The sequence below is a fragment of the Choloepus didactylus genome, chromosome 6 (genome assembly GCF_015220235.1).
Source record: "Choloepus didactylus isolate mChoDid1 chromosome 6, mChoDid1.pri, whole genome shotgun sequence".
Classification (NCBI taxonomy): Eukaryota; Metazoa; Chordata; class Mammalia; order Pilosa; family Megalonychidae; genus Choloepus; species Choloepus didactylus.
This window is the reverse complement of record NC_051312.1, coordinates 29,325,555-29,397,643: the sequence shown is the minus strand read 5'-3', so window position 1 is coordinate 29,397,643 and position 72,089 is coordinate 29,325,555. Positions and strand designations below refer to the sequence as shown.

Here is a 72,089-nt window from a genome sequence, read left to right as displayed (position 1 = left end):
GTATAACTTGAAGAGGAAAATATAGCTTCTGGTATGGAGTCAATCCATAACTCAATTTTTTTCCTATTTCTGGATCTATATAATCAATCTACTAAACATAACTCAATTTTTGATGAAGAAAAAAACTGTTTATAAATCAATTTTGTTTTATTTAAACTAAATAAGAAATCATTTTTAAATTGTATGCATATAATGAAAAATAATATAATAAACCTATTTTAATGCATCTCATAAATAAGCACTCTGTAGTGACAATATGTTCATGAAGTTGAACATGATGTTCCTGATAATTTTGTTCAATCTTACTGTTTGGTTTGGAAGGATGAAGTTACTTTTTGAAGTTCAACTGAAATTTGGGGAAAAACTGCAGTTTAATACATGGATTTAGAAGCTCGTAATCATCAAAAATTGTTGGCACAGACACACTAGTGAAGTATTGAATTGGAATGTTATTGAAATTTCTGTGGTGTATGTTAATCAAGATGTATTATGAAGTGGTTTCCTTTACTAAACTCCTTATTGATAATGTTTTCATCATTTGCCTGCATATTTTTATTTCCTTTCACTGGTCCTCATTTCATCTTCCTAATTCCTGTTTTGCCCCTGATGCTCTCAAGTAAATATTTTTAAATGTTTTCCATGGACTTTTGTAAAAGAGGCAAGGGTATAGTTCCGAAAGAGGGAGAATGGGAGAGAGAAAAGGTGGGGTAAATAGAAAGAGAATGAGGAAATTTTTGTAACAGATATCTATTTTTGTTCTCACCAAAATACATTAACACATACTTGAATTATTAATTAATATCTTTATAGCTATTCAAAGAAATTAGAAATTATTTTTGAAATTGTGTGTGTGTGTGTAAGAAATGGTAAATTGTCTGAACTTACCTTTCTGTGTTTTGGTACACTGAATATCAGTTAAATCCTGCATGTATATTTTATTCAGTCTGAGAAAGAAACATCAGCAGGCATACCCTCATTAGCTTTGACTAAGCAATAATATCTCTGTAAATATGAGTTTACTTTTCTGGTTATAATTTTATCACATAATTGAAGACAAATGAAAATTATTAAAATGTATTTCTTAATGTACCATTAAAATTTATTTAATAAGCCACCACAAATATACTCATCCAACAAAGTGAAACAAACATCTAAAGCAGGGGGTCTATTTCAGATACCTGAAGAGCTAGCACACAGTATCATGGTGTAAGTTAAAGAAAGTAAGATGTAAAATAGTGAGGTGGCTATTGCATACCTCTAGTTCTAAAATACAAAATTTAGTTTTAAAATTAACATGGACAAGATAAATATTCTGCCCAGATAAAGCCTACTAGATGTGACCTTGTAAAGACTAGAATATTTTTGCTACCTTTCAATTTTGAATGCTAGTCTTATATATTTATTCATCTTCTATCAAATATATAATAAATATTTTAAATTAACAAATTATAATTTGAGGTTTTCTATGTCTCTACCTTTACTTCCCAGCACTTCCCCTTCTGTTTGACTCAAAGGCATGTGCTTCCTTGTGATTGGTTTGAGGTAGTCTGGGACCTCAAGGGTAGATGAGTAATAAAATAAAGGCAGGCATTAAAAAATAATAATAAATAATAGATTGGGAATATGGGGAAAATACCCCTATGTAAACTATGGATAATAATTAATAGTACTACTTTAAAATCTTTCATCAATTATAACAAATGTAACCACTATTAAAAAATAGTAGAATTACAGAAAAGTACTATCATCAATTGTAACAAATTTTCCATACCAATTCCAGTAATGGTGGGGTGGGTTTATGGGAATCTTATATTTTATGCATAATTTTTCTGCAAACTCACAACTTCTTTAATAAAAATATAAAAAGGCAAGCACTTTCAAACTTTTGAGGAAGATATCACCCATAATTTGTACAAACTCTTCCAGATTGTACAAAATGAGGGCTAATCTGCAACTCATCCTAGGAGGTCAGAACAACCCTGTAATTTTTAAGATATAAAAAATATTTATGGTGCACCAAGTCATATATATAGATGCAAAAATCCTGGACAATATTAATATAGCATTACATCAACTTTGAAAGGTAACCTGTAATTGAACTTCTGTCTCTATTAGTTTGCCTATTCTAGATATTTCATATTTCAAATAGACTTAACTGAGATTAATAGGTTGGTCAGATTATGATCATCCTGTTCCCATCGAAGAAGAGAAGAAACAAGTGAGACAGAAATGTAGAAAGGAAGGAGGAATCTTGCATGACTCTAAAAATACATCAGAAGTGGGATTCTTTTGGTAATTTTGCATCAGCTGATATATGCATACATATTAATCTAAAACTAAGAAAATAAAAAGGGCATTCAACACAGCTAATGAATCCATGATCCTTTATACACATTTCACTCCTCATTGGCCAAATACAGTGCATAATGTCAGTAATTAAATTCACAATGCAGGAACATCTCTGAATGTTATACTATCTGGGGGATGAAAATCAAATCACTATTATGCGGCTTGTGATGATCTGTGAAGATTTTTTTAGCTGTGCTTCTTTGATATAATTATATCCCATTATGCCAGATTCTAATATACATGGACAAAGTCCTATTGACTAAGATACACAGTTTGCATTGCAACTTTGCCTAAAACAGGGGCTGTGGAGAGTTATGGGAAGGTTTTACCCTTTCCCATCCCCAAACAGTTTTCCTTCTTTGCTTGTAACATGTAGAATTTGTAACATGGATTACATACCAGGATGAATCCTTTTTTAATGCATTTGGATAATTTTGAGAAGAAAAAGGGAATACCCAAGCTTAGAACTATGGAATCTTTAAGGTGAGTCAGAATATACATATTGAAACCAGAATATACATACTTGGCATAATTCATCTAAGGATTGACCCTTCCTGAACACTTATTTGCATGGATTTTAAACTAAGTTTGACCCTCATTAGAAATATATACATAGATACTTCCAAGTCTTGAACTTTACTATCTGTATGGAAACACCTGCAAATTTAATATAAAAATAGTAGGGTTCAAGACATTTTATTATTGTGCTCTGATGACTATATTAGCCTAAGCCAAAATGTTTAACATTTTGACTTTGCTATCAATTTACTATTGCAAATATCACTGTGAAGAAACATCTATCTCCCCACTCCCTATCACATTGGACCACCTCTAATCTCGTCTACAGCTGTAGCCAAGTTGCAGCTTTTCAGACCTTCCAAGAAGATTTCTGCAGGGCACCTTAAAGCATTTCAAGTGATCAAGCCTTATTTATTTGTAACAGTAACTTGCTCTTTATTACACAAAGAGCAAGTTGCTTTGCTCCCTTCCTTCTATCAAATTCCTCATTCCCTTATTTATCATTCCTGGAAACACCTACCAATTAAACATCATAATCCTTTTCAAAGGAACTGCTCAAGGAGAATTTAAATTCTGACAATTCTTGTCTCTTAGATGGATTGGTAAAATGAGAGCACAGATATCCATGTCACAAATGAATGTGTGAAGATGCAATTAATAGGAGAAAATTATAATGCTAATATCAAATTACTAAAAACTGGAAGCTCTCATTGGAAACTATTAATATTTGTGACATAAACAACTATTCAACATCAATAACCCTGACCTGACCATCACCATCTTTGCTAAAACCACATTCTATATGAAGATTTCAAACAGTGCTTACTCTTTTTTCCTTCTGAATTTCACTTTTTAGAAGTCCTTTGTCAATTGAAAAATCATAAAAATTAGAAAAATTCCACAATTCTCCAGGAAACATAGTTATAAAATGAAAATATTTATATGTATGGCATGCTGTGCTGATTCTGGTCTTGGTACTATTGTCATTTCCATAATTTAAATTGAAACCATGAGTCAAGAATTGTCAATGGAGCTAATCTGATAATCATGATTAGAATCCTCTACTCACCTTAAATGACAAATGTGTTATTGCTCCATGTGGTTGCTAACTTCACTGGAATAAAAGGTATTTATGAATGTCACCTCTCTTTAAGACAGAAACCTGGGAGCTTGAATGCAATTTCTTATGATTTCCAAAGCATCTGAGACCAGGATATGATGCCACCAGGACTTTGTCAATTATCAAGGGTAACTTTGAGTTCCCTACTGAGAAACATTATTTTATACACAATTTCCCTTCTTTATTGAGTTATTTAGTACTTCTCCCTCTCAAACACCTTGAATAAAGTACACAATTTGTTGGATACACATTTTATCTCCCAAAATTATTTCAATATTCAGCATTTTCCACATTGGCTTCCTCCAATTGCTATGCCTAAGGATAAAAGTAGATCTCTTTAACATGCTCTATACTCCTTCTAGAAGATTCAGAAATAATCAAAATTCTGAATATGTGTGTTAATCTTATTTTATTTCTTTCCTTTAAACTCACTGCCAAATTGAGTTCATTCTTACTTAATTCCTTATCCTGTAATCATCATCAGTCTTCTTTCCCAATTACACTTTGATTCTTCTTACACAGGCACCTCTTTTAAGGAGGTTGATATATGTCCTTAAAAAGTCATACATTTCTTAAATTTAATGTAATGTAGGATTTCATGAACATGCATATGCTGTTACATATGTTATTTTGATGTCTAACATTCTCATCCAACTTCTTTTTTGATGGCCAGAAAGTAGTCTATTGTTGACCACAAATTAGGTGAGGGCAGTGGCCACTTCTAGTCTATCCTGTGCATCCAATGAAACTAGACATGTCTTCTGTGACATCCCTCCTCTCCTCATTGTTTTTCATTCTCACACATCAATCAGCTTCTACTCTTCTACTTGTGGGCTTTATTGAGATAACCCTTATCCTAATTGTCATGATTTCCTGTGGTTTCATTCTGTTGGCCATTCTGAAGATGCTGAAGGGAGGCAGAAAGTTTTTCCACATGTGGCTTTCTCCTAATTTGTCAGTTTATCATAGGACAATCCTCTTCATTTATGGTGAGTCCAAGTTCCAGCTACATTTTGGACAATGATATGATAGTGTCTATATTTTGCACCATTGTGATTCCCATGCTGAATCCCATCCTCTACATTTTAAAGAATAATGATATTAAAGAGGTGATGAAAAATGAGAGACATTGCTTTATAAATAAAGTACAATTATACTATTAAATAAAACTTGAAAGAATGTTATGTATCAGTCTATGAATCTGTGTTTAGAAACTAGGGAAGAACTTGTCTTGATTTTAGTTAGCAGTGTTTACATATCCTAGACTATTTCCAAAGAAAGCATTAATCTGTCCACCAAGACATTATTTTACATAAATAAATATATATATATTTATATATATATAAATTCTGTCTCATATATGCCTGTAACTACGTTCAAACTGATACATATAAAATATTAATTGAAGAACTTACTTTGATGCTAGTGCTTGTATAATTTGATTTTCCCTTAATAAAATTACAGGTGATGTCCCCAGGAGTTGACAGCTTGATATAAACTCACATTGTTTAAGCAAATCCTCAGCACTCATTATGAAGTCAATTCTCATTCTGGAATCCGTGTGAAGGAACTTACTAATGTTTCCTCACATGCTCCATGTTCCCTTACACTCTCAGCTCTGTCCAGGCCTCTGGACAACTCTTTTGTGCTCTTTGTCTAAATACAATAAATATTCATCCCATTATCTCCTTCCCACTATCCAACTACAAAATTTTATTTGATCCACTCTGAATCTTCCAGAAGTATACTTAGATGATATGGTAATATTTATTAAGTGCATAATTAAGGCACAAGGAAAACAAAATATAGTTCAAATAATAACTTACAACTGGCTATGATGTACAGGTGGGCCAAGACCTGAAAAGTGAGCCTAAATTTGGGAGTACCTGTGATGCCAATGTGTTGCTCATTTCCAAATTCTTCCCTTATCCTATGTGTTTAAGAAATGGACATGCATTTGTCATCATTTACAAGCAATGACCAAAGCCCTAAGAAATAATCTCCTGTTACATCAACAAACCCCTCTTCTGCCTAATATATTCAGCTTTGTTTACTTTCTGTTCCTTGATTTGTTTATTTGAAGGGACATTAGGAGTGGAAATCTACTTTTCCTTCAAAAAATTCACTTTTTCTCAACAGGTATGATTGTCCTATGAGTCTACCATAACAATCCCAGGAAAACAAAGTAATCAAAGATTTAATTATTAAGTCTGAATTTGTGATCCAATCCAATAATTTTCAGGACATCAGTTTCTAATCAGTTACACAAAGAGATCTCTATTGGAACAAGCACACGTTTGCAAGCAGAGTGTGGTTTAACTCTATACTCCAAATTCTTCATTAAAAAAACAAATTTTCAGAAGCACCAACACTATACTAACTATAATTTGGATATCATGTTGTCTTATTTTGAAATATTGAGCTATTTGAAACCACAGTAACTTAAAATTTACTTTCCTTGTTATGATCTTTTGGGTACTTTTTCTGTACTATGGAATAAACTGCTAAAAAATTTGATTTTTAATTTTTAATTGCTTTAAAAATAATTGCTTAATTAAAAACTAGGTTGATGGTTGTTGGGTTAAAACCATGTAGAAAAGTAAAATCTGTGGCAAAAGTACTATAAAACTGTACTATTGTACAGTTTTAATATTAAAAGCTATTTGGTATGTTATTTAGGTACACTATGATAAATTAAACATGCATATAATAATCCTTAGGACAATCATAAAAAAGAGAGAAGACAAAAATTCAAATATAAGGGATTAAGTTAAGAATATCGGTACAGTCACCTACAAATATTTAAAGGATAGTAAGAAAATGTTACAAACAACTTTTTTGTTAAATTTCATAATTTATATGACATGTACAATGACTTAAGATGATCACAACAGAAGAAATGGGCAACCTGAATAGTCTTAGGTCTCCTAAAGAAACTGAATTATTCCTTACAAATATTCAAAATGACAGAAATTGGGGAATTTTTTTTTCCAAATGTGAAAGTATCACCTTTTCCTCAGACTGAAATTTGGACAGAATGCTATATGAAACCTCTTCAACCATGAAGAAGAGGAAAATATCTTGGGAGATAGTATTGTAACAAAACATCACTGCCAACAGAAATTAAAAGGACACGTATTCAAAATTATAGACTGTGTATAGATGAAATCAAGGGCAGAATGGTCCATAATATAACACCAGAAAATGCAGAGTGTATAAATAAATGATAAGGCAAAATGCAACAAGGCAGTGCTGAAAGGGAAATTTATAACTCTAAGTAGTTACATTAAAAAAGAAGAAAGTCTTCAAATCAGAGAACTAACATCAAACTGGGAGAACTAGGAAGAGCAAACTAAACAGAGTGAGCAGAAGAAGAAAGTAAGAACAGTTAGAGTGGAGATAAATAAAATAGAAAAAAAGAACAGTAGAGAGAATCAATAAAACCAAAGGTTTGCTCTTTGAAAGATCAATAAAATTGACATAACTTTAGCTAGTGTTCCAGTTTGTATGCTGAGATCTCAATCATTCCACTGAATCCATATTTGTGTATGATGTGTGGACAGTCACAGTTGGCCCCCCGCAGTTATTCCAGATCATTTACTAGTCGTTCCTGGTTGTTTATTAGTTGCCCCATGGGACTAGTTTACTCCCATTCCTCTCTATGCTGCCATCTTCTTTTGTCTGAAGTCTTTCACATAATAAATCTAAGAGGTGGTTATTCTATTGCCGGTTGAGAAAACAGAGGCATATAAACTCTAAGTACTGTGTTCAAGTCCACATGGCTCTTAAGAGTGATACCACAATTGAAATCTAAACTTCCTGGCTATAGAGTCCCTGCTTTAAGGCAAATTAGTACATAAAATGAAATGACAAACTTATCTTTCTACTTTGCTAACTACATTATCAGGTCTCTAAAAAATGTCATATAAAGTAGTAAATGTCTTTATTTTATCAATGGAAGAAATGAGAGAGAAAAAGGAAATTATGTGAGAATTATTAGAAAATTAATATCCACTGTTTTTGACAAATCATTGAATTAGATGATGGATGTAGAGTTTGCCATTTTGAGCCTGTGTTTTCATTATTGAAGACATTAGAAGAAGGATAAACAAGAGGAGGAAAGAGCTGAGGAGGAGGAGAAAGGAAAAAATAGTAAAAGCAAATGCATGAGACCAATATACCTGCAATGATTCAGAGGTTCCATTACATTTTCAAGTTGAAATACTAGAATCCAAGATATATGTATTGTGCTTGCAAGTATGGAATTATCCACAATGGAAGTCTCAGCAGTGAATAAAATTTAAAGCAAATATAGAAGTTCCTCTTCTTCTTATGATGTGAAATCTGCAAAGAACATTTCATCAGTTCTAACAATTTTAGAAAGCCCTTAATCTACAAAATCATAAGTTTTCATGAGCTCACCCAAAGTATGAGGTTGGAAAATCCAAGAAATCAAATAGCAAGGAGAGACAAACCTTTAAAGAGGAGATAGGACAAATGAACTGTTTCACATTTGACAGACAGTAGGAGAGATATGTTGCTACTCTACAAGCAGATAAGAATAATACAGGTAAATTGTACAGAATCAGAAAATCAAGTGTGGGCTAGAGTGGCAATTGGTAAAATCAGCAAGCCATAGATTCAAGGGGTTTCTATTCACTTTGAATATCTTCTCTGCAGGTCTCTACCAAGTGCTCATGAGAAAGACTGAGAGAATGCTGGGACACATTCTGATAAGGTCACTGTAAAACCCATGAAATGCTAAATATCTTGCTCCTCCTTTCATAATTAATGAGAAATTGCTATTATTTTACCAAGTAATAAAATAGGCATCATTTTTGACATGCCCAGCGATAGAATTTCTCCTGCTTTCTGATGTAACTGATTGAATAGCCAACCCCTACATCTTTATATCTTCTCCTTAGTTACCCAAATAGAGCATAGGCTCTTGCTAAACACTCTTACTTATTTTCACATGGCAATGTGTTCTTACGTAATGCAGACACTAATAAAACCACATTGTTCAACCATAAACATAATTGGTGGCCTTTGGCTAAAAGCATTGACAATTACTAAGTTAACAGATCCAGTGGAGAGGATAGAGCATGAATGAATGAGAAATACTATCACAGGATGAAATTTATAATTTAGTGACCAGTGAATTGTCAGAAGTAGAACTTTTACAAAGGACACACACAATATAAGAAACAAAATGTCCATCAACTTGATTATCAGTAGAGTGAATACAGATGAGGAATGAATCAGTGAACTTGATGTTAAGCAAAAGGAATAAAAAAAAAACAGGAAAAAAGCTAATGAAAAATAGTGTGGGAGGATAAAAGATGTGAAAGAACCATGGGAAAATATTAAACAGTATATTATATATACAGTTAGAGTTCTAAAACAAACATATACAGAGAGGGCACGTTTTGGTTTGCTAAAGCTGCCAGAATACAATACACCAGAAATGGCTTCGCTTTTACAATGTTACATTTCTAAGGCTATGAAAATGTCCAAATTAAGGCATCAACAGGATGATACCTGGACTCTGAAGAAAGGCTGCTGGCATCTGGGAGACTTCTGTCACATGGAAAAGCACATGGCTGGCATCTGCTGGTCTTTTACTCCTGGATTTTGTTGCTTTCAGCTCTGGTTCCAGTGGCTTCCTTTCTGTGTCCTCCAGGTCCTCATCTGATAATTTTTTTTTAATTATAATAAAGTAATGGGTTCTCCTTTTTTTTCAATTCTAATAAGAGTAGTATGCTTTCATAGATAAACAGTTGTATCATAAAGTTGTGATGAAGAATGTGAGCTCTAAAGTCAAACTGGTTTCAAATATGAGCTTGTCCTTGAAGCTGTTGACTGACCATGAGCAAATTCTTTGATTAATCTGTGCTCCAGTTTCATTGTCTGTAAAATTCAGCCATTCAAATACATCTACTGAGGCACTCTTCTAGGTTCTGTGGATATAGCATTGAACCAGACTGATGAAAATCTTGTACTCATAGAGCTCTCAAAGTAGAGGAAAACAGAGAGGAATAAAAGACATAAGGGTAATAAATTGAATGTCAGATAGGGATAAATACTATAGAAATCAAATGCAGCATGCATGGTGGATGGGGGCAGGGGTTATTTTAAATAAGGTGGAAAGACATGGTCTTATGAGGAAGAGAGTGGGAAAAGATCCATGCAGTTATCTGGAGAAAGGTAATTTCAGGAAGAAGAGAAAGGAAAAAGTCCAGACATCATCAGGACTAATGTGTTTATGGATGCGAGAGAAGGTCAGTGTGGCTGCTCCAAATTGAGCATGGCAAACACAATGATTGAGGATGAGTCCACAGAAGTAAAGAGAAGTGGTCAATCATTTTGGATCTGCAGGCTCTTTTCAAAGTTTTGATTTTTACTCTGAGTGTGATAGGAAGTCTTATAGGTTTTGTCGAGAAAACCTATTACTTTTTAATAGCACTAATCTGGGCCCTACATTGAGATTAGACTCAAGAGGGATAAGGCAGAAAGCAGGTAGGAAATCTAGAAGAATTCTGTAATAATAAAAAGCCTGAGATAATTATTCTCTTGGTCAGGGAGGCAGCAGAGGAAATGTTCAGAAAGAGTTACACTCCAAATGTATTCTGCACAGAGAAACCATATGATACACAGATGGACAAGATACAAGGTGTGTGACATACAGAAAATGCCAGGATGACTCTTAAGTCTTTGCCTGAACAAGTAGAAGGGTGTCTTTCCACTACTTTAGATTAACTTTCAGATAGTGCAACTACCTACCTGAGAGATATCTCACTTGTGAACATAAACTATGCTAATTATGAATCTAAAGCACTTTGAATATTGTCTGGCATGGAGCAAGGGCTCAGTAAATGTAATCTATTTCATACCATCATTATGTAATAATGATCATTTGCAAACAAAAGCTATTGTTCATAATTTGTTCTGCTCTACTCCAGTCTTATTTCTTTATCATTATTAAAAGGGTTCAACTTTAACAATATATATGCAATACCACTACAAACAGAAATTTTGTCTCAAAATTCCCTCATACCAAATCTTATACAAAATATACATAGAATAGAGGGAGGTGGCACAAGATGGTGGCATACAGAGGTGTGGAATTTATTTAGTCCTCTAGAGCAACTAGTACATAGTCTGGAACAACTGCTGGGGGAAAACTATGACTGTCTAAACATCATACAGCAGCCTGAGTTGGGTGAAATGGCTGAGATCACAGCATAAAAGCTGTAAGTATAAAGTGCAGAACCATGTCGGCAGCTTCCTCCTCACATGGCAGACTGAGCTGCAAAACTTTGCTGTGGGAGAAAGAAGTAATTCCTGCTAGGAGCAGGAAAATATAGCTCAACCTAGCACCAACTGGGGTTTTAATTAACAAATGTGGACTGCTGAATACAAGCTACAAACACAGACAAACCCCTAACAAGCAGCAAAGTACCTTCAGGTTGCTCCCAGTGAAGAGCTACCTGCTCTACAGGAAATACTAAAGGGAGAATTACAGACAGACAAGAAAAGACAGGACTGAGAGGTTTGGATCCCAATTTTGGGTAGTGGTAGCACAATAATGTAAGTACACTGAATAAAGATGACTGTAAGTATGATTGAAAGAGTAAGGTTAGGGGCATGTGGAACACCAGAAGAGAAGAGGGAAAATGAAGACTGGGACTCTAACTTAGTGAAACCTAGATTGTGATAAAATGTACAAATGTGTTTCTACATGAGGGAGAACAAATAAATGTCAACCTTGCAAGGTATTAAAAAGGGGATGGTATTGGGTTAAATAAAATCAATGCAAACTAGAGTTAATAGTTAACAGAAACATTGTAGTATGCTTCCTTTAACGTAACAAAGGCAATATATCAAAGCTAAATGCCTATAAGAGGAAGATGTAAGGGAAGAGTATGGGATTCTTGGCATTGATGATGTTGTCTGACTTTTTTTATTGTACTTTATTTTTAAATTTTATCTGTTTTTTTTTTTTTTTTGCTTTTTAGCTGTCATTTTTTCTTTTTTCTTTTGACTTGCAACCTTTTTTTGACTCTTCCTCTTTCTTTGTGGAAAAAATAGAAATGTCCTTATATAGATTGTGGTGGTGGTGGTGAATGAATAACTATGTGATTATACAGGGAACCATCATTGTTTACTTAGGATGGAATGTATGGTGGGTGAACAAAACTGTCTTTAAAAATGGTGTGATGGATGAACCTTGAGTACATTATGTTGCATGAAATAAGTCAGAGAGAAAAGGAAAAATATTGTATGATCTCACTGTTATGAACTAATTATAATATGTGAACTCATAGATATGAACTTTAGGTTACCAGGATTTAGAATGATGCTAAAGAATATGGAGCAGTTGCTTATTATGAGTAGAATGTTTAACTATGTTGAGCTTACATGTTTGGAAATGGACAGAGGTGACAGTAACACATTATTTTGAGAATAAATCACAGTGCTGAGTGGTGTGTGAATGTGGTAGAAAGGGGAAGTTTAGAGTCCCATATGTCACCAGAAGGAAACTTGGAGGTTAAAACATGCGAATGTATAACACAGTGAATCTTGTGGTGGACAATGTCCATGATTAACTGTACAAATATAAGAAATTTCTTACATGAACTAGAACAAATGTATGACACTATCACCAGAAGTTAATAATAGAGGGGTATGTAAAGGAAAAATGTACCTATTGCAAACTATGTACCACAGTTAGTAATATTTTAATGTTCTTTCATCAGGAGTAACAAATAACCTAGTATTGACTCATACCAATACTATGAGTCAATAATGGGGGGGAGGGTTAGGGCTGTGGGAGGATTTGAGTTTTCTTTTTTCTTTTTATTTCTTTTTTGGAGTAATGAAACTGTTTTAAAACTTAAAAATTATCAATTGTTTTCATGAATGTGCAACTATATAATCATACAGTGAACAACTGATGGTTCCCTTTGGATGATTTTATGGTATGTGAATAATCTCAATAAAATTGAATTATAAACATATATATAATATAAATAAGATGAAAGAGGGACAATGTAAATAGTCTAGAGTTTGCACATATTCCAAAGTCTATAGTACTTTTATTTAATAACATCAAAAGTGCTTTCTAGAATATGAGGATGGGTATTCTGAATTTAATGAAAACATAAGCATTTCCTGAACTTATTACTGTCTAAATAAATAGAGAATCTGTTGATCATTATTGAAAACACAAACCAACAGCTTATATTTATAAATTATAGAGATGCACATAATTGAATTTAAGGACCACCCAGTTTATAAAAAGACCAGAAAATGTAAAGAGACTATAAATATTAAAAAAGACACAATGCATGTATAAGTGACGAATTACTCAAAAAGTATATTTTTAAAAACTAAATGCTTAACAAAAACATCTCTAATTGCAAATAAAAAGAATTATAATAAATGTTGATTTCAAACAATATAGAGCTTAGAACAAAAATAAATCATAATCCAATAATTTATATGGATACCTTACAGAAGTTAAAATTTGCATATAAATTCTGGATTTAGAGAGAAAATGCACATTTTAATTACTTGAATAAATTAATAAACATTGATGAACTGGTGAAAAGTTATTAAAAACTTTACTCCTAAAATCAGAAGTTGAACATTTTTTCTAAACTTTCAAATACCATTTAGGAAAATAGATCAATATAATTCCACAAAGAAAACATTATTACAGATTAAAAGAATGCAATTTACTTGAATGCTAAATTTATCTAATAATGATTGTAAAACTTTAAATAAAGAATAAACAACTGCAAAATGCAGAAAACATACTTTCTTAAATATGCATTTAATAGTGAAAAATAGTAAAACTTCAATTCCAGATTTTGTAGAGGAATTTTTAGGAGAAATTTTGGCAAGCTCCCTCAATAAATGTATGTGATTTCACAAAATTTGGATTCATTTTCAATTCTTAGCTTTCCAAATTTTCCATATTAAAAATTTTAAAACAAATGAGCCAAAAATTTAATTCAAGAATTGTTTTTTCTTTTTAAAGAATATAACAAAATTAGAGAAATCAGGAGAAAGGAAATGATTTATATTTAATCATATAAAAATTAAACAAAGAATTACTATCTTCTAAAGCTTACTGACACATCACAGAATGGTAGGGCTTTGAAATGCTTAGCAGGTAGAGGCAAAAGAGATATTACATTATACATATATTTATCCGGATTAATTGATAAATTTTGGATCTTAAAGCACTGCAAGATGAGATTCTTGATTTTGCTTATATAAAAAGAAAACATTCACTTTTCAAGATTAAATGACTAAGGAATTAAATATTTTAGGGATAAGTGGAAACCAAAAGCTGCAAAATAAAAAGACATAGAAAATGATAAAAATTTTATGTATATATGTAATATAGACATACACATACATAAAATTAGTTTGAAGACTGAAAAATTATCAAAAATGTTTGATATTTCTATTTTCTTTAATATTTAAAAACACTTTCCAAATTTTCTACATTGATCACATATACTTTTTTCAGTGACACACTAAGGGATATACAGCTGAAAAGCAGACAGATCTAGAAACTCAACCTGTACTGTCTATTCCAAAGCAGCACTCTTTCTTATTGTTCTATATTTCTTCTCTACATAATAAAAGGGAATTCTGTAAGTGCTCTCTATAATGAAATTATATGAAGTTGGAGCATGCATGGGGAATTCTATGAAACAGTTTGGAAGAAAAGAACACATTGTTTTTGCTCATTGGTTGCACTAAAAACACATTATAATTAAATGACAATATTGACACGTATTTCATGGCTTCCAGTTACTATATAGATTTCTAAAAACATATTCTTGGAAATGTTCCAGATCATGTAATTTTATGGATGATGGCCCACAGAAATGCAAACTAATTAAAGGATACCCATTATGAAAGAAAGAAAAGATGAAGTTAGAAGTACAGCTTTACTGTCATTCAAATTGCCTGGAGCCTTTTCTCTTTTGCATGATTATGATGAAAGCATTTTTCACTTCTTTGTTCCTAAGACTATAAATGAGTGGGTTCAGCATGGGGATCACCATAGTATAAAACACAGAGGCCACTTGACCCCTTCCCAAAGAGTATGACCTCTGGTTTTAAATAAGTAAAACTCGTGGTGCTGAAAAAGATGGTAACTTCCAGGAAATGGGAGGCACAAGTAGAGAAGGCTTTGTGTTTTCCTGAAGTGGAATTAATTTTCAGGATAGTAGACAAAATGGACCCATAGGACATGGAAATTGTGATAATAGATACCACTGCAGTTATGCAAGACAGAAGGAATATAATGATTACAATATCACTAGTGTCTGTGCAAGACAGGGCTAAAATTGGGGTTAAATCACAGAAAAAATGATGGATTACATTGGAGCTGCAGAAATGCAAACTATTCATGAAAAGAACAATGACCAAGAAATTAGTAAATCCAATCATGCAGGACCCTGTGATGAGGGTGTAGCATAGGCTCCTGGACATAACAATTGGGTAGTGTAGGGGATAACAGACAGCTACATAGCAGTCATAAGCCACTGAAGAGAGAAGGAAAAATTCAGTGACACCCAAAAAGACAAAAAAATACATCTGGGTGAAGCAACCTGTGTATGAAATATACTTGTTGCAAGTTAGTAAGTTCTCTAAGGTTTTAGGTGTGATGGCTGTTGAGTAACAACGGTCAATGAATGACAGTTGACTGAGGAAAAAATACATGGAGGTGTGAAGCTGGAGATCTGAGTGAATTATCAGTATCATCCCTGCATTCCCCAGCAGGGTAATCTGGTAGATCAGGAGAAATAGCATAAAGAGGACCCGCTGGATCTCTTCAGATTCTGTCAATCTCATAAGAATGAAGTCAGTCACATTTGTGTTATTCCTACTTCCCATAGTGTTCAATTTTTGTAAACTGTTGAGAAATCATAGATGATACTTAGAATAATGACTTTAAAACATTTTTTGATTATGCAGATGATCTGGCATTTAAAAAATAATGTAGTATTCTGGAAAGTCATAAGATATGTAGATTGCAAAACATGACTGGAAAAATCTTAGTTTGACTGCTAAATTCATATTACATGTAAATCATCACCTGAATATTACATAATAGAAATATACATATATGCATGTACTGCATCATTATTTTCTTGAAACTTGACATTTTTTAGATGAGAAAAATTAAGTAACTTATCTATAGTCACACTAAAGTGTTTGCCCTTCATTTCTTGAAAGATTTTTGAGTGCAGAGATCAAACTCATAACAAAATATTTATACATATAATTAATTTTCATAATAACAGAAAAATGTTAGATATACAAAAACAATGATAGTGAGTTTTTGCATCACTTACTGTGCTTTTGTTTCCAAAATTACTTCATATAAATGGCATATGAGAAATTAAAACATTAGGAGGAATGTTCAAAGAAATAATGTAAGAAAACATGTCAAATTTAACAAAAGACATGAATTCCACATTCAAGATTCCCAATGAACCCCACATAGGATAAACTTGGAAAGAATCGGGTGCAGAGTCAAGGTAGTGAATCTATGGCATGCTAAGACAAGGAGAGGATTCTGAAAGCTGCAAGAAAGAAGCAACATGTTATGTCAAAGGAATTCCCTAAAATATTAAGTATTGATTTCTCACAGAAACCTAGGAGGTAAGAAGGTAGTGGGATGAAATATTTATGTGCTGAAAGAATAATATTTCAATGGAGAATATTTTATATGTCAAGACAGTCTTAAAAATGAGGGAGAGATAAAAATACTCTTACATAAAAGCTGAGGGAAATCCTCACTACTAGATTTGTCCTACAAGCATGTTAGAGCGAGTTCTTTAGACTGAAAGGAAAGGACACTAAGCAGTGGATCAAAGGGGTACAAAGGAATAAAGATTTCTGGTCAATGTAACTCACATGGGTAATTATAAACAGTGATGTTTTATGGAATTTTTTGTGTATAACTCCTTTTTTATTTGTACAGATTCTAAAAAGGAAATGCTGAAAACATAATGAAAATCTATGGCTTAGAACATATAATGTATAAAGATATCATTTTTAACAGGTACAAAAAAACATGGGGTTTGGAGGGGTATAGGAAAAATATGAGTATGATATTGTTAAAGTTAAGTTGGTATCAAAGAAAAGAAGGTTGTTACAGATTTTTGATGTTGCATTTAACCCTAAGATAACCATATATATATATATATAATACACAGAAAGAGAAATTAGAAGGGAATCAAAATGGTGCATTAGAAAAAAGTCAAATCAATACTTAAATATACATTAATGGAAGAATTGAAGGATGATAATTACAGAGTCCAAATAGAAAAGTGGAAGAAGAAAGTCCTGCATTTGCAGTAGCTTCTTTAAAAATAAATGGACTAAGCTCTCCAGTCAAAAGCATAGATTGGTACAATGGTTGAAAAAACATCTCCCAGTTTTATACTGATTACAATAGACTAACCTTCAATTCAAAGATTTTAAGTGAAAGGATAGAAAGGTTTTTCAGGCACATACTCACCAATGATAACTGGGGTAGCTATACTAACATCAGGAAAAATATACTTCAAGTCCATAACTTGAAAGAGACAAGGACATATACTGTATACTGATGAAGGCAACAATTCAAAAAGAAAATGTAACAATTAAAGATCTATATATATGCACCAAAACAGCAAAGCCCCTCAATAATGAAGTGAATATTGACAATTTTGGATGAAGAAATAGATAATTCTATGTTAATAGTAAGAGACTTGAGTACAGCATATTTAATAATAAATATAACATATAGATAGAGGATTGATAAGGAAATATAAACCTGAATGATTCTATAAAACAACTATAACTAACACATATATGTAGATCATTTCACCCAGAAGAGCAGAGTAAACATTCTTCTCTAGTGTGCATGGGTCATTCTCCAGTATAGACCATATGCTAGGTCACAAAATAAGTCTTAATACATTTAACAAGATTGAATTCATAACATGAATCTTCTTTCACAACATTGAAATGATGCTAGAAATCAGTAACAGTGGGACAATTAAGAAAATTCACTAATACCTGGAAATTAAAATGTACTCAAACAATCACTGGACCAAAGAATAAGTACCAAAGTAAATTAGGAAATATCATTAGGTGAATGAACAAAAAGAAAACACACCAAAATTTATAGGATGCTTCAGAGACACTGTATAGAGGTAATTTTATAGCTTTAAAAACTTACAATAGAAAAGCAGAAAGATCTTTAGTATGAGACCTAAACTCAGAAACTGAGGCACTAGAAATAGAAGAGAAAAATAAACCCAAAAGAGAATTATATTGGAGAGAAATGAAATAGAGATTAAAGGCACAATAGAGAGGATCAATAAAACAAAAATGTTGGTTATTTGAAAAGATTATTAAAATCAGCACCTTTGCTAGAAAGACAAAGAAAAAAGACACAACTAAAATGAGAAATGATATAATGGACACTGTCATCAACCCTACAGAAATAAAATGGTGTATAAGAAGACACATGAACAAATGTAACCCAAAAAATTATGTAATCTTGTTGAAATGGACAAGTTAAGAGAAAACACAAACTATATATACCAACTCAAGAAGTAGGAGATCTCAACAGACTAATAACAGCTAAAGAGATTGAATCAGTAATCAAAAACTTACCAAAAAAGAAAATCATAGGTGTGGACAAATTCACTGGTGAATTTCACCAAATATTCTGAAGTCCTCAACCCTGCTATAATTCCTTCCAATATCTGAATGAGAGGGGAAACTTCCTAATGCATGTATGAAGTGAACATCAGATTAACACCAACCCAGTTAATGATACCACACTAAAATTATGAACCAATATCTCTTACGACTAAAGATAAAAAAAAATTCAAAAAAATACTGGCAAAGAGAATACAATATCACTTTAAAATATTATACATCATGATCAAGTAAGACTTATCCCTGTTATGAAAAGGTGACTTAAGAAAATCAATTAATGTAATACACTACATTACAGAAAAACAAAAAAAAAAAACAAACAAAGAAACCAAAAAACATGAACACACATGTACACACATTCAGGGTCATCTTAATGCAAAAAAGTCATTTGGTAAAATCCAGAACCCCCTCTTGATAAAAACACTCAGAAAATGTGGAATAATATGAAATTAACTCAAAATGACAAAAGGAAGGTGTGAAAATCCCACAGCTAATATCATATTCAATTTTGAATGTCTGAAAACCTACCCCCTAAGATCTGGGACAAAACAAATATGCCTTTTGTCACCAATGTTATTCAACATTGTAATAACATTCTAGCCAGAGTAATTAGGCAAGAAAAAAGAAATAAAAGACATTCAAATAGGGTAGGAATAAGTAAAACCCTCCCAACTTGCAGATGACATGATTGTATATATAGAAATTTTGAAATATCAACAGCAAAACCAAGAAGTAATAACCTAATGCAGCAAAGTGACAGATTTCAATGTCAATGTGAATAATCAGTTATTATTCTATAGACTGGTAAAAACAATATTAAGAGGTAATCAAGAAAACATTTCATTCACAATAGCAACCAAGAAATCAAGTATCTAGGATTAAATTTAGCCAATCAAATATCTAGGATTAAATTTAGCCAAGGGTGTAATGGACTTATACACAGAATACTACAAAACATGCTGACAGTACTTAAAGAAGACCTAAATAAATCGAAGTATATGCCTTGTCTCATGATTCGGAAGAATAGAGTTAATTTGTTAATTCTATCCAAAGCAGTTTACAGGTTCAATGCACATGCAATCAAAATTCCAACAAATTTCTTTTATATGGAAAGATATAAATAGCCAAAATAGCCAAATAGTAAAAATCGTCTTGAAAAACAAGAATGCTGGAGCATTGCCTATTCCCAATTTTAAAACTTATTGCAATTCTACAGTAATAAAACATCAAGATACTTCACAAGGGCAGACATATAGGCCAATGGAGTTGAATTGGGAGTTTGGAAACAGACCTACATGTTGATGGCAAATTAATTTTTTAAATGGGTGCCAAGTCCATTCAATGAGGAAAGAATAGTCTCGTCAACAATTGGTGTTGGGAAAACTGAATAACTCTATGCAAAAGAATTTATGTGAACCCCTACCTGTCACCATATACACTAATTAATTCAAAAAGGACCAAATACCTAAATATAAATCAAAACTCTAAAGTCTGTTGCTAATTGAATTAAAACTAAAACATAATCTTAATCCATTCCATTGGGTGTGAGCCCATTTTAAATAGAATGTTTTGAAGATGTTACTTTTGATTAAAGCGTGGCCAGTTAAGTGAGTTTGAGCTCTGATCTGATTAGTGGAATTCTTTACAAGAATAATGAAATTCAGATAGAGAGAGAATGCCACAAAACAAGCTGAAAGTCAATGGTACCTACAGGATAAAACAGAATATAACATCATATGTATTGATTGCCACATCACAGAGAAGCCAAAGGTGAAGTTTTGCTGGCAGTCAGTCTCAGAACACCACAGTCTTCAGGGAGCAAGAATCACCTTGCTGACAGCTCAGTATAGGATTTCAGCCAGTCTCAAAATCATGAGCCAATAACATCCCATTTTTATACCAACCCATGTAATTGTATTTGTTTAGCAGTCAGTAAACCAAGACAAACTCCAACCAGAAAACTTCAGGATGCTGTGTTAGGTAACAGATCCTTAGCAATTAAACCAAAAGCAGAGCAACACAAGAAAAGAAAAAAAAAAGAGAAATGGGACTTCATCAAAATTAAAAAAAACCTTTGTCCATCAAAGCACTTTATCATGAAAGTAAAAATCAATCTTCAGAATAGGATACAATATTTGGAATTCATACATCACATAAGGGTTTATTATCCAGAATATGAAAAAGAAGTCCTACAACTCAGCAACAACAACAAAAAATACAATTTAAAAATGGGCAAAACTTGAATAGAGTTTCCTCCAAAGAAGATATATAAATGGCCAATAAGCACATGAAAAGATTCACAATCTCAATATCTTTGGAGGAACACAACCAAAAGTGCAATAAGATACTATTTCACACCCACCACACTGCCTCCTATTAAAAACAGGAAATAACAAATGTTGGAGAGGATGTGGAGCAATGGTAGCAATTGTTCTTTGTTGGTGGTAGTGTAAAATGGTGCAACAACTAAGAAGACATTTTGAAGATTCCTCAAAAAGCTATGTATAGAATTAACACATGACCCAGCAATCTGATTTCTATGTTATTTATCCTACAAAACTTAAATCATGGACTCAAACAGATATTTGCATGCCAATATTCATAATAGCACCATTTGCAATTATTAAAGGTGGAATACTATATGTGGTGTATAAATACAATGGAATATTATTCATCAGTAAAAGGGAATGAAGATCTGATACATGATATAGCATGCATAAACATGAAGACATCATGTTGAGTGAAACAAACAAGACCCCAAAAGACAAATGTTGTATGATCTCACTGATTTGACTTAATTAGAATATGGAAATTCATAGAGTCAGAAATTCATAGAGTCAGAAACTAGACTATAGATTACCAGGGGTCAAGTTTGGGGTAGGGAATGGGTTGTTAATGCTTAATTGGTGTAGGTTTTCTGTTAGAGGAGATAGAAAAGTTTTGGTAATATTTTGTGGTGATGGTAGCACAACATTTTTATATTATAACACCAGCAACTATATATTATTGTATATTTGCAAGTTGTGAAACTGGAAAATTTTAGGTTGTATATATGGCCAAAGTTTTAAAATATCTTCTGATTTTAAGATTGATATAGCTTGAACCTATAGGTTTTTTTTTTCTATGTTAGTTCTCTCTTTTTTCCTCGCATGGACTATTCCTGCTTTTCTGGCATTTTAGAGTGGTTCTTTATCATGTTATCCTATTTGAAAATGTTTTTCAATTTTACTTGCTTTTAATTCATTAGTTGTTATTTAAGTTTCACAATTTTATTTCTCCTACTTTTAGAGATTAAATTCTTTGTTTTTTCTATAGCACCTAGAAAAACCAATGATACTATTTACTTTTTGTTACCTGTAGGAGTTTAATATTTCCATTATTCTTTTTGGTGCTACTTTAATTATATACAGTAATATTCATTATTCCTATTGCCACTATTGCCAGTCATGATGTAATAATCTAGAGTTCAATATTTTATTTCCTCTTTGATCTAGAATAAGTTAAGATTGCATTTGTATTTGTATATGTTTTTAATCTTCACATTGGAAGGCATTTCATTTTTTTTGTATTTTGAATACTAACTGTAAATGCACTGCATTTCTCAGATAATGCAGCCCCTTTAAGTTTAACTTTGAAAATTTGTTAAAATTTCTGGATTAATTGCAATCAATTTTTGTAAATGATATAGTTGTTGGTAAAGAACCTTTCAAATGATATCATACAAATTTAAAATTATCACATATTTATTCAAAGTTTATGAATTTGGGGATTTGTTTAACCTGCTACATAAACTATACTAGAGATGTTATGTTCACTGTCACTTCATTTTATTTGCTTATTTAGTAAATAACTTATTGAATATCTACAATGTACTAGGCACTGTCTACACAGTGTAGCAAAAGACGAAAAGATATTTGTCCTTGTGGGCTTTAACACTACCTAGGATATAATAGAGAAATACACAGAGACAAATGTTTTTCCATGTTAGAATGTGAAGAATATTATTAAAAAAAATTAAAATGTTAGACAGGATAGGGCATGAGAGATTTGGGAGCAAGGGCATGAGAAAGCACCTGGAAAAAGTGTGTTCAGGGCAGTATTTTATCAAAGATTTGAAAGGGGAAGAGTTCATCAGACAGGTACATGGGAGGAAAGTGTTATAGACAAGGGGAACACCAGTGCAAAGGCCCTGGGCAGGGGGTGGGCTGTGCAGTTTCAGGAACAGCAGGGAGGCCAATCTAATCACAGTGACATTCTATAGCATGGGGAGAGGAGGAATAAACAAGCTAGCACATGTGTGTCAATGGTGATAAATGTTATAGAGGGAAACTAAGTGGAGGGATTGCATGGAAAGAGTTGGACCTGCAATCTTAAAAAAAGGATTTTCAGGATAGTTTTCAGGGGACAGCTCACATTTCAGCAACTTGAAAGAAGAGAGATAGAAAGAAGAAAGTGAAGCACACACTAGAGGAAGTGTGCTTCAGGTAAATGGAATCTTAAAAATGTTGTTCTATGAAATTATTTATTCTATGTCTTTTTATGTTAATGTTTTGCATCACTTTATTTTATTAAAAATTTTGAATAATGAAGTATGTTGGATTTTTAATTTTAACTCACACTGTTCTTTTTCTTTTTTGAGAAATTTATTCTGCATAATAAATATGAAATAAAAAATTTTCTACCACATGAAATTTTATTATATTATTTTTTTTTAGTTTCCTCTTTGAAATATATCTTTATTTCTTGCGCCCTCCTTATTTGTTGTTTTTAGTTATTTTTAGATATTGCTCCAGTACCTTTCCACTTCTACATTTTGAAGGGAAACTATCATATGAAAAATCCTAATTTACTCAACACTACATTCTCCAATTATCTACAAAACTCATGACTTCATTTTTAAATGGACCTCTGATTTTGTGTATGGATATAAGAGTGAATTTGAACTTACATAGTATCGGACAATTTCATTTCATTGAATACTTTGTTGTTTCAAGGATTCCTGGAATACTTCTTAACATAAAATTAGATAAGAAAAATATTCATGCCATTTTAGCTCTTTTCATATTAAATCACACTAAAACATAAAGGAAACAGGTAAAATAAATTTCCTTCTCACATCCAAACACATGAGATAGCATATCATTGGACACAGCACTGTCTTAAAACAGCATAATTCTAGCTATTTCAGCAATTGAGTAAAATGATTTGCTATAATCTACTCCCTGTAGAATGAGTATATCAATATTTATCAAAGAACATAGTAATAAATATTGATAGGCAAAATATGTAAGATTTAATCATTAAAATTATTTAAAACAGAGTGTCTAAATTGGGTGGACCACACAAAACCATAGCCTCATGTAATATAACATTTATGAGCTAATCTCTAAAAATTTACAAAATAAATCAAGATATTTATTGGAAAGATATATTAGGATTAAATTACAATTTGTGTGACTTCATGGTTTGAGAAAATTTCCTTCTTAAATACTTAGCATTATGTTGTCATTTAATGGCTAAATTGTTGCTAATTTGATTACTTTTGGAAATCTAAATTCTTGACAATCCAAATGTTTTTCCATTCCTTCAAAAGTCTCTGGGGGACACCTCTGGTGGACCTAAGATGGCAGCATAAGATTTCCCCACAGAATCTGTGAACAAGTGGCAAAAATGGCAGAACCACCTTCTTCAAAACTGAGAAAACAGTTAAAATGTTATGATGTTAAAGGAATATGATTCCAAGAAATCAGAAATTTAATAAAAATATTACCGAAATTGACAATTATTGAAAACATAAGAGTGATTGTCACCATAAAAGCACAGTTAAGGAGCAAAGAAATGGAAAGGACATATATGAAGAAAACTTAATTTGAAATATAAAAGAATAATTTGAAAAAAGCGGACAGTTAAAAATTGCCAAAGTATAATATTCAAAATATGAAAAACTTATACAATCATAAAATGCATATATGTCAAAAGTTTTTTCAATATTTCATTAATAGAAGAATCAGGGAAATGATAAGACTGATTCAAAGAGCCTTTAATTACAAAGGCTTCATAGAATCTATCAGAAACTATTTTAAAAATGTCTTCTTTGTATATAGGTAAGTCCAGATATCATCAATGAAAATCTTTTTGGATTTTCATAATCTGAAAATAACCATGTAAACAGGATAAAGACTAGGAAGCAAAACATTGCCAACACTACAGAAGACTCCCTTTTGCTCTCTTCTACTCTTTGTCTTCTCCATAATGCTAATTCCTCTGCAGCAAAGATTAATTTATGTGGCAGGTAGTTTTAAAATTATTTAAAATTATTTTAATATAAATGTTTAAAATTCCACCATTTCCCTGTTCCAGTTATATGAATTTGACTAATGTATAAAATTGTGTAACCACAATCAAATTACAGAAACCATCCTTCACCCTAAAAATCTCCCCTCAACTACTCTGTATTCAATCACCTCCTTTTTCCTCCAGTTTTGGCATGTGTTCTCTATTGTTACAATTTTGTTCCTACTAGAATGTGAGATAAGTGGAAAAGAATTGTATGTAACCTTTGAAGTTTGGCTTCTTCCACTCAGTATAATGTATTTTAGATTCATCTTGTACTTGAATGTATCAGCGGTTTGATGTTATATATTGCTTGTTCCACTCCTTTGTACACATGAACCACAGTAAGCTTGTCATTCACTAGTGGATGGACATGTGGATTGTTTCCAGTTTTGGAATATACACATTGGCATACAGATTTTTATATAAATATATGTTTTCATGTCTCTTGGGTAAATAGCAAAGAGTGAGATTGCTAGGTCATAGGGTGAGTGGTTTCACTTCATAAGAAACTGTCAATTTGTTTTCCAAACTGGCTGCGTCAGTTTGCATTCCTATCAGCAATGGTCAAGATATAAAATCGCTCTTCATTACTTACAAGAGTACTTCATTACTTACAAGAGTAAGTGGTTTGTATTATCAATTATTATTATAGGTTTTTATTTTAGCCATTTTGATAGGTGTATGAGATCACATTGTGGTTTTAAATTGTGTTTCCCTATGAGGAACGATATTGAGCATCTTTTCAGGGGCTTAGTTGCCCTCTTCATATCTTCCTTGGTGAAGTATTTTTTTAAGTTTTTGCATATTTTTAACAGATTTCCTTTTCTTTTACTCCATACTTCTAAGTTTTGAGAGTTTTTAAATATTATGGATACATGTTCTGTTTCAAATAGCTGTTTAGCAAATATGTTCTCCAATTCTGTGACTGGTTTGTTCATTTCCTCAACAATGTCTCTCAAAGAGCACAATTTAATATGATGAAATACAATGTACCCAATTTTCTCCTGTTTCATGTATTTTGGGTTTTATCTAAGAATGGCATAAAATCAGGATCACACAGATGTTATCCTATGTTATAGTATTAGCTTCATCTTAATGCCTAAGGTCTAAGTTTTATGTATGCTGCAAATGATGGGCTAATGTCTTCTTTTTTTTTGGCAAAATACTGTTCAACTTTTTAAGCAGTCCTTTTTTATTTTAAGACTATTTCCCCCATGGATATCCCTTGGCATCTCCATCAAAAATCAACTAACCATACATGGGTGAATCTATTTCTGAACTCTGTATGGTCCCATTGATCTAGGTTTTATTTTTTCATCATTGCCACATTCTGTTGATTATTTAGCTTGATGACACATCCTGAAATCAGATTATGTGAATCCTCCAGGTTTATTCTTATTTTTCAAATTTCTATAAACTAGTTTATTTCTTTGGTTTTTCATCTAAATTGTAGAAACAGCTTCTATTTTTGCAAAAAACCCTCCTTAAAGTTTAATTGGCATTGCATTGAATCCATAGATCAATTTTGGATTGCATGTAATTAAGATATTGCCTCCAATTTTGTTGCCTAGCAGTATCATATTATTTATTTCTTTCTTCATTTAAATTCAGATTCCATGGCCAACATTACATAGTTAAGTCAAAATACATGGGCTTGAGCCCAAACATCCATATATTTTCCAAAATATTTCCAAGAGATTTTTATTAACATCACAAGTTATAGGCCACAGATTAGGGTATGGCAGAAAAGCTCTAATATTCTAGTTTTCTATCATATAGAATATTTTGATTTTCTGTCTACTGCCCCAACTCTCCTATTAATACTTCTTCTCCATAAGTTTACAATATTCATATTTTATCTCTTTTATGAAATGCTCAGTGGGCTTAAATTCTCTCTCATACCACTTAGAAATATGTTACCTGATAATTTAAATAAGAAAATAGTAATTTTTATTAAAAAATTATGAACCGTGTTATAGGTTATGCTTTCATATTACTTCATTGCATACATGCTTGTGGGGATTTTGAGAGCATTAAATAGCTTATACTCTCAGGAAGAGGAAACCAGATTTCATGGTTTCAGTTTAACTTAATACTACATAGGTAAAAAGTATGAGAGGTAGTACAAAGATTGCGTGATTCGAGTTCTTTTCCAATACTACACTATATGATTTCCACTAAGAGTTCCTTTTTACTGGAGGCCAAAGTGCATTCACATAATTACTTTTATCATGTAGTTCATTGTTCCAGAAGCATTCACTTGTTCACTACAAGAAAAAAAATCATGTTGTTGCTCTTCTGACCTATAAGAGAGTGCGCTTTCTCTTTGGGATCTCCCCTGTGGACTTCGAGAATACCTTGATAAGCTGGTATAAGTATCCGAACACATTATAGTGTTACCTTAATTGAATAAGCAGTTCAGTTGCACAGGTAAAAGGAAAGGATTTTCATCACTTAACACAAGATTTTAGAAAATATTAGTGTGAGAGTCCAATTAGCGTATATAGTTTAATATTTAAATTAGAGGTTGGGTGTTCTGCTTAGATTTGTGTTAAAAATTTAACCACATGTCTTCCATTGAACAAGCAGGGAAAAATAGGAAAGTCTATCTTCATGTTTAGTTTAATACATGTACATTAGAAATTTGCTTTAATACCCATGATGAAAGGTAATAGTCAGAATAGGGACACTAGAAATAAATGACCACATTTTAAAATTAGGTAAATTTATAAATGGAGCATTTCCAACTTCCCTTTGGGTATATGCAAATTCAAGACCTTTTTTTCTGTTATAGGAATATGCACATATTTTAAACTTATTTTCCCATTTAGCTAATAGATCTATTGCCCAGTTTATTTTTTTTAATGTGTTTTAATTTCCTGATCTGTGTTAGCTTGATGATGTTAAACAAGAATTCTCATAGGTAAGAATATTGTTTTGTGTTTTTCTTGAGGGTAAATTTCCAGAATGTTGGCAGGTCACGATAGGATCGTATATATAGTTGAGTAGAAATAGCTTTGTGTGGGAAGTTGGAAAAATCTTGGCTTGATTTCCTGTCTCTACTAGCAACTGACTGTGTGACTTTGGTTAAGTTGTATGTCCCACTGTGTATCAGTTTTCTTATCTATAACAGTATGCTAAATTATTTAATTTTCTGGTTGCCATGTAGATTACATAAAGTGATAGAAAAGAAAATTCCTAAATCCTAATAGCCAGTTAATAACATATGGTACCTGTAACACAGCTTTCCTTCATCACAAGCTCAGTGCTTATATAATTATTCTCATTGTCTGCTACTTAGTTTTCTGACTTATATGAGATGAGGAAATTATTTGACACTTCCAGATTGTGGTTTTTCTTTAATTCAGGGTCTATATATATTTTTTTTTCTTTCTAGCCTCTATCTCTTCTTAAAATCAAATTAGCTACAATAATTTTGTAGAACTGAAATACTTAACAGAACTACCCTTTGAAGAACAGCTTGGATAAAATGGCTAAAACCAATAATTTGTTTCTCTATCATGCCTACAGAACCTTAGAATAATGTAGAGAATTTCACTAGTGGGACCTGATTTCTATAAAATATACCTTCACTTGTAAACCAGCATCTTGATTCACAAAGAAATCAGAGACACCAAGAGATGCCAGAAAATTCTGTTGCCTAGCACATCAGGGCAAATTAAGGAAAATATAGTATTATTTGCTGAGATGTCCAAAAGCAGAATGCGGTGGCAGAGATGAATTTTTTGGTCCCTAAAAGCATAGAATATAGGAATTCATTAGATTCAATCTCAGTAGAATGATATTTTAGTATACATTTATTGTCATATGACAAGTATATGCTTAACTTAAAGAAGAAATACATAGCTTCTGGTATGGGGCCCATTCATTGCTCAATGCTATCAGTATGAAAATAAATGAGTATATAACTCTATCTGTTTGGTTTTATTTAAGTTAAATCAGAAGTCATATTTTAATGGTATGTATCCTTCATATATAATGATATACAAAGAAAAATAATATAAAACTATTTGAATGCATCTCATAAATAAGCCATCTGCAATGAAACTATGTTCATGAATTTGAACATGATATGCCAAAAATTTTGTTCAATCTCAGTTAGTCTTTGGTTTGGAAGGATGAAGTTACTTTTCCAAGCTCAACTGGCATTCAGAACAATCTTTGAATTAATTTAGAGATTTAGAGACTATTAATTTCCAACTGTTGTCATAGAAATGCTAGTGAAGAGGAAAATTGGAATGCTGCTGAAATCAAGTTGTATTATGTAATGAATTCCTTTACTAGACTCCTAAGTGGTACACTTTTCAAAATTTGCCCACGTATTTTCATTTCCTTTCATTGTTCTTCATACTATCTTCCTAATTGCTGTTTTGTCCCTGACCCTCTCCAGTCCATATTTTTGAATAAAATTCCATAGACTTTTGTAAAAGAGAAAAGTGTAAAGTTTTGAAAGAGCAAGAGACAGAGAATGGAAGAGAAATGAAGGGGTAGAGAAAAAAAATAAATGAGGACATTTTTATAATAGAAATGTACTTTTGTTAAAACAAAATATATTAATGCATATTCATAGCCATTCAAACTAAACTGGAAACAATTTAAAAATTGATGTGTTTTTAAGTGACATGTATAAATTATCTGAATTTACCTTCCTGCTTTTTGCTGTGTTGATTATTGATTAAATCCTTTATCTATATATTATTCACTTTGAAAAAGAAACATTAGGAGACCTTTCCTCCTTAACTTTGACACAGCAATATATCTGAAAATTTGAGTTTACTTTCTAGTTGTAGTTTTATAGCATAATTCAAGACAAATGAAAATTATTAAAATGTATCCATTAATATACCATCAAAAATTATGTAGTGAAGGGGGCAAGAGGGCAGCATATAGAGGAGTGGAATTTAGTTAGTCCCCTGGAACAACTAATGAACAACCAGGAATGACTAGTAAATAATTTGGAATAACTGCTGGGGGACAATCATGACTGTCCATGCATTGTACATCAACCTGGATTGGGAGGAATGCCTGAGCTTGCAGCATAAAATCTGTCAGTAAAAATGGTGGAACTGTGCCAGGAGTCCCCTCCCCCCACAGCAGGCTTTGCTGCAAAACCTCACTGTAGTAGAAAGCAGCACTCTCCTGGCAAGTGAATATAGCTCAAACAAGCTCCAACTGGGGTTTTCATTCACAAATTTGGACCACTAAATACAAGCTACATACCCTCAACAAACAGGCTTTTATTGATGACTGACTTTAAAGAATCAAAAGACTTATCTGTCCCAGGAGGGGGAGCCCAGAAAACCAGGTGTTACCTCTGGGCAATGAGTGAAACTGGGGGACCATGTACTGGCTCTAAAAGGGGGCTTTCTGTTTCTTTATCTCTCTCAACCTGAGGGGCTCAGAGGAGAGAGCTGCAGCCTTTTTCAGTTTCTAGCACTCTGACCCAGAGGGATGGAGATAACATAGTCAGAGTGGTAGGTACAACCTAGGGGGTGTATTTTCCCTACGAGTAAGGAGGGGGGCCCAGCTTTCCCTTCAGAACCAGACCCCAGAACCTGGGGTAAAACAACAAAAACAGAAACTGAAGGAGCCACAGGTCCTTACACCAGTCAGGAGCAACAGGCTGATAGGTGTCGCCTGCTGGACAGATTAGGAAAAGCACAGTGACTGGAAACCTCATAGGAAAGACTGCCATTCCTCTAAGGTACACCCTAAAATAATCCCATTCTAAGATCTGAATCCATTCTGGTCTGGGAAAATCTGACTGGGGTAACCAAGGAAACCAGATGCTTAGAAAACAGAAAACTACAATCTATACTAGAAAAATGAAGATATGGCCCAAAGGAACAAATCAAGATACATTTAAGATTTTTTTTTTTTGACTTTAATGAAATAATCTATTAACGACTTTCAAAGAAATATGCTAAATCAAATCAAAAACCAAATTAGTGACTTCAGGGAAGATATAACAAAAGAGATGAAGGCTATAAAGAAAACACTGGGAGAAAATGAGGTACAAATTGAAAGTTTGAAAAAACAATGGGCAGAATCAATGGAAATGAAACACACAACACAGGAGATGAAAAACACAATGGAGACATACAACAGAAGATCTCAAGGGGCAGAAAAAAATTAAGGAACTGGAGAACAAGACACCTGAAATCCTACACACAAAAGAACAGATAGTGAAAAGAATGGAAAAATATGAGCAACTTCTCAGGGAATTGAATGACAACATGAAATGCATAAATGTTCATGTCATGGATGTCCCAGAAGGATAAAAGAAAGGAAAAGGGTCAGAAGCAATAATAGAGGAAATAATCAATGAAAATTTCTCATCTCTTATGAATGACATAAAATTACAGATCCAAGAAGTGCAGTGTACCCCAAATAGAATAGATCTGAATGTACCAATGCCAAGGCATTTAATAATCAGTTTATCAAATGTTAAAGACAAAGAGAGAATCCTGAAAGCAGCAAGGGAAAAGCCATCCATCACATAAAAAGGAAGCTTGATAAGACTATGTGTGGATTTCCCAGTAGAAACCATGCGCGAAGAAAAGTAGTGTGATATATTTAAGATACTGAAAGAGAAAAAACACCAACCAAGAATCCTGTATCCAGCAAAACTGTCCTTCAGATATGATGGAGAGTTTAAAATATTCTCTGAAAGACAGAAAATGAGAAAGTTTTTGAATAAGATACCCATACTACAGGAAATACTAAAGGGAGCACTGCAGACAGATAAGAAAAGACAGAAGTGAGAGGTTTGGAACACAATTTTGGGTGATGGTAGCACAGCAATGTAAGTACACTGAACAAAGATTACTGTGAGTATGGTTGAAAGAGAAGGTTAGGAACATGTGGGATACCAGAAGGAAAGAGCAAAGACAAAGACTAGTTCTGTATAACTCAGTGAAACCTAAAGTGATCAACAACTGTGATAAAATGTGCAAATATCTTTTTATATGAGGGAGAACAATTGAATGTCAAACTTGCAAGATGTTAAAAATAAGGTGGATAAAATTACATGGAACTTTGAATAGGAAGTGAGCTATGGTAGGTCTGTATAGATTAGAATGAAATAGCAACACATCCTGAAGTAATTTGGGTGGAGGATAAAATATATATATTCAGGCACCCCCTGAAGAGCTGGGGGAGGATGCGGAGGTGTTGGACTTCCTCACCTGGATTGTTGCTGATGTTCTCACAAACATTGGAGACTGATGGCTTGATGTGCTGAGCTTTCTGTCTTGGGGCTGGCCCCTATGAAGTTTGTTGCTGCAAGGAGAGGCTAAACCTGCTTATAATTGTGCCTAGGAGTCTCCCCCTGAGTGCCTCTTGGTTGCTCAGATATGGCCCTCTTTCTAAGCCACCTTGGTGGGTGACCTCACTGCCCTCCCCCCTACATGGGACCTGACTCCCAGGGGTGTAAATCTCTTGGGGTAACTCAGGATATGACTCCCAGGGATGAATCTGGACCCATCATCATGGGATTGAGCACATCTTCTTGACCAAAAGAGGGCTGTAAAATGAAAAGAAATAAAACTTCAGTGGCTAAGAGATTTCAAATGGAATCAAGAGGCCACTCTGGTGGACATTCTTACACACTATATAGATAACACTTTTTAGGTTTTAATGTATTGGAATAACTAGAAGTAAATACCTGCAACTACCAAACTCTACCCTGGTAGCCTTGACTTTTGAAGATGATTGTACAACAATGTAGCTTACAAAGGGTGACAGTGTAATTTTTAAAACCCTCTGGATTGCATTCCCTTTATCCAGTGTATGGATGGATGAGTAGAAAAATGGGGACAAAACCTAAATGAAAAATAGGGTGGGATGGGGGGGTGATTTGGGTGTTCTTTTTTTATTTTTATTTTTTATTCTTATTCTGATTCTTCCTGGTGTAAGGAAAATGTTCAAAAATAGATTGGGGTGATGAAAGTACAACTATAAGATGGTACTGTGAACAGTTGATTGTACACCATGGGTGATTGTATGGTATGTGAATATATCTCAATAAAACTGAATTTTAAAAAAATGGGGTGGTATTGGGGGAAAAATACAATCAAAGCAAACTGGAGACTATAGTTAACAGAAACATTGCATTATTCCTCCTTTAATGTAACAAAGGCAATATACCAAAGCTAAATGCTTTTAAGATGTGGTCATAAGGGAGGGGTATGGGACTCTTGGCGTTGGTGATGTCTGACTCTTTTTTCTATTTTTAGTTAACTTTATCTTTCCTTTTGTTGCTTTTTAGCTGTCATTTCTTTTCTTTCTTTTCCTTTTTCCTTTGTCTCTCTGCCTTCTTTGACTATTCTGCCTTCTTTGTGGAAAAAATGGAGATGTCCTTATGTAGATAGTGGTGATGGTGTTGAATACATAAATGTATGACTATACAGGGAACAATCAATTGTTTACTTAGGATGGAAAGTCTGGTGGGTGAACAAAATCATCTTTAAAAAAAACAGATTGATCAAGAAAGTTTGAGGGCACTGCATTGAGTTAAATAAGTCAGACACACAAGGGCAAATACTGCATGGTATCACTGATATGAACTAATTATAATATGTACACTGATAGACATGAAATATAAATTATCAGGATAGAGAATGAGGTTAAAGAATGGGGAGGAGTTGCTTATTATGAGCAGAATGTTCAACTAGGTTGAACTTAAGTGTTTGGAAATGAACAAAGGTGTTCATAGCACATTACTGTGAGAATATCTAACAGTGCTGAATGGTATGTGAATGTGGTGGAAACGTGAAGCTTAGAGTCACGTATGTCACCAGAAGGAAAGTTATGGGTTAAAAGATGGGAATGTATAAAACAGTGAATCTTGTGGTGGAAATCTCCATGATTAACAGTACCAATATTAGAAATCTCTTTCATGAGCTAGAACAAATCTATGACACTATAACTAGAAGTTAATAATAGAGGGGTACATAAGAAAAAATATACCTATTGTAAACTATATACTACAGTTAGTAGTATTTTAACATTCTTTCATCAACAGTAACAAATGTACTATACCAATACTATGAGTCAGTAATGGAGGGGGGGTGGTTAGGGGTATGGGAGGATTTGAGTTTCCTTTTTTTTGTCTTTATTTCTTTTCTGGAGTAATGAGAATGTTCTAATAATTGAAAAAAATAATTGTGATGATGGATGCACATCTGCATGATGGTACTGTGGGCAATTGATTGTGCACTTTGGATCTTTGGATAACCATAAGGTATGCAAACAATCTAAGTAAAATTTTTAAAAATTATGTAATAAGCCACTACAAATATACTCAACTAGCAAATTGAAACAAACCTCTAAATCAGGGTCCAATCTCAAATGCTTCAAAAGCTAGCACACAATATCGCTGTGTGAAGTATCATGGTTTAAGTTAAATAAAATAAGAGGAAATAAAGGGAAGTAGATGCTGCATATCTCTTCTAAAGTAGCAAATTTCACTTGTTAAAATGTATAGGCAAGACTAATAATTTATTCTGCCCAGATGAAGCCTCCTAGATGTGATATTGGTAAGAATAGTTTTTGCTGCATTTTAATTTTGTGTTCTATTCTTATATCTTTATTTCTTCTTCCACCAAGTATACAACAAACATTTCCATTAGCAAATTTTAATTTGAGGGTTGCATTGTTGCTGCCTTTACTTTCCCAACTCTTCTCCCCTTCCATTTAATTCAAAGGCAAGTGCTTCCAAACTTTCAGGGAAGAGATCATCCATATTTTGTACAAACTCTTCCGGATAATACAAAATGAGGGCTAATCTGCAACTCATCCTAGGAGGTCAGTATTACCCTGTTTTTGTAAGATATAAAAATATTTATGGTTCATCATTTCACATATACAGATGCAAAAATCTAGAACAATTTTAATATATCATTGACATCAACTTCAAGAGGTAGTCTCTAATTGACTTTCTGACTATGAATTTGACTATTCTAGATATTTCATGTTGCAAATAGTCTTAATTGAGAGCAATAGGCTGGTCAGAATAAGATAATCATGTTCCCATTTTAAGAAGGAAAGGAGCAAAATAGGGAGAAAAGTAGAAAGAAAGGAAGAATCTTGAATAACACTAAAAATACATCAAGAGTGGGATGATTCTGGGTGATTTTACATCAGCAGATATTTTTTACACATGTTATTTTAAAATTACAAAAATAAAAAGGACATTTAACGTGGTTAATGAAGCCATGAGCCTTTATAAATGTTCCAATCCTTATTGAGTAAAATACAGTACATTTTATCAGTAAGGTAACACTAAAATCACCATACAGGGAGATCAGTGAATGTCATACTGCCTTGGGATGAAAGGTAAATCACTATCATGCAACTTGTAATGATATTTGAAGATTTTTTTAGCTGTGTTTCTTCAATATAATTATATACCATTATGCTCAATTCTCAAATACATGGACCAAACCACATCAGCTGAGATACAAAGTTTGCATTGCAGCTGTGCCATATAACATGGGCCTGCAGAGAGGCAATGGAAGTTCTCATCCCTTTCCTCTCCCTAAACATAGTTGTCCTTCTTTGCTTGTGAAATGTAAAATTTGTAACATGGAATAAAGACCAGGATGAACTCTTCCCTTAATGCATTTGGGAATATTCTGATTAGAGAAAGGGAATACCCAGGCCTAGAGATAAGGGATGTTTAAGGTGAGGCAAGTTCATTAATACTGAAAGCAAAATACATATACCTGACATAATTCCTCTAAGAATTGACCCATCCTGACCCTTTAATTGCATTGATTATAAGCTAAGTTTGTGCCTTATTAGAAATATATTCAGAGACACTTCCAAGCTTTGAACCTTACTATCTGCAGGGAAACACCTGCAATTTTAATATAAAAATAATAGTGTCCAGGGATTTTACTACTGGCACTGAGTATATTAGCCTAAATCAAAATGTTTAACATTTTATTTTGAATTTACCATCAGTTTACTATTACAAATATCACTGTTGCAGAAACATCTATCTTCCCACTCCCTTTTCTTATAATCATGACTAGAGTCGTTTACTCACCTTGAATGATGAATGTGTCATTGCTCCTCCATGTGGATGCTAACTTCACTGAAATCAAAAGTATTTATGAGTGTCTATCCCCTTTGAGGCAAAAACATGGGAGTTTGAATGCAATTTGTTATTATTCCCAAAGCATCTGAGATGAGGAAATGATGCCACTGGGACTTTAGTAATTATCAAGGGTACCTTTGGTTTCCCTATGGAGAAACATTATTTTATGTACAATTTCCCTTCTTTCTTGTGTTGTTTCATGCTACCCTCTCTCAAACACCTTGAGTTAAGTATATTATTTTTTGGAGACATATTTTATCTCTACAAAATTATTTCAATATTTAGAATTTCCCACATTGGCTTCCTCCAACAATTATGGCTGGGGATGAAGGTAGATTTCTTTAATATGCCCAGTACTCCTTTTAGAAGATTCAGAAAGAATACAAATTATGAGCATGTGTGTTAATCCTTTTTTATTTTTTTTCTAATCTCAAAACTAAGTTGATTTCATCCTACCTTAATTCCTTATTCTGTAATTATCATCAGTCTTCATTCGCAATTCCACTTCAATTCTCCTTCCTCTACAGGTACTTCTTTTATGAAGGTTGATGTATGTCCTTAATAAGGCAGACATCTTCATAAATTAAATATAATGAATGTTTTACTGGACAGGCATATGTTGTTATGTATGTCATTTTGAAATCTAACATCCTCATTCAATGTTTTTTTTTTTTTTTTTTTTTTTTCCATTTACAGGAGGTAGTTTATTGGTAGCCACAAATTGGGTGAGGGCAGTGCTGGCAAAGCAATATTACACAAACTTCCAACTACATTACAGTGGCCACTTCTAGTCTATCATTCTGTGCATCCAATGAAATTAGACATTGTTTTTTTTTCTTTGTGACAACCCTCCACTCTTGATTATTTCCTGTACTGACACATCAACCAGCTTCTACTCTTCTACTTTTGGACTTTACTGTGATAACCCCTATACTAATTGCCTTGATTTACTATGATTTCATTCATTTGGCCATCCTGAGGATTCTGAAGGGAGGCATAAAATTGTTTCTACATGTGGATTAACTTCAATAGTTTGTCAGCTTTTCATGGGACAATCCACTTCATGTGTGTGAAGCCAAGTTCCAGCTCCTTTTTGGAAAATGATGTGATATTGTCAATATTTTACACCATTATATTTCCCATGCTGAATCTCATCCTCTACACTTTAAGGAACAAAGAAGTTAAAATGATGATGAAAAAAATTATTTGTGAGAAATAGCTTTATAAAGTAAAATTATAAATAACATTGAGTAAAACTTGGAAGAATGTTAGAGATCAATCCATATCTCTATGGTTAGAAATTAGACAAGTTGTTTTGATTTTAGTTAGTAGTGTTTACTATTCTAGAATGTAACCAAAGAAAACATTTTCTGTCCACCAAAGAAACATCTTACATATATAGATAAATTGTGTCATCTACATGCCTATGACTACATTAAAACTGATATGTGTCAAATATTAATTGAAGAATGTATAATTCATGTTAGTAGTTGTATAATTTAATTTTCACTTAAAAAACTAGAGGAAATCTCTTCAATGTACTACAGCTTGATATAAACTCACATGGTTTATAGTAAATTCTCAGCACTCATTATGAGTGAATTCTCCTTCTGGAATCCATGTGAAGGACTTTCCTAATGTAATCTAATGTGCTCCATGTTCCTTTACACTATAAGATACACCCAGGCATCTGGACATACATTTTGTACTCTGGCTCAACATAATAAGTATATATTCTGTTATTTCCTTCACACTATCCTATTACAGAAACTTATTAGATACACTGTGAAACTCCCAAAAGTGTACTGAAGTGATATGGTAATATTTATTCAGTATATTGAGCCTTCATTAAGGCTCAAGGAAAACAAAATATAGTTCAAAGAATAACTTATAATTGGTTACTATGTTCAGGTGGACTAAGATTTGAAAATTGAGCATAATATTGTGTCTTCCTTTAATTCAGATTCTTGCTCATTTCCCAGCTCTTCTTCTGTGCAGGTCTGAAGCTGTTATGGACCCAGAATAGCCATGATCTTTTAGCCAGTTTGGTAAGGTGAGACATTTTATTAGGTTGTTTCCATGGAGACAGGACCCACCCAACAGTGTGTGGGTACTTTGATCATATAATTTCCATGGAGGTGTGAACCTGCCTATTCAGAGTTGTTCTTGATGAGTTTGCTAGAGTCCTTAGGAGAGCTCACAAAGAGAAGGAGCTCAGAGAAGCTGAGAGAGACATTTTGGAGAGAAGCCAGAGTTTGCCTCCAGGAGAAGCTAAGAGCCAACACAGAACCAGATGCTCAGAGACACTGGGAGATGCAGACAGAAAAACATCTGGAGATATTAAGCTAAGAGATGAAACTCTGAATTTGCTCCAGAGAAGCTAAGAGAGTACCCAGATGATTAGATGCACAGGAGTTGAGGAAGCCAAAGAGTTAGAAGCCCAGAGATATTTTGGAGAAAGCTATTTTGAAGCCAGTACCCAGGAACAAAGGACCAGCAGGTGTCCGCAATGTGCCTTTCCAACTAACAGAAGTGTCCAGGACACCATTGGCCTTTCTTCAGTGAAGATATCTTCTTGTTGATGCTTTAATTTGGATACTTTTATAGCTTTAGAACTGAAAATTGTAACCTAATATTTCCCCTCATAAAAGCCAAGCCATGTCTGGTATTTTGCATGATGGAAGCTATAGCAAACCAGAACAGATTTTGGTACCAAAGAATAGGGTGCTGTTGATTTTGCAAATACCATACATGTTGGGACAGCTTTATAAATGGATAATGGAAACATTCTTGAAAAATTGTGAAGACCTTGATAGAAAAGGCCTAGGTTGCTTTGAAGAGACTGTTGATAGAAATATGGACTCTAAAGATATTTCTGATGAGGACTTAGATAGCAATGATGAATGTGTCATTGCAAAGTAGAAGGAAGGCAATCTTTGTTTTGAAGTGGCAGAAAATTTGGCAAAATTGAGTCCTCATGTTGGATGGAAGGCAGAATTTGAAAGCGATGAGCTGGGATACATAGCTGAGTAAATCTTCAAACTAAATGTGGAAAATGCAGTCTGGCTTCTCTTTGTGGTGTCTAGTAAAATATGAGAGGAAAAAGATAAGCTGAGAAACTAACTCTTGGGTACTAGGAAACCAAAAATTGATGGTTTGGAAAATTCTGGGCTTCCAGAAAGAGAGACCCTAGAGGATAACACCCACCTGAAGATTTAATGAAACATGGAAACAGCCAGCCATTTCAGTAAAAGCCAGGATTGGAAATGGAGTTATCCAGGAAGGATTTGTGGAAAGTTCTATTATCTGACAGTTTTGACCTCTGTATGCTTCAAGTCAAGCCAATTTTTTTTTTTTTTTTTGTGAGTTCTGTATAAATAGAACCACTGTGAGTCTGGATTAAAAGGGACAGAAAAAGGACAGATTGAAATAAAAATTTCTTCATAGTTGGAACCGTGGAAGCCAAGGTCTAAAGCCATGGAATCTCAGGCCAGGAGAGGAGACCAACCTCTACATGTGAAGAGGGTGAGTTTTCCCCTGAGGCAGAGGGAGGTATTCCACCTTGATGCTTAGGAAGAGTGCTGCTGACCCAGGCCTCAGACAGGGTAGAACACATTCCCCAGGGATTGGGGAAAGCCTGGCAACCACCCTGCTATTATGAAGGCTCTCACCTTATCAGGCCCTGAGGATAATACATCATTCCATAAATGACTCTCAGACATTGAAATCTAATGAAGTTTGTCCTGTGGGTTTTAGGAACTGTTTAATTCCCATGACACCTGTTTCCCTTTCAATTTCTCTATATGACAATGGGAACATTTATCCATGACTGTTCCTCCTTTGTCTATTGGAAGCAGATAACTTGATCTAAGTTTCACAGTTTCAGAGCCAGAGGGGAATTTTGCCTTAGAACAGGACACACCTGCAGCTGATCTTGATAAGACTTTGTACCTACCTATTGTTACTGAAATGATTAAAGCTTTTGTGATATTGTGATGGAATGAATGTATTTTGCATTTGGAAAGAACATGGTTTTGGGGAGGGACCAGAGGGTGGAATGTACCAGTTTGAAGCTGTTATGGATCCCAGAAGAGCCTTGATCATTTAGCGAATCTTGTAGGGTGGGACTTTTTGATTAGGTTGTTTCCATGGAGATGCGACCCACCCAATTGTGGGTGGGAACTTTGATTATATTATTTTCATGCTGGGGTGTACCTGCCCATTCAGGGTGGTTCTTGATTAGTTTACAGGAGTCCTTAAGAGAGCTCATGGAAAGAAGGAGCTCAGAGAAGATGAGAGAGACATTTTGGAGGGAAGCTAAGATATGTAATCTGGAGTTTGCCCCTGGGAGAAGCTAAGAGCCAGCCCATACCTAGATGCTTGGAGACATTGAAAAATACAGACAAAAAGACATTTGGAGATGCTAAGCTAAGAGATGATGCCAAGAGTTTGCCCTGGAGAAGCTAAGAGAGCACCCCCAGATGTTTAGATTCACAGAGGCTGAAGAAGCTAAGAAAGACAGAAGCCCATAGACGTTTTGGAGAAAGCCATTTTGAAACCAGAACCTGGAAGCAAAGGACCAGCAGACACCAGCCATGTGCCTTCCCAGTTAACAGAGGTGTTCTGGATGCCATTAGTCTTTCTTCAGTGAAGTTATCCTCTTTTTGATGCCTTAGCTTGGACACTTTAATGCCTTGCAACTGTAAATTTATAACCTAATAAATCCCCTTATGAAAGCTAATCTACTTCTGGTATTCTGCATAATGGCAGATTTATCAAACCAGAGCACCAGCTATCCTCTATCTTTAAGAAAAATAAAAACAAAACAAAAAACAAAACAAAAAAACAACTTTCATTTCCCATGATTTCTCAAAATTTACAACCAATGATCAAAGCCCTGAGAAATGATCTTCCTTTACCTCAACACACACCTGCTTTTGCCTTATTTGTTCTGCTTTGTTTATTTTTGTTCTAAGATTTGTTTATTTGAAGGGACACAAGCATTTGAAATTTCCTTTTTCATTCAATGTAATTCACTCTTTTCCCAGGAGGGATGATTGATCTGTGAATCCACCAAAGTAATCTTGTGAAAACAAGGTAATCAAAAAGTTAATGTTTATGTGTGAACTTGAAATCTAATCCAATAATTTTCTGGACCTCAGTTTCTAAACAGTTTACAAAGAGAAATAACTTTTTTTGTATTGGTACAAGCACATTTTTGCTAGCAGAATGTGGTTTACCTTTATACTCAAAATTCCTCTTAAAAACAGCACAAATTTTCAAAGATACTAACACAATCTGACTATAATGTGGATTGAGATTATGCTCTAGGACCAAGGACTCCCTCACTTATGTTTTCAATATTTCACCAATAATTCACCCCACAGGTTACACAAATCCATATCATTCATCTGTTTGAATGACATATACCTGGTAAAAGTCAGTAAATTTTCAAAGGTTTTAGGTGTGATGCCATTGAGTAACAGAGGTCAAGGAATTAAAGGTGACTGAAGGAAAAAATACATGGGATTGTGAAGCTAGACCTAGGAGAATCATCAATATCATCCCTGCACTCCCCAGCAGGGTAATCAAGGGTATCAGGAGAAACAGCATAAAGAGGATCTGACAGATCTCTTGAGTCTGTCAATCCCTTAAGGATGAAGTTAGGCACATTAGTGTTATTCTTACTTCCCATAGCATTCATTGTTGCAAACTGTTAAGAAATCAAAGGTGATACCTAATAAAAATGGCTTCCAAATGGTATTCATTTTTATGAATGATTTAGCATTTAAAAATTAAATTTGTGTTTCTAGAAATTCATAATAAATAGTTTACAAAATATGACTGAAAAAATGTGTCTGACTTCCAAGTATAAATTAGGTATTAAGCATTTGCTAATATATATTAGAAGCTCATATATATTGCAAAATTAAAAAACAACTTGAAACTGTTATAAATACTTCCTATTATTTACCATTTATCCAGATGAAAATATGATACTAAAGGTGTTACTATTGTACAATTTTTTTAAGATAATAAAATGGTTCAGAAAGTTATCTTATCCAGATTCTTATTCATTAACTGTTGTTGACTGTGATTCTACCAAGATTATTTGAGTTCAAAGATCATGCTCATAACACTATAAGCCTATTTAAAGTAATTTCAGAGAAGCATAAAAAGTATTAGATATGTATCAAAAATGAGAGGTTTAATATTCTTTTGTTATCCAATGTCACTTAATACAAATGACAGATCAGAAAGTCAAACCTCAGACTGCTTTACCAGGGAATATTAATATTAAGTAAAACACTTTGCTATTAATTTTCAGAAGACATGTCATTTAATTGATTGTTTAAAATCATATTTCTTCCAAAAATGTATTTTCAGTATATGTACATTTCTTGACAACTCTGATATTATGAATTCTATATTTCCATTTCTACAAATCCTGGCATTTTGTAGGTAAGGCCTACAAGTTAGGCATATATATATGCATAGGTTTCTAATAATGTCTTCCTTTTTAGATAAAATAAAATGCTCTAACTTTTCAAAAATACTTACTGTGAGCCAAACTTGGACTAAAACATCTTCTTGTATTATCTGTCTAGAGATATGACAACCTCAAGTTTTCTCACAAAAAGAATATGTAAACTATTTAAGGAGCCTAATATTTCTGCAACATGAAATTTGTAATTCTTTGAGTTATCTTATGTTTGAGTTTTTGTGCATGTATTTCCAATTTTTTCTAAAGTAAAATATACCAACCTAAAAATTTTGCTCATGTCCTTTTCAGATAGAAAGTTCACCTGGAAATTATGTTTCACAAGGGAGCTAATATGAACATAAGTAGATCAGAGTATTCCATGCCTTTCAACCTGATAATCACATGGCACCTCTTAAAATGAATATTGCAGATAATGCAGCATTTGTTCATCTTTAGGTCTAATTTCCAAGGTAGATTACTTGGCATGATTCCAATGATAAAAAATTTCAAAGACTTACGCAGGCCTGTTGGGTTTGTAAAAGTGAGTTGCCTTCAACATAGAAATCCATAATGTCAAACATCATATTTTTGGTGTTCTAATTTATGTTCTAATTTATGACTGGGTAAAGGGAAAGTATTTCTAGATATATACTTAATTAATCCATTTCCACCATAGATGACAGAAAATTTTTTACAATGAAACACTTTTATATTTAAAAGTGTGCCACTATCATGGGAGTAAACAATGTTTTTTGCACAAAAAAATGAAATACAACAAAATTCAAAGAGGAAAATTAAATTTGTTCATAAATGTTAATATTTAGATGTATTTTCATCCAATTATTTCTTTGTGCCTATGTTTATTTTTATGTATATGTATGTATTTACATAATTTTTATCTCGTATTTTCAGCAACATTCCAATTTTGTTGTTAAATATTTATAATACATTTGACCTATGTTATATGAGACTTTTGTAAAGCTTACAATTTCCTGTGTTATGCATTGGCTGGTTCATCATAACTAACTTATTTCTAGGAGTGTGCACCAGCTAATAATTGGGCACAAAAAGTAAAACATGGTGGAGTTTCATCATCCATTTCTGGTAGTCACCTATTTCATCTACACAGAAGATGTATTGCTGTATTCAACCAGAACAATGTTTATGAAACTTGTTTCATTATTTTAGTTTACTGTCTTTTATTGTAGTTAAAGAAACTTGAGTGAAGAAAGTAAAAATGAATATGAGTTTAGTAAACATTTTATAATTAATTTAATGTCCAAAACCTCATTTCACCTCTATATAAAAGGTGAAATGTCTTGTGAATACTACATTAATTGGCAATATTAAAATCATTTTTAAATGTAGGTAGATGGTTTGAAGCTCTATGTACCTCAGAAAAGATCATGTTCTTAAACCTAATCCATTTCTGTGGGTATGTAAGCAAGATCTTTTGTTGAGTTGGATCTTAAGTTAAGATGTGACCCACCTCATTCAGTATGGGTCTTAATCCTCTTACTAGAGCACCTTATAAGAGGAAAAAAGACAGATAGAAGACACAGGAAAAGTCCCAGAGAAGCTAAGAGAAAAGGACCCACAGAGAAGCTGAGAGAGGAAGACACTGAAGCCAGAAGCTGGAAGCAAAAATAACCCAGGAGAGAAGGGAGAGATCAGGAGACATTGCCATGTGTCTGGCCATGTGACAGAAGAGTTGAGGATCACTGGAATTTGGTGTTCAGTGAGAAGCTTTCATCCATTTAATTGATGCCTTCATTTGGGACATTTTCATGGGTTCAGAACTGTAAATCTGTAATCTACTAAATCCCCATTGGGAAAGCCATCCCATTTCTGGTGTATTGCATTTCATCAGCTTTGGTGAACTAAAAGAGATTTTGGTATGAGAAGAGGGTGGTACTGCAATTGCAAATTTCAAAAATGCTGGATAAGGGGAAGATTCTGGAAGAATTGTGAGGTGCTAGACAGAAAAGTCCTAGATTGCTCTGAAGAGACTTTTGGTAGAAATATGGACACTAAAGGTACTTCCAGTGAGGCCTTAGACAGAAATGATTACTGTGTCATTGCAAATTGGAAGGAAGGTGATCCTTGATTTAAAGTGGCAGAGAATTTGGCAAAATTAGGTCCTGATGTTGAAAAGAAGGCAGAATTTGAAGATGACAAGTTTGGACATTTAGCTGAGGAGATTTCCAAAATAAATGTGGATAAAGCTACCTGAATTCTCCCTATAGCTTATAGTAAAATGCAAGAGGAAAGGGATAAGCTGAGAACCGAACTTCAGGGTGTGTGTGTATGCACGCACAGACACACACACACACACAAACAAACAAAGCATAAATTGATGGTTTGGGAAAATCTGAGTTTATGGAAAGCACGTCCCCAGAAAGTAGTGCTCCTAGAAAGTGGTACCTCATGTGAGATTTAACTAAACATGGATCCCATCAGCCATTTCAGTACAAGTCAGGATTGGGGGTGCAGTTTTCCAAGAAGGATCTGTGGAGCATCCTACTGTCCGATGGTTGGGACCCCTGTGTACTAAATGTGAAACCAATGAGCTTTTTGCAAGATCTTTATGAATGGAACTACTGCCAGCCCAGCCTAAAAGGGACAGAAAAGGGACAGATTGAAGGAAAATGATTTCAAAGGCAGAACCATGGAAGCTGAGGTCTGGAATTAAGACATCTTCTTGGGCTAAGACAGTGGACCCACCAATGTATGTGGAAAGGGTGAGTATGCCTGAGACCTTGCAGACGGTGGGCACATTCTGCCCTGTTTTGTTCAAGAAAAGTGTTACCATTCCAGGGTTCCCACATGCCTGGGGGACTGCAGAGATTTAGCTGCCCTGTGGTTAAGAGAGTGCTGCAACCCCAGTGTTCAGAGGGGATGAGCATTCCCCAGGGAATGGGGAGAGTCTGGAAACCACCCTACTGTTCTAAAGGGTTGACCCTGTGCTCTGGTGATTATGGATAGTCCAGCTGCCACCAGATGCTTGAGGAAGACAAACCCTGGATTTGGGGAGTCACCTCAATGCTTGATGAGGGTGGAGCTTACAGTCCACCAATCACTCTAATGCTTGGAGATGTTCGAGTCTATACCCCAGTGTTTGGAGAGATGAGGGCCACTGTGTAAGACCTTGAAAAGGGTGGGGCTCCCACTCTGTCAACCCCAGAGGACAGAAGAGCATTCTACAGATGACTCTCAGAACTTGAAGTCTAATGGAATTTGCCCTGCAGGATTTTAGAACTGTTTGGGACTGATGGCTCCCATTTTGTTTCCAGATTCTTCCTATGGGAATGGGAATGTTTAGTCTGTGATTCTCCCTCTTTTGTATATTGGAAGCAGATAACTTGTTCTAAGTTTCACAGGGCCATAGCCAGACAGGAATTTGTCCCACAACAGCACACACCTATAACTGATTTTGATGAGACTTGGTACATAATATTGTTACTGAAAGAATTTAAAGCTTTTGTGATATTTTGGTGGAATGACTTCATTTTGCATATGGAAAGAACATGTCTTTTTGGGCCTCAGAGTGTGGAATGTGGTGGTTTGAAGCTCTATGTGCCTCAGAAAAGATCAAGTTCTTAAAGTTTTGGGAGTGGACCCATCATAGGTAGGATTTCTTGTATGCCTGAGAATTTGCAGAGGGTGGGCATTTTAAGTTGAGATGTGACCTACCTCATTTAGGCTGGGTCTTAATTCTCTTACTGGAGTCCTTTATAGGATAAAAGACAGAGAAGGCACAGAAAAAGTACCCAGAGAGGCTGAGAGACAACGACATATGGAAGCTCAGAAAGGAAGCCTCTGAAGTCCAGAGCTAGATGCTGCAAAACCAGGAGAAGGGAGAGACCAGCAGACCTTGCCATGTGCCTGGCCATGAGACAGAGGAGTTGAGGATCACTGGACGCTGGTGTTCAGTGAGAAGGTATTGTCCTGTTGATGCCTACATTTGGTTATTTTGTTGACCTCAGAACTGTAAGTTGTAAATTAATAAACCCCCATTGTAAAAAGCAGTCTATTTCTGGGATATTGCATTTCATCAGTTTTAGCAAACTAAAACAGAGGAGGAGGGAGAGGAAAAGATGATTGTAAAAGTAATGGGATGAGATGATTCTACAAAGAGTTTGAGGTTCTATTACATTTTCAAGGGTAATAGTAGAAGCTTTGATAGATATTTTACTGGCAAGTGTGGAATTATACAGAAAAGAGATATATGAAGCCAGAACAATGAATATAAGATTTAAAATTTCCATCAACGGTGTAATTAGGAGAGTCAAAAAGAATTACATTTTTTAATATGATTTAGGATGTAGAAATCTGCAAAGAATGTTTCTTCAGACCTGACAATTTTTCAAAAGCCAATAATCTTAAAAACCGTAACTTTTCATGAGTACACTTAAAAGGAAAGGTTGGAAACATCTAAGAAATAAAATACCAAGGAGGGACATGCCCCTCAGAGAAGAGGTGATGGGACAAATGAACTGTATCACTTTTTTAGGAGATGAGAGACAGATGTGGCTACTGTATAAGCAGATTTGAGAGAATACAAAAAAATTATAGAACTGTGAAAGCCAAGTACAGGCTATAGTGTCAATAAGGAAAAGCCCTGAGCTCTAGAATCAAGGGTTTTGCATTCACTCTCAATATCTTCTCTGCAGGTCTCTTCCAAATGCTCATGAGAGAAACTGGCCAAGTTGCAAGGAATTCAAACAAGGTCACTATGCATCCACAAAATACCAAATATCCTTTTTCCATTCTTAATACATGAGGAATTGCTGTTACTTTACCACTTTTAACTTTATACTTACTTTAGTCTGTCAAACAACAGATAATATTTTTTGAGATATCCAGTCATGGAATTTCTCCTGCTCTCTGACAGCATCCAAGTGAATAGCAAGCCTTGGCTTCCTTATACCCTCTTGCTAATTATCCAACCAGAGCCTAAATCCTATAATAGGTCATTTCCAAAATGCTTTGACTTAGAAACTGCACATTTTCCCATAGCCTGTGTTTGTCCTCACTGCAATGAGAAATAAAATCACATCTAGACTATTTGGTCTCAGATCTGAACATCAATGGTAAGCAGTAAATTATGAAGGCAGTCAGAAGATACTATGTATCACATACAGAAGAAAAGCCATGATAATTAGACTAGACATGTGTAGATTAAAAAATGATCCATGCCAGAAAAAATGGAGAGACATGTTTAAAATGTTGAAAAATAATAACCACTTTTGCAGTATTCAATACTCACTGAAATAGCATTCAAAAATAAAAACAAAATAAAGACTTTTTCAGTTTAATTAATAAATATACATACAGAGATAAATAATTTATAGCCAGCAGACTTATGCTTCAAAAATTTTCCAGGCAGGAGCAGTTTGATAACAAAAGGAAACTTGGGTCTACTCAAATAAATAATAATTTTAAAAGGTAAATCTGAAGGTAAATATATCAAATATTGGATTTTTAAAAATTTAATTGCTTTAATAATAATTGATTAAGGGAAAATTTCATTGATGCATTACAGGTCTTGAGTCACTTATAAAATTAAAATTTATGACAGAAATAGTGCAAAGAATGGGAAAAATAAATTGGATCTCTACTACTTGAAGGCAAATATTCCCTAGAGCAATCATTGTGAAAATAAAAAGGACAGAATTACCAAATAAGGCATGAATGAAGGGTTAACAATGCAGTTAGCCACAATATTGAAAAGATAGTAATAAAATGTTATGAACATCCTTTTGCTGTTAAATTTCATAATTTAGATGAAATGTACCCTTCATTTCTATTAAAGATATTCAAACCAGAAAAATGTAACCTGAGCAGCCCTATATCTATTAATGAAATTGAATTTTTTCTCAAAACTCTTCCACATGACTAAAATGTGGGAATTCCTTTCACAGCTTGAACACTGAATGTGGACAGAGTGCTATGTGAAGCCTCTTCAACCATGCAGAAAAGGACAAGCACTTGGGAGACAGTAGAGCAACAACATAGACGAAACTTGGGTCCCAGGATTACCTCATAGGCAAGAGTTGCCATAAACTCTATTCTGCAAAAGTCTGCACTGTTACATCCAAGGATAATACTTTCCCTTTTGTTGAGACACAGCAATTTTGAATCTCTTTTTCACACAGGGCAGCCTGTACTATACAGTTCTCTTTGCAGCCCAAACCCGTCACCTTATAAATCTTTCCTTCCTTTACAAATTCTTCCTTTCTGTAAATGAAGATGATACATTTATGTTTGGAAAGACTTGGCTGGCATTTCCAAAGTCACATGTCTTCTTTCAGCATGTTAATGAATGTCTGTCAGCAACGTAAACGTCTCAATGACCCCATTGTTTTTATTTTTTTAAAATTTAATAAATAATTCTATTTTTTTCTCTAATAAAAGTAGTATAGTTTTGTAGAAGGGCAGGCATATCATAGAGTGCAGATGAAATACATGGCTCTAAAGTCAGTCTGTCTGGGTTCAAATGTGAGCTTGTCCTTGAAGCTGTTTCCTGACCTTGAACACATTCTGTAATCTCTCTGTGTCCCAGTTTCATTGTCAGTAAAATTCAGCCATCCAAATACATTTACTGAGGCACTCTTCAAGTGTAGGGGATAGAGCATTGAAAAAAAAACATGTACTCACAGAGCTTTCATTGCAGAGGAAAACTGAGAAGAAACAAAAGACACAAACAAAATAAATAGAACATTAGATGTGTTAACAGCTATGAAAAACAAATTCAGCAAGGACAAGGGATGGGGGCAGGGGTGATTTTAAATAGTGGTAAGGCATGGGCTTATGAGGAAGAGAATGAGAAAAGATCTATGCAGTTATCTGGGGGAAGGAAATTCCAGGAAAAAGGAAAAAATGAAAAAAAATCCAAGCAGCATCAGGAGTAATGAGTATAAGGATGTGTGAGGAGGCCAGTGTGACCACTCCAAAGAGAGAGTGACAGACTCAGTGACAAAGGATGAGTTGATAGGAGTAAGGGGGGGCAAGAACATTATGGATATGGTGGCTCTTGTAAAAATATCGAATTTTACTCTTAGTTTTATGGGAAATCTTGTAGCTTATTTGAACAAAAGTGACATGATCCAACTTACTTTATTATTAGTATCACTCTGGTTCTTAAATTAAGATTAAGCTCAGGGGGAACACGGCAGAAAACAGGGAAACAAATTAGGACGCTTCATCTAACAATTTAAGGACTGAGATGGTAGGTTCTTTGGGCGAGAGTGGTGGCAGAGGTGGTGTTATGAAATAGTCATGCTCCAAATTTATTCTGTACAGAGAATCAATATGATAAGCTGATGGACTGAATATGAGATGTGTGACATAGACATAATTCCAGAATTACTCTTAAGTCTTTGCCTGGACAAGTAGGAAGATGGCTTTCCATTAGGTGATATTAAATTGTAGATATTGCAAGTACCTGTCAGAGTTATCTTGTGAAGATAGCCAGTTTAATTACAGAACTCAAGCATGTTGAATATAGTCTGTCACTCAGTAGGTGCTCAGTAAATATAATTGATCTTTTTTTTACCATTAATGTAGAAAATCAAACATTTGCTAACCAAAACTACTGCTCATAATTTGCCATATAGTATTCAAATCTTATTTTCTTCATTATTTAAATAGTTGGACTTTTAAAGTGCATAGAATTGTTAGCACCATGAACAAAAGGATTTTGAATATGGTAAAAAGGGAAAATTTTAGGTTGTATATATATTACTAGAATAAAAAAAAAAGGAGTGTACAATTCAAACATTAAATCCTAATGTAAACTATGGACTATAATTAATAGCATAATTAAAATAATGTTACCACATTAATCACCACACAAATCCAAGATATTAAAGAGAGGGATATTTATTGGAGCTCTGCAGTTCATGTATGATTTTTCTCTAAACCAAGCAAACATATTTGGGGTTTTCTGAGCAAAAAAAAAAAGAAAACTTCAGACCACATTTTACATAAAATATAATCTATGAACTGATATAAATATGGACAAGAGGGAAAATTAAAATAATCTAGTGTTTTTATATTGCTCAAAGGTTATATTACATACATTTAACAAAAATATAATTGCTCACTGGACTATATTATAAGAGGTTTGGGTATTCTTAATTTAATTAAAAAGTAAGCATTTACTAAATCTATTACTGCCTATAAAATTATAGAATCTGGTGACCATCATTGTCACTATCAATGGGATACATTTTCTAAATCAGTGAAGTATACATAAATGAAAGAAAGGTCAGCAAAGTTCAAAAAAAGACCAGAAAATATAAGGCCTAAAACATAAGAATAGATACAATTCATATACAAGATGAGAGATCAATTTAAAAATTATATCATTAAAAAATAAATGCTTATCAAAGATCTCTCATTGCAAAAATGCAAAGAGGAATTGCAAAAAATAAAGATTCTGAACAATAGATTTCAAATTAAAATGCCATAATGAAATCATTTATATGGTATTATATTGGCTAAGTTAAAATTTTCACATAAATTTAGAATATAAAGTAAAATAATGAATATTTTAATAATTTGAATCAATTAATGAATAGTGGTTAACCAATGAAGTCATTAAATAATTTTATGCCTAAAACAGATTGAATTTTATTATAATCAAATACTTGGAAAATGGGAAAAATATTTTATTATATGAACTTTGAATAGCAGAGAAATTTAAAACTGCAATCCCTTATTTGTTGAGGATTTTAAAAGGAAATTTTAGCAACTTACCTGTAGAAATTTATGAGACATCACAAAATGAAGATTCATTATGAATTCTACTTTTATAAACTTTATTAAAAAATTAAACAAATAAGCCAAACCTTTAATTTGAAAATATATTTATTTTTAAATAACAAACAAACCTGTAAAAATCAGGAGCAAAACACCAATTTTAATCATACTGAATTTAAACAAAGAAATAATAATAACACATCACAGAATGGTAGCATTTGCAAATGGTTAGCAGTTAGACATATGTGAGATATTACTGCTTGCAGAATTTAACTTGATGAATTTACAAAATCTCAGGTATTAAACATTGCAGGATGAGAATCTCAATCTCACCCATGTACCAAGAAAACATTTATCTCCCAACTTTAAATGACAAAGCAATTACCAAGTGATACCGTGATAAGTGTAAAATGGAAACTGCAAAAAAAAAAAAAGAAAGATAAAAATTTGGAATATATATGTAATATAAACATACACATACCTACATATTAGTCTAAAAGACCAGGAAGAAACTATCAAAAATGGTGTTGGGATATTTCTACTTTCTTTAATATTTGAAAATATTTACAAGTTTTTTTTTGAGGTTCACATACACATTTTTCTATAATTGAATTCCACCACAGTATTTTACTTTGCTCTGACACCAAATGTTTGAAGTGCTGTTTTCCCTTTTTAGCAGTTTGTTTATCAATAAGATTAACTAAAAGTTACAAATCAACAGTGAATATTTTCATAACAAAATACACCATGTAATCAAAATTTTGCAAGACTATAACTAGCCTGATGATGATGGACACAAATTTATCAGTGCTGCATTAAATTTTTCACATGCATCCTCTGATTTATCTTTACAATAACTCTACGGATTTGGAAGTATTGCTTTTCTTTTATAGTTAAGGAAACTGAGACTTAAACTTTCAGAGACTTACCAAGCGAAAGTCTGCTAAAAAGCTAGCAGATCCATACACGAACAGCTGGATTGTCCAGTCCAAAGTAGCACTCTTTACAATGGTACTGTTTCTTTTCTACAGAATAAATGGAATGAGTTTCAAACCTGATCTCCGTAACGAAATTCTCTAAAATTGAAACATGCATGGGGATTTCTATGATACAGTTTGAAAGATGACACCACATTTTTTTCATAATAGTTGCCCTTAAAAACACTTATATTTAGACCACAGGTATGGTATATATTTCATGGCTTCTAATTATTATGAAAATTTCTAAACATGTTCTTGGGAATATTCTAGATCATGTGTGGTGATGTAGTGGATGGCTCAACAGAAATGCAAATTAATTGAAGGGTGTTAATATTTTTAGAGAAAGATCAAGTAAATACCCAATGAGAAAGAAAGAAAAGAAAACCTTGAATATTCAACATCACTCTCATTTCTTTCTTGTGCATGACTCTAATGAGAGCATTTTTCACTTCTTTGTTCCTAAGACTATAAATGAGTGGATTCAGCATGGGGATCACCATACTATAAAACACAGAGGCCACCTGATCCTTTCCCAAGGAGTAAGACTTATTTGGTTTTAAATAAGTAAAAATTGTTGTGCCATAAAAGATGGTGACTCCCAGGAGGTGGGAGGCACAAGTAGAGAAGGCTTTGTGCTTTCCCGTAGTGGAATTAATTCTCAGGATAGTGGACAGAATGGATACATAGGACAAAGAGACTGTGATGAGACACCATTATTGTGGAACCGGTAAGAATGAATATCATAATTTCACTGTCATGAATATCAGTGCAAGACAGGGATAAAATTGGGGCTGTGTCACAGAAAAAGTGGTGGATTACATTAGATTTGCAGAAAAGCAATCTGTTCATGCAAAGAACATTGACCAAGGAGTCAGTAAATCCAATCATGTAGGACCCCATGATGAGGCCACAGCAGAGCCTCTTGGACATAACAACAGGGTAATGAAGAGGGTTGCAGATAGCTACATAGCGGTCATAGGCCATTGAAGAGAGAAGGAAACACTCAGTGGCAGCCAAGAAGACAAAAAAATACAACTGAGTGAAGCAGCCCAAGAATGAAATATACCTGGTGGAAGTCAGTAAGTTCTCTAAGGTTTTAGGTGTGATGACTGTTGAATAACAGAGGTCAAGGAATGACAAGTGACTGAGGAAAAAATACATGGGGGTGTGAAGCTGGGGATCCAGGTGAATTATCAGTATCATCCCTGCATTCCCCAGCACAGTTATCATATATATGAGGAGAAATAACATAAAGAGGACCCACTGGATCTCTTCAGATTCTGTCAATCCCTTAAGGATGAAGTCAGGCACATTTGTGTTATTCCTGCTTTCCATAGCATTCAACTGTTATAAACTGTTGAGAAATCAAAGGTGATACTTGGCATGACTTCAAAAAGTTTTTATGTTTACATGAATGAGCCTGCATTTTTAAAATTTATAATAAAGAATAGTTGGCACAATGTGACTTAAAAATTCTTACTTTGACTGCCAAATGTAAATTAAGTATAAAATATTATTTGCATTTTATATAGCAGAATCTCATATATATTGAATAACTAGATGAAACTAGAGTGTTATAAATTCTTCTCTTTATTAACACAATTATTCAGATGAAAATGTCATTTCATACCTATTACTATTGCTTCCATTTTTTAGATGAGAAAAAGGGGACAGAAAGTTAAGTAACTTATCCAGGGTCATAACAATTAAGTGTTGGCTCTATGATTCTACAAAAATTGGTTGAATTCAGAAAGCTTGTTCATCACATTATACCCTACTTACAATTAGTTTCAGAAAAAAATAAACATATTTAATATAAATATGTAGTGAATATGAAAGTTTTAATGTATCATTTTCTGTTCTTTGGTATCCAATATTATGTAATACCAATGACTGGTAAGAAATTAAATCCTAGGCCACTTTACTGATTGCATTAATATTACATACCTAATATTAATATTAATTTTCAAAAGATAACTATACATTTTTAACTTTATTTAAAATCAAATTTCTTCCAAATATTATATTTTCAATATATGTACATTGCTGGTACATTCTGATTCCACAAATTCTATATCACCATTTCAACAAATCCTGGCATTATTTAGGTAAAACCTAAATTATTTGTCTATGGATATGGATATTCTTCTAATAGCCTCATTTTATTTGATCAAATCTAAAACCTTCTAACTTAGAGAATAATAATATACTTACCCTGAGCCAAAGGTAAAAGACTTCAAGTATGACATGTCTAAAAATGTGACATCAAGGTTTTTCCCATGTATACAGTATGTAAATCATTGAAGGAACTGAAAATTTCTATGACATAACATTTGTTTTCTTGGTGATAAGTAATTTTTAAATTTTTGTACAGGCATTTTTGTTTAAATCTGAGGTAAAATATATCAACCCCCAAATTTTGTTCAGATCCTGGTCAAATGGAAAGAGCCCTTGAAATTATGTCTCACAAACATACCAAGGACCCTCTGCGAACCAAAGCAGAGCAGAGTATTCCTGCCTTTCCCCCTGCTGATGCCAAGGCATCTTTTATACTGAGGATTGCTATGCCCCATGCAGCCATTTCTGGGACCAATTTCCAAGGAGATTATGTGGCATATTTCCAGAGACTAATGCATCAATGTTATGTTTGAATCAGAGAGTTTCTTCTGTCTTAGAAGCCACATAATTTTGACAATGATTTTTTGGTATTCTTTTGAGGTCTTATAATATTTGACTGTGTAATACAGAAGGTATTTTTTAGAGAAATAGTTAATTATCCTGTGGCTGAAAGCCCAGCTCATTAACCACCAGGGATGGAATGGCACATTTTTCATCATGAAATATATTTATGTTTAGAAGTGTGACAATATCAAGGGGTAAACATTTGTTCATTACACATTTGTTCAGAATACAGCAAAATTCAAAGAAGAAAATTAAAATCCTTCATAATTGTAAATCTTGACATGCATTTTCTTGCAATTATTTTCCTTTATGCATAGCTAATTATTTATATGTATACTTATGGGTTCACATAATTATTATCATGCTATATTTTCAGTAACATCCAGATTTTTCACTAAATATTTCTAATGCTCCTTGACCTAAGTTATATTAGACTTTTTTAAAACTCATAATTTCATGTATTTTGCATTGGCTGGTGCAGCATAACAGTTCTTTAGGAGTATGAACCAGCCGATGAATGGGGATTTTTGAGTTTTCACAAGGAAAACATTGTGTGATTTCTCCATTCATCTTTGGCAGTTTCAACCAGTTCATTGACACAGCAGATTTATTGCTTTATTCATCCAAAAAAATGTTTCTGCAACTTATTTTTTAGTGTTCTTTCCTAGTATTTTATTATAATAAACAAGGAAGGAAAGAAGAAAGTAAAAATGATTGCTGAGATGTGAAAGAATTTGTAATTAATGGCAAAAAAATCACTTCCTCTCTATATAAAATCAGCTCAAATGATTTCATGTGAATCTTGCAAATATTAATGTATTGATATAAATTTTCATGTAGATTTGGAAGTAACTTTTACATGTAAAACTGTTTACACTCCAAAATTTCAGTAGGGGATTTGTTGGTATGGATCGAGGAGTCATCAAATAATGTAATTTATAATTGAGATAAGATTATATTTGAACTTTCAGGAGTATAATTCTTCTATTCATCAGAAATTTAGTGATACTGTGCCACACTTAATTGGAGATTAAAAAGTTAGCATAATTTATTTCATAATTGGTGACCTTGGAATTTAAGCCAAATGACTAATGGAGATTTATTTTTCAATGACATACCAATAGTAACAGCTTATAACCTGCAAAATCACTAGGAGTGAGTTTTTTACTTGCTTTTTTTTTTTTTTTACCCAGCATTGAACCCAATTTTTATAGTCCTTGAGTGAAATTTTGAGTAACATAACAAAGGTTGAAGTGAGAATAATCTATAAAACTAATTTTATAACTAATCTATTTATCTGAATCTTTATTGCTGGGATTTCAATAGATTATATCTACTAGTAACATGTTTTTTGCAGAAGATTGGGAGTGAGAAACAGAAAGGAACTATGGCTTCCTTTTATTAGATTTCAACACAGTTAACTCTTTATCCCTGAAAATTATTCGATGCCATTATTTATTTAAAAAATCTATTGCTGTCTTTAATATTGTCAAAGTTTACTTTCTGTGTTTTGAAGCTCTGTTAAGAATTTTTATATTTTACTGAAAAATTGTCTTTATAGTTACACTTTTATATGATTTTCTCATTTTTATATTTTATTGACTCAAATGATTCAAACTATGGGAAATCTTTGGTAAAAATAAAGACAATAAAATTTTCACAATAATTTTACATAAAGCACTGCACAACATTCATCAATACACACGGAAGAATACAGGAATGTTCAGAATCCTCAGTGAGGAAATTGACTGTAGAATCTTCATAGTTCTTCATTATAAAAAAAAACTATGTTCATAAATATTTAAAATATTTCCTAGGTTCTTGCCACATATTAACATTTGTATTTCAGTATCTTGACACCACTATACAAATGTGCAACTTTTATAACTTTATGTCACCAAAATACAGAGGTCTACTTCTTCTAATACAGCTATATTGTCACAATAGCTTAGTATTTTTACATATTTGTATTCACAGGGTATATATTTACTTAATCAGATTAACCAGTTTCTTATAAACACCATATAGCTGAGTTTTTATCTTTAGCCAGTTTCTTATAAACATCATATAGCTGAGTTTACATTTAATTGAATCAATTACTCTGTCTTTTAATTGGAGTGCCTCATGTATTTACTTTTAAAATAATTATTGATGTGCTATTTTCAATTTATGTCGTCCATTTTTGGACTTCTGATCCTTCTTTCCTGGGTTCCTTTGGGTTAATAAAATATTTAATATTAAATGTTATTCCCTTTATTGTATTGTTTCCACCATACCTCATTTTGTTGTATTTCCAGTGATTTCTCTAGGGGATAAAATTTGCATCCTTAAATTATTTCAGTTCATTTTAAATTATTTTGTATCCTCCAGTCATTAAGATGGCAACATAATCACTCCAAGTTTCTATTTGCCCACATAATCTTTGCAAAACTAACCAAACCTAGCAGATCCACTTCCTCAAACTCCAGAAAACAGTTAAAGGCTAGCTGTAACTTGGAAAGTATAACTTGAAACTGGTAGGAGAAGATTGTTTCTTCCCCACCCACTCTAAGGCACTGTTAGGAGCAGACTTACACTCTCATTGTTGGTCCCTGGCTCTGTTCTCGTGGAAGAAGCATATTCTCTAGGTACATCTGGGGTTCATGCATGTTGGTTCCCATCCACCCAGAAGCAATCTGCAAGACTGATCCAAAACATTCATCCCTGAATAGCTTTCCCAGAATTTTCACTGCACACTGAAGAAGCTCTTGGACAGCTAAAATAAAGTAACAGACAATCATGAAGGAGGCTTGGAGCAAAGGATCCCTGGTTTAAAGAAACACAATACAGGGCTTTAGAACTTGGAGGACATTCATTTGCCAATCAAGGGAATTTCTAAGACCATAAGCACCTCCACAGGACAAAACACAGGCTCAGAAAAGAAGCAGAGGATCCTACACTTTTGCCTATGCCTGATGTTCTTGACCTTGCATGTCCTATTTAACTAAGGTTAATGTGCTTGACTGGAGGGCTAAACTCTGAAGGACAGCACAGTACAAAAGACAGCCAAATTCTGAAGACAGTTAAAGTATGATTTGCAGTGATTTGTCTGTTTTTGTTAGCTCCTATCACTCAAAGAGATATATGTCATACCACTATCTGGATATAAACCTATGAAACAGGCAGCTCAGGGACTAAATCCCATATTTAAAATAAAAAAATTAATATTTACAGTGTGCAACAAAAGTTTTTTTTGTTTTTTTGTTTTGTTTTTTTTAAAGAAAAACAAAGAAAAAGAAATAATGGCCCATCCAAAGGAACAGGATAAAAGTCAGAAACTATCAATGAAGGAAACAGACTTTTGACATACTGGTCAAAGACGTAAATTGGAAAAACAAAATATCCTCAATATGCTCTTGAAGCAAAAGGAAAATAAAGAAAAAATTAAAAGATATCATAAAACAATGAATGAACAATAAGAGAACGTCAGTAAAGATACAGAAATGTAAAAGGAATCAAACGAACATACTGAAGTTGAATTACACCTTAAGAAATAAGAAATACTTCAGTGGGTTTCAGGAGTAGATTGAAGCTGACAGAATAAATAATCAGTGAACTATAAGATAAGACAAATGAAATGATTCAATCTCAGAAGTAAAAACACTGAAAATAAATGAATAAAGTCTAAGATGTGTTACTGTGCTACACCATCAAGCATACTAATATATGCCTAATGGGCGTCTCAGAAGAGAGAGTGGGTCAGAAGGAATATTCAAAGATATAATGGCAGAAAACCTCCCAAATTTAATAAAGACATGAAAGTACACATTAAAAAACCCCAACAACCCCCGAAATGCAAACTTGAAGATAACTATGTCCAAACATATTGTAGTCAAACTGTCAAATACAGAGGACAAGGAGAGAACTCTGAAAACTGCAAGAAAGAACAACATATTATGTAAAATGAAGTGTAGATTTCTCATCAGAAAAAATTGAGGGAAAAAGTTACTGGGAGAAAATAGTTTACATGCTGAAAGACAAAATAAACTGTCTTAAAAATGAGGGAGAAACTAGGACATACATCAGAAAAAGAAAAGCTGAGGGTCTTTGTCACCACTAGACCTACCCTAATGATGAATGAAAATGAAAATCTTTTCCTTGTCTTAGTTGCCATTTGTGTATCTTCTTGGTGAAATGTCTGTTTAAGTTTTTGTACATTTTTAATTGTTCTCCTTTCCTTTTATTTTCATATTATTGAGTTTTGAGAGCTTTTTTAAATTAAGGATACATATTCTTTGTCAGATAGCTGTTTGGCAAATATTTTCTCCAGTTCTATGACTTGTTTACTCAATCCTTCAACAGTGTCTCACAGAGCAGATTTTAATATGCTGAAGTACAATGTATCCAGTTTTCTCCTATGGCTCATGCATATTGTGTCTTATTTAAAAAATGGGACTAAACTATGGTCCTATAGATGTTCTCCTATGTTTCCTTTAGAATTTTTGTGGTATTTGGCTTCACATTAATGTCTAAGGCCTATTTTGAGAGAAGTTTTATGTATGTTGCAAATGATGAGTTAATATCTCCTTTTTTTTGTTAAAAGGCTATTCAATTTTTCAGCACCATTTTTTTTTTTTGAAAGACTATACTTCCTCCACAGATGTTCTGTGGCATATTTTTCAAAAATCAATTGACCATATGTGCATTTCTGAAGCCTTCATTGTTTCCACTGATCTAGGAATTTATCTTTTCACCATTACCACATTCTGTTGATTGGTTAGCCTGATGATAAATCCTGAAATCAGATTATATGAGTTCCCTAATTTTAATCTTTTTCAAATTTGTGTTGACTACTTTAGTTCTTTGGTTTGTATCTAAATTGTAGAATCAGTTTCCCAATTTCTCAAAATAAATTAAATTTTAATGGGTGTTCTTTGAAGCTATAGATTCTTTTCAGATAACATTTATTTAATACATTGCTCCCACCTGGGCTGCCTAGCACCATCATATTTCTCCATTTCTTTTTATCATTTTAATCCATATTCCCATGGCCGATATTCCATATCTAACTTAGAATTATGGGTTTGGGATCCAGCATCCATATGTTTCTCAAAAATTTTCTAAGAGTTCCTTATTAACATAACAAATACTGATCTGACATCTAATATTCTAATGTTCTACCATATAGAATATTACAGTTATAGGTGTACTGCCCCACCTCTCCTGTTAATATATTTTATTCATAAGTTTAAAAGATTCATATCTTATCTGCTTTTTTTTTATTTTTTTTCTTTTCATTTTTATTGAGATTGTTCAGATACCATACAATTATCCAAAGATCCAAAGTGTACAATCACTTGCCCGTGGGTACCCTCATACAGCTGTGCATCCATCACACTTAATTTTTGTTCAATTTTTAGAAACTTTTCATTACTCCAGACAAGAAATAAAGCAAAAGATGAAAAAAGAAAAAAAGAAAAGGAAACTCTAATCCTCCCCTATCCCTAACCAAACCCCCTCAATTGTTGACTCATAGTATTGATATAGTACATTTGTTACTGTTTATGAAAAAATGCTGAAATACTACTAACTGTAGTATATAGTTTGTAATAGGTATATAGTTCTTCCCTATATGCCCCTCTATTATTAACTTCTAATTGTATTGTCATACATTTGTTCTGGTTCATGGAAGCAATTTCTAGTATTTGTACAGTTGATCATGGACATTGCCCACCATAGGATTCAGTTTTATACATTCCCATCTTTTGGCCTCCAACTTTCCTTCTGGTAACATATATGACTCTGAGCTTCCCCTTTTCACCTCATTCACACACCATTTGGCACTGTTAGTTATTCTCACATCTTGCTACCGACACCCCTGTTCATTTCCAAACATTTAAGTTCATCCTAGTTGAACATTCTGCTCATACTAAGCAACTACTCTCCATTCTTAAACCTCGTCCTATATCTTGGTACCTTATATTTCATGTCTATGAGTTTACATATTATAATTAATTCCTATCAGTGAGACCCTGCCATAATTGTCCTTATGTGCCTGGCTTATTTCACTCAGTATATTGCCCTTGAAGTTTTGTCATCAACCCATTTTTTTTTAATATGGTTTTGTTCACTCACCGTACATTCCATCCCAAGTAAATAATCGATGCTTCTCTGCATGGTCATACATTTATGCGTTCACCACCTTCACCACTATCTATATAAGGGCATCTACATTTCTTCCACAAGGCAGGAGGGAGAGTCAAAGAAGGTAGAGAGGCAAAAGAAAGAGGAAAAAAAATGACAGCTAGGAAGCAGCAAAAGGAAAAATAACTTTAAATCAAAATAGAATAAAGAATCAGACAATACCACCAATGTCAAGTGTCTAACATGCCTCCCCTATCCCCCCCTCTTATCTGCATTTACCTTGGTATATCACCTTTGTTACATTAAACGAAGCATGGTATAATGATTCTATTAGTTACAGTCTCTAGTTTATGCTGATTGCATCCCTTCCCCAAAGCCTCCCCATTTTTAACACCTTGCAAGTTTGACATTTGCTTGTTCTCCCTCATAAAAGAACATATTTGTACATTTTATCACAATTGTTGAATACTCTAGATTTCACCAAGTTACACATTCCCAGTCTTTATCTTTCCTCCTTTCTTGTGGTGTCTCACATGCTCCCCAGGTTCCTCTCTCATCCATATTCATAGTTCTCTTTGTTCAGTGTACTCACATTGTTGTGCTACCATCTCCCAAAACTGTGTTCCAAACCACGCACTCCTGTCTTCTATCACCCTGTAGTGATCCCTTTAGTATTTCCTGTAGGGCAGGTGTCTTGTTCACAAAGTCTCTTCTGTCTGTTTGTCAGAAAATATTTTGAGCTCTCCCTCATATTTGAAGGACAGCTTTGCTGGATATAGGATTCTTGGTTGGCGGTTTTTCTCTTTCAGTATCTTAAATATATCACACCACTTCCTTCTTGCCTCCATGGTTTCTGCTGAGAGATCCGCACATAGTCTTATTAAGCTTCCTTTGTACGTAATGGATAGCTTTTCTCTTGCTGCTTTCAGGATTCTCTCTTTGTCTTTGACATTTCATAATCTGATTATTAAGTGTCTTGGCGTAGGCCTATTCATATCTCTTCCGTTTGGAGTACACTGCGCTTCTTGGATCTGTAATTTTATGTCTTTCATAAGAGATAGGAAATTTTCATTAATTATTTCCTCTATTATTGCTTCTGCCCCCTTTCCCTTCTCTTCTCCTTCTGGGACACCAATGATACGTACATTATTGTACTTGGTTTCATCCTTGAGTTCCCAGAGACGTTGCTCATATTTTTTCATTCTTTTCTCCATCTGCTCCTTTGTGTGTAGCCTTTCAGGTGTTGTGTTCCCCAGTTCCTGAGTGTTTTCTTCTGCCTCTTGAGATCTGCTGTTGTATGTTTCCATTGTGTCTTTCATCTCTTGTGTTGTGCCTTTCATTTCCATAGATTCTACTAGTTGTTTTTTTGAACTTTTGATTTCTGCCATATATATGCCCAGTGTTTTCTTTACAGCCTCTATCTCTTTTGCAATATCTTCTCTAAATTTTTTGATTTGATTTAGCATTAGTTTAAATTCCTGTATCTCAGTTGAAGTGTACATTTGTTCCTTTGACTGGGCCATAACTTTGTTTTTCTTAGTGTAGGTTGTAATTTTCTGTTGTCTAGGCATGGTTTCCTTGGTTATCCAAATCAGGTTTTCCCAGATCAGAACAGGCTTAGGTCCCAGAGGGAAGAAATATTCAGTATCTGGTTTCCCTGAGGGTGTGTCTTAGAAAATTGTTCCACCCTTTGATGCCTCGGGTCACTGTGCTTTTCTGCCCAGCAGGTGATGCCTGTTAGCCTATAATTCTTGCCTGGTGTGAGGAGGTATGGCCGTGTTCCCCCAGGCTCTGGGGTCTGGTTCTGAATGGAAAGGGCCCCACCCCTTTCCTCCTAGAGAAGACAGAGCCCCCAGGTGGAGGTCATTAGCATTTCAATAGTCTCCCTCTCTGCTTGTGCTGTCTCCACCCTTCCCCAAGTCACAGCCCTGGAAACTGAATATGACTGGGGCTTTCTCCACTGAGCTGAAAAAGAAACAGATAGTCCCCTTCAGACCCAGTCCAAGGCGACCCTCTGGCTCTCCCAGGTCAGTCGTCACCCAAAGCCTCTGTCTGTTTTTTGGGGATTTGTACCTGTAGTGAGCAGTTCACACTCGCTACTTAAAACCCCAGTTGGAGCTCAGCTGAGCTATATTTGCTTGCTGGGAGGGAGCTTCTCTTTGGCACCACGAGGCTTTGCAGCTCGGGCTATGGGGGAGGGGGTCTCACGACTTGGTTCCTCTGTACTGTAGGTTTTACTTACAGATTTTATGCTGTGTTCTCGGGCATTCCTCCCAATTCAGGTTGGTGTATGATGAGTGGATGGTCTCGTTTGTCCCCCTGCAGTTATTCTGGATTATTTACTAGTTGTTTCTGGTTTTTTGTAGTTGTTCCAGGGGGACTACTTAGCTTCCACTCCTCTCTATGCCGCCATCTTGCCCCACCTCCTCCATATCTTATCTGCTTTTTAAAAAATTCTTAATGAACTTAAACTCTATCACAGTACTTAGAAATGTATCACTTAACTATTTAAATAAGAGCACAGAAATATTTGTAAATAATTATGAATTGTGTCACAGGATATGTTTTCATATTATTTAATTACAAACATGTTTATGGGAATTATGAGAGAATTAAACAGGTTATATTCTTAAGAAGAAAAAACTGGATTTCAGGGTTTGAAGTTACTAACCTAGTGGCACATAGCTAATAAGTTTCAGAGCTAGATCTATGCACTGTATGATTATATTTCTTTTCCAATCCTATCACATATGAATTTCCACTGAGAGTTCTTTTTTACCAGACACAAAAGTGCATTCATGTAATCATTTTTATCAAGCAGCTCATTGTCCCAGAAACACTCACTGGTTTGCCATGGGGAGAAAATAATAACATCTTATTGATCTTCTGACGCAGAAGTGAGTGTGCTTTCTCTTTCTCTTTGGGGCATCTTCTGTGGACTTGAAGAAGAGATTGATAAACTGGTGTAAGAATCCAAACACACAGTATTCTTAGTGTACCTTAATTGGGTGAGCAATACAGACCCACAGGTAAAAAGAATGTTTTTTTAATCACTTACACAATGTTTTTTTAATCACTTTAGAAACTATATGCCTGAATCTCAAACTAGAGTATATACTTTAATATTTAAATTAGAGATTAGGTGTTCTACTTAGAGTTATATTAAACATTGAACCACATGCCTTCCACTGAACATAACAGGGAACATAGGAAGGTCTGTCAACAAATTTAGTTCAATAGACATAAATTAGAAATTTGCTTTAATATTATCGAAGAAAGATAATAGTCAGAGATAGGAACCCTAGAAAAGATAAAGGACTACATTTTTACATTAGTTAAAATTTTAACAGGAGAGATTTTTAACTTTCCACTGTCCATGGAGTGTATGTCAACTCAAGATCATAACATATTTTTTGGACAGAGTAATATAAACACATTTTAAGCCTACATTATTAGTTAATTGATATAGAGGACATGTTAGGTTTTTGTTTGATTGTTTTGATTTCATGGTCAATTTTAGCTTGATGGCTATAACAAATATTTCCAATAGGTGATATATTATTTTGTATTGTTTCTTTAGGGTAAAATTCCAGAATGTTGGCAGGTCACAATAGTATAGCAATATGGTCTAGTGGAAGTAGCTTAGGTTGTCTAGTCAGAGAAATCTTGGCTTGAATGCTGGTTCTGCTGGTAACTGTGTGACTTTGGTCAAGTTATATTTCCAACTGGGTATAGGTTTTCTCATCTATAAGCCTAAACTGAAATATTTAATTTGCATGTTTCTGTGTAGATTATGTAAGTGATGTACAAAGAAATTCCTTACTTCTATTATGTACTTAACATACTTAATATGCTGTAGCTGCTATCAGAGATTTCCTTCATCATAAGCTCAGTGTTTGTTTAACTGTTCTCATGATTGCCTGCTATTTCGTTTCCTTATTATATGATTGGAGAAAATGATGTTGTCTTATACATTTATCATATTTTTTTCCTAATTCAGAATCTTCTATATTTTTCTTTTGGTAGCCTCTGCCTCTTCTTAAGGTGAAATCAGCTACATATAAACACAATAATTTCAATAGTACTGAAATATTTGTTAACATAACTACCCCCTGAAGAGCAAATTGGATAAAATGGCTAAAACCCATATATATATTTTTTTAATGTTTTCAGATCCTTATATTGATAGAGTTAATTTCTGTAGTGGGACTGGATTACTATAAAATATACTTTCATTTGTAAAACATTTTGCTCTACAAACTAGATTAGAAATACTAAGAGATGCCATGTTATTTTATTGTCAGGAATATAGTATTCTTTTGCTGAGATATCCAAAAACAGAACGTGGTAACAGACATGAAATTTTTTCATCCCTAATAGCATAGAATATTGGGATTCATTGTGTGTAATCTCATAGAATGATATTTCATTCACTATATATTTAATATCAGATGTCATACAAGTTTATATTTTTTTCTTTCAAAATTTTAATTTGAAATAATTTCATAATGATAGGGCAATTGCAAAAATAATACAAACTTGATGCAGAGAACTCCAACATACACCCTTCATTCAATACCCATATACAGCAATTTTAACATTTTCTCTCATTTGCCATGTCATCCTATATATCCCTTTATCCGTCATTTTCTAAACATTTGAAAGTAAGTTGTATACTTCATGCTCCTCAAACACAGTATTTCCATGTAAATTTCCTAAAAACAAGGTGATTCACTAGTCTAATCACCTTTAAGTACAGTTGATTAAGTTCAAGAAATTTAATATTACTATAAAGCTTACAGTATATGTTCCAGTTTTTTCAAATGTCCCATTAATAAACTTTGGAATATTTTTTCCTTCATTGTTAGATCCCATCTATGATCATGTATTGCATTTAATTTTTGTCAACTCTTTAGATGTTATTCTTTTTTAATTGTGGAAACATATATATAATATACGCTTTCCCCTGTCAACCACTCCCAAGCATACATGTCGTTGCGAATAATCATATTCACAATCTGTGTTACCCTCACCACCACCCAATACCAGAATTTTCCCATCATCCCAAAGAGGAACCATAAACCTATCATGCATTACCCCCCATTATCCTTCTATCCCCACCCCTGGTAACTGGTACTCTACTCCCTGTCCTTTTGAGTTTGTTTAGTCTATATATATGTATTTTATATATATTGTTCAGATACCATGCAACTATCCAAAGATACAAAGTGTACAATCAATTTCCCATGGCACCACCATACAGCTGTGCATCCATCAACACAATTATTTTTTTCAATTCTTAGAACATTTTAACTACTCCAGAAAAGAAAGAAAGACAAAAAAAAGGAAACTCAGACCCTCCCATACCCCTAACCACGCCCCACCTCCATTATTGATTCATAGTTTTGGTATAGTACATTTGTTACTGTTGATGAAAGAATGTTAAAATACTACTAACTGCAGTGTATAGTTTACAATAGGTATATATTTTTTCCCTACATGCCTCTCTATTATTAACTTCTAGTTATAGTGTCATACATTTGTTCTAGTTTGTGAGAGAGATTTCTAATATTTGTATAGTTAATCAAGGACATTCTCCACCACAAGATTCACTGTTTTATATATTCCCATCTTTTAACCTCCAACTTTCCTTGGGGTGACATGAGAGACTCTGAGCTTACCCTTTCCACCACTTTCACACAACTTTTAGCACAGTTAGTTATTCTCATTACATGCTACCATCACCCCTGTCCATTTCCAAATATTTAAGTTCAACCTAGTTGAACATTCTGCTCATAATAAGCAACCGCTCCCCATTCTTTAGCCTCAATCTATATCCTGGTAACTTATATTTCATTTCTATGAGTTTACATATTATAATTAGTTCATATCAGTGAGACCCTGCAATATTTGCCTTTATGTGTGTGTCTTATTTCACTCAATATAGTGCCCTCAAGGTTTCTTCATCAAACCGTTTCAAGATGGTTTTGTTCAAACACTATACATTCTGTCCTAAGTAAACAATCGTTGGTTCCCCATATAGTCACATATTTATGTATTGAGCACCATCGCCACTCTCCATATAAGGACACTTCTTCCACAAAGATGGAGGAAGAGTCAAAGAAGGCAGAGACGAAAAAGAAAATGGCAAGAGAAAGAGAGAAAAATAAACAAAAAACCTTGATAGCTACAAGGTGACAAAAGAAAAGATAGCATTAACCTAAAGTAGAATAAAGTGTCAGACAACATTATCAATGCCAGGAGTCCTGTACCCTTGCCCTATTCTCCACCCCCACATATGCATTTAGCTTTTGTTACATTAAAGGAAGCATAATACAATGTTTCTGTTAATTCTAGCCACTAGTTTGCATTGACTGCATTTTCCCCCCAATCCCATCCCATTTTTAACACCTTGCAATGTTGACATTCATTTGTCCTACCTCTTGTAAAAACATATTTGTACCTTTTATTACAATTGTTGAGTACCCTAGGTTTCCCTGAGTTACACAGTCCCAGTCTTTATCATTCATCTTTTGTTCTCGTGTCCCACGTGATCGCAGCCTTCCTCTTTCAACCATATTCACAGTCATCTTTGTTCAGTATACTTACATTGCTGTGCTACTGTCTCCCAAAATTGTTTTTGAAACCTCTCACTCCTGTCTTCCTTTCTGTCTGCAGTGCTTCCTTTAGTGTTTCCTGTAGAGCAGGTTTCTTGTTCACAAACTCTGTCATTGTCTGTTTGTCAGAGAATATTTTAAGCTTTCCTTCATATCTGAAGGATAGTTTGCTGGATATAGGATTCTTGGTTGGTGGTTTTTCTCTTTCAGTATCTTTAATATATCACCCCATTTCCTCCTTGCCTCCATGGCTTCTATTGAGAAATCCACGCATAGTCTCATCAAGCTTCCTTTGTACGTGATAGATTGCTTCTCTCTTGCTGCTTTCAGGATTCTCTTTCCTTTGATATTTGATAATCTGATTATTGTCTTGGCATAGGCCTATTCAGCTCTATTCTGTTTTGGGTATGCTGCACTTCTTGGATCTGTAATTTTATGTCTTTCATAAGAGATGGGAAATTTTCATTGATTATTTCCTCTATTATTGCTTCTGCACCTTTTCCCTTCTCTTCTCCTTCTGGGACACTAATGACATTTAAATTCTTACTTTTCGTTTTGTCTTTAAGTTCTCAGAGGTGTTGCTCCTATTTTTCCAGTCTTTTCTCTATCTGCTCCTTTGCGTGTAGGCTTTCAGGTGCCTTGTTCTCCAGTTCCTGAGTGTTTTCTTCTGCCTCTTGAGATCTGCTGTTGTCTGTTTCCATTGTCTTTCATCTCTTGTGCTATGCCTTTCCTTTCCATAGATTCTGCCAGTTGGTTTTTTGAACTTTCAATTTCTACTTATGTACGTCCTGTGTTTTCATTATATGTTTCAGCTCTTTCACCATATCTTCCATAAGCTTTTTGAATTGACTTATTAGTTGTTTCAATTCCTGCATCACAGTTGAAGTGCAAGTTTGTTCCCCTGACTGGGCCATAGCCTCATTTTTCTTGGTGTAGCTTGTAGTTTTCTGTTGTCTAGGCATGGTTTCCTTGGTTACCCCAATCAGGCCTCCCCGGACCAGAATGGGCTCAGATCCCAGAAGGAAGAAATATTCAGTATCTGGTTTCCCTGAGGGTGTGTCCTAGAGAATTTGTACACCCTCTGATGCCTCCAGTCACTGTGCTTTTCTGCCCAGCAGGTGGTGCATGTTAGCCTATAATTTTTTACTGGTGTAAGGAGGTGTGGCTCTTTTTCCCCAAGTTCTGAATGAAAGGCAGGTAGTAGAGCTGGGCCCCACCCCTTTCCTCTTAGAGAAGATAGACCCCCTACATGGAGGTCATTAGCATTTCAGTGGTCTCTCACTGCCTGTGCTATACCCTTGTCTGGGTCACAGAACTGAGAACTGAAAATGGCTGAGACTTTCTCCACTGAGCCATGTCTGCTTGCTGGGGATTTGCACCTTGTAGTGAACAGTTCACACTCACTAATTGAAACCCCAGTTGGAGCTCAGCTGAGCTATATTTGCTTCCTGGGAGAAACTTCTGTCTGGCACCACGAGGCTTTGTAGCTCGGGCTGTGGGGGAGGGGTCTCCCAATTTGGATCTGCAGTTTTTACTTACAGATATTGTGCTGGATCTTGGGCATTTCTCCCAATTCAGGTTGGTGTACGACGAGTGGGCAGTCATGTTTGTCCCCCCGTGGTTATTCTGGATTATTTACTAATTGTTTCTGTTTTTTTTTTTTTAGCTGTTCCAGGGGGACTAGTTATCTTCCACTCCTCGCTATACCATCATTTTAGATCCTCTCTAGTCTAACTCTTTTATGTAAGTGGAATCACATCTCACTTATTTCTTCATGTCTGACTTATCTTGTTGAACATGATGTCTTCAAAGTTCATCAATGTAGGGGCACATATCAGAACTTCATTTCTTTATTAAGGTTGAATAATATTCCACTGAATATATTTATCACATTTAGTTTATCCTTTCACCTATTGATGGACATTTAGGATGCTCCTAACTTTTGGCTACTGTCTTCATAATGCTGCTATGAACACTGCAGCTTAAATATCTGTTCAAATCCCTGCTTTTAATTATTTGGGTTACATGTCTAGAAGTGGGATTGCCAGGTTAAATGGTAGTTCTAATTTTAACTTTAAAAAAAAATTAAGGAATTTGTGGGTTTACAGAACAATCATGCATAAAATACAGGACTCCCATACACCACCCCACTACCAACACTTGCACTGGTGTGGAAAATTTGTTACAATAGATGATAACAGTTTTTTTTAATTCTAACATTTTTGAACAGTAGTAGCATTTATTACAATTAATGAAAGATTTTTAAAATAGTACCATAACTATTGTCAATAGTATACATAGGGGTATTCTTCCCCATATTCTCAACCTATTATTATTTTTCTCATGCATATATTTATTTTATTACTCATGTACCCATATGCTGGATACAGGGAGTGTCACTTATATGGTTTTTACAATCATAGTCACATGATAAAAGCTATATAATTATATAATTATTATCAAAGATCGAGGCTATACTGGATTACAGTTCAACAATTTCAGGTATTTCCTTCTGCTATTCAGATACACTAGAAACTAAAAAGAAATATTTATATAATGAGTCAGTAATTATAATCATTTGTTAAATAAATCCTAATTTCTCAGTTACACCTCCTCCCTCTCATTTAATCATTCTTTCAATCTTCAGGGATATGTGGGCAATGACTATTTTACTTTCTTTGTGCTGGAAAAGGGTGTCAACCTAAGAGGGTAGAAGAATGAAACTGGTTGATGATCTTGGAGATAATGGTACCTCTCTGGGTGTCAGGGCTTATTTGGTGTAGGAATTATCTGGAGGTCTTAAGTGTCTGAAAAAATAAACTTACTAGATGAAACATTTATAGAGTCTTAAATCAACCCCAGGATATTCTTTAGGGTTTTCAGGAACACTGTTGTTGGGGCTTGGCATACTGTGGCAATTTACAATATCTGGCTGAAGTTTGAATAAGAGTAACCTTTAGAATGACCTCTCAACTCTATTTGAAATCTCTTAGCCACTGAAACTTTATTTCATTTCATTTTTTTCCCATTTTTGGTCAATAAGACATACTCAACACATGATGCCAGGGCCAGGTATATCCCTGAGAGTCATGTCTCACATTGCTAGGGAGAGTTAAACCCCTGGGAGTCATGTCCCACATAGGGGTAGGGTAGTGAGATAATTTTCAGAGTTGGCTTAAAGAGAGAAACCACATCTGAGCAACAAAAGAGGTTCTCTGTGGGTGATTCTTTGGCATAAATATAAACAGGCTCAGCTTTGCCATTGGAGAAATGTTTCATATGGGCAAGCCTCAAGATCAAGGACTTGGCTTATTTAATTGGGGGTCCCTAATACTTGAGAGAATATCAGAAATTCCCCCCGTGGGTAGGTTTAATAGTTCCACATGTTTTCTCTGGTCCCTCAAGGAGACTTCAAAAATACTTTTTTTTATTTTCTGCTCCAAACATTCAGGAATGCATCAGAGTATTACATTAACCTGTACAGAGTAACAAGATCTCATTCCCTATTCTAGATTCCACAAAATTAGGCTTATTAAATATACTGATAAAAGAGGTTGGATTAGATATTGTGCTACAGAAAATTTAAATTTTGGACAAAATAAACATCTCTTCCTTTGCTCTTACACAGAAATTGGAGTTTTAAAATACAGCCAATATCATCCTTTGCCCTGTATTTGGATTTGCCTTAGTCCTAACCAGATCCACATCATTCATATCTCTAATTGAATTCTGATCTCTTTTTTAAGCTTCTTTACCAGTTGCCTTTTGGAGTAATGCTGACTTTCAGAGCTGCAGGACTCAGGTGTCACACAGATACCTAAAGTTCCAGGGAACTACCAGGTTATACACAAAGAACTCAGCATCTCATAATTTATAAATGACAATTATAACTCAGTAACAGATGTGATTGCTTTAAGGGCTTACAATCTAGGAACATTTACAATGAAACTTATTGAACGCTCTGTATCACTTAATCATCAACTGCCTTTTCCCTGCACGCTTTCTATCTCCTGATAATCTATGCTTTTGAGTTCAACTCTGAGTTTGCTCATTATAATTGGTTTACATTAGAGAGACCATAAAATATCTGTCCTTTTGCTTCTAGCTTATTTCACACGACATAATGTTCTCAAGATTCACTCATCTAATTTCATGTCTCATTATTTTAGTCCATTATATATTGCCTTTGTTACAATGAATGAAAGAATATTATAATGTAAATGTTACCTATAGACCCCAG

At 33.9% G+C, this 72,089-nt stretch overlaps 1 pseudogene; it reads right to left on the bottom strand.

The window, feature by feature from the left end:
• Positions 1 to 40,934: 40,934 nt before the first annotated feature.
• LOC119536852 lies at positions 40,935 to 53,762 on the bottom strand (annotated as a pseudogene).
• Between the last annotated feature and the right edge of the window lie 18,327 nt (positions 53,763 to 72,089).